General features: G+C 40.0%; 1 protein-coding gene across 1 annotated transcript; it reads right to left on the reverse strand.

Moving 5' to 3' along the window:
- Positions 1-1,078: 1,078 nt before the first annotated feature.
- tmprss6 (transmembrane serine protease 6) lies at positions 1,079-29,406 on the reverse strand (the record flags this gene model as incomplete). Its single annotated transcript, XM_079552883.1, has 16 exons — positions 1,079-1,430; positions 4,236-4,372; positions 6,097-6,353; positions 7,220-7,388; positions 7,489-7,605; positions 11,879-11,998; positions 15,090-15,188; positions 16,423-16,562; positions 18,533-18,642; positions 19,586-19,698; positions 20,284-20,420; positions 22,036-22,240; positions 22,601-22,776; positions 24,750-24,817; positions 25,529-25,671; positions 29,403-29,406. 16 exons carry the CDS (start codon positions 29,404-29,406, stop codon positions 1,263-1,265), a joined length of 2,163 nt encoding a protein of 720 aa, XP_079409009.1. The 3' UTR covers positions 1,079-1,262.
- Between the last annotated feature and the right edge of the window lie 42,683 nt (positions 29,407-72,089).

The following is a 72,089-nucleotide window of genomic DNA, read 5'->3' on the forward strand; positions in this document are numbered from 1 at the left end:
CGAAGCCTTCTCTCCGGTGGCATTCACTTCAGTTGTTTTATTCTGGCTTCTATATTTTAGAAAGTGCTCAGTGCTCCGTCTGGTCACATAAATAAAGCAAAACCAAACCTCGATGAGGCAAGGTACAATGGGAACAGCATATGTTTACATACACTTTATAAAATACACATCTACATTTTTCCTCACGACATGAAACCAGAATTAACTTCCATTTTTTTTTAGGTCAAGTGGAATTTAAAAAAAATATTTGTACTTGCTAAATTACAGAAAAAATGACAGATAGAATTTAAAAAAAAAAAAGTTTTTGTTCCTTTTTCAAAGTTAGAAGCTTTAAACAGTGGGAAAGTCCAGATGACGATGTTATGACTTTGAAGGTTCAGGTTCATTGGTTCAAACAATGATGTAAATGTCCAGTCATCACACAGATCAGAAAGAAGGCGGGTTCTGTGTCAGAGATGAACAAATGTAAAAGACCTGGTGAAGATGCTGAACCTGGTAAGACTTTATCATTATCCAGAGTGAAACAAGTCCTGGACCGACATGGACTGAGAGGGAACTCTGCAGGAAGAAGCTCTGACTCCAAAAGAAAAGGATATGCCAGTTTGCAAATAAAAACAGGATACAGACTGTAATGTTTGGAGACATTTCCTGTGGTCTGTTGTTTGGAAGATAAAGGGGGATCTTGCGAGCCTGAGAACACCAACACTTTGAAATAAGGTGGCGCAGTGGTTAGAGCTGGTGCTTCACAGCTAGAAGGTCCCGGGTCCGATTCCCGCCTTTCTGTGTGGAGTTTGCATGTTCTCTCCGTGTCTGTGTAGGTTTCCTCCAGGTACTCCAGTTTCTCCTACCACTAAAACATGTACAATAGGCCAGGATGAGTGAGAGTGTGTTTGAGAGTGCACATGGGGGACGAAGGCTATAATCCAAGGCTACAATCCGGTGTGGCATGTTCACATGAGACCCATGTATGTTCATTAACATGCACTGTCCCAACCAAATAAAGCAATAAATGCATGCTGTGGGAGGGGCTGGTGCACTTCACTAAATCGATGACATCATGAAGAAAGAACTTATATTGGAGCAACATCTCGAGACATCAGCCAGGAAGTTAGAGCTCGGGCGCAGATGGGTCTTCCACATGGACAATGACCCAAAGCAAACTGACAAACTGGACACAAAGTGTCTTAAGGAAAACAAAGTCAGTGTTTTGAAGTGGTGAAAACAGTGTTTTATTAAGCGTCCAAGTGTCCGCCGCATACCGGTCAGGGCTCCGCGTCTATGTGCTCCCGGACCCACCCAGACAGGCGGCTCACCCGGGTATACACGCCATAGTATCCGGGCCGAGCACAGCCATGGCCCCAGCTCACCACTCCAGCCAGGAACCAGTGGCCCCCAGGCTCCTGACACACCAGGGGCCCCCCGGAGTCTCCCTGTGTGTGGAAACAGACATGAGTTAGGCCTAATGTTTAGGGGAAAATGTAGTATTTCTACAGTAGCTACAACGCTAACAGAGTTAAACTAATTTAGGACCAGAACCAAACCAGGTCCGAACTTAGACCAAACAAAGACTAGGTCCACATTAGGGCTAACTCTGATCTGATATACCTGTGTCATGATGTAGCTGCATGTGGCTAATAGCAGCTTAAGCCGGAGGAGCTATCGCCAGAAAACATGTTTTATTCTCCACAGAAGTCTCTTATCCACAAAAGTACATTTTTTCAAAGCTTCATAAAACATGACTGAGATAAAGTCCATCTCTGTCATGTTCGTCTCAACAGCTTCAGTTTCCTCTTGTAGCTTCACAGTGACAGCAGCTAACGCTAACGCTAATGCTAACGCTGCTCAGGGAAAATCGGATCCGATCACAGTTTCCAGCCTCATTGTTGGAGGGGACCGTTTTGAGTTCTGCATATATTAATTTCTTGACTTTGCATTTAAGATAAGATAAGATAAGATGATACTTTATTGATCTCACAGATGGAGAAATTGCATTCGATGAGAGAGCATCCGGCAGCAGCACCCATTCAGTGCGCACCACTCTTTTTCCACTCTTTTTTTTCTTTGGTGAAAGATCGTTGTGTCGCGGCCGCCATCTTCACTGTTTTGGTCACAGGAGGAGCACTGGTTGATGGGAAATCCGTAGACGATGACCACGGCGGTGGAGCTCTTGCTCTTGGCCACGATGTTCTTGGCCACACAGGTGTAGTTGGCCGTGTGGGACAGACGCGCCTGCTTGATGATCAGGTTGTGGTCCACGGTGATGTAGAAGTTCATTTATGTTCATTTATGTTTATTCATTTATGTTCATTCATTTATGTTCATTTATGTTCATTTATGTTCATTTGTTATGTTAGAGTCTAAAGCTCCGGTCAGCATAAGCCTTGGTGTCGACAGTGGTTCAGTCGTGGAGCGTCGATGCATTACACGACGTCACTTCACGACATGCCTACAACACTTCACCACACGGCTACTACTTCATGACGCTAGAGTGGAGATCAACTATCAAAGGGTTTACTTCAGCTGTCTGTCAAAAATGTGGGAGAGCGACACTATGGGTCGCCATTACTATTCTTTAAATACATCTGTAAAGCCAGTATCAGTGTACACTGGGAAAGACAGGAGAGCTGCCGTAGTCCTGACCAGGCTCAGATTGGGGCATTGTGGCCTTGGGTGGGACCTGGTTCAAATTGGGAAGCACGGACGAGTTGTGTCAACACTGCAAACAAGATCAAACTGTCAAACACGTTCTTATTGACTGCCCAGAGTATAGAATCCAACGAGCAGAGCTGTTTCGAACTGTGTCTCAGAATAATTGTGTTAGTCTACAGTCAGACTAAGTCCTTCCCAGGGCCAGGATTTCGTTATTAGAGCGCTCCTGGACTGTAGCCATCGGGCTAGGGTTGTGCGATATCATCGTCCATCGTGATGGACGGGCAACATCACGATGGAGAGCCACCTGTCAGAAACACACACTGGTCTTCTGTGGGCCTTGTAAACCTACAAACTTTGCAGGGATTGCACTGTAAATTAAATCACGGATATAACTAATATGCAGTTTCAGTGGCTTGCCAGAAGCCACGATGTGTTAGCCGTAATTATTAACATAAAGAAGCAGCGCTGCTCTGTTTCTGACGCGCGGGGCTCTCTCTCTTTCTCTCTCTCTCTGCAGCTCAGAGTTTAACAGCGCGTGGTTTTGCTTTGCTTTGCTACGTACGGAAACGTAAACCATTTTAAAATGACGAGATGGCTCTCACATCGGAGCTCGCTGAGCGTTTGGGTTTGGATTATTCTCACGAAAGACCGAGAGAGGAGAGGGAGAGGAGAGAAAGAGGCGGTGCAGGAGGTACGAAGTTACAGCACACGGACCGGGCGGCGCGTGGAGCGGCTTCAAAAATGTAGCTACGACGCAAACTTCTAAATATTGTCCCGTTCACCCACTGTTTCTTAAACATTACGTTAACATTGAGCAAATGCAAATAATAAGCTCCGATATACATTCGTGTTAGTGTCATAAGAGCCTTGGTATTGAAGAGGAGTTGAGTAGTTCTCCTCTCAGACTTTACGCACGAGTTTAAACACATTTCTGTTGCAAAATTCGTGTTCCGTGACTCTGTTCAGATCAGGTTTAGTTTAGATCCATTTGTCCTGCAATCTCTCATTTTCCTAGCATACATAGTAATATGCAGCATATATATAGGCTATGTAAATGTCTTTTAAAAAAATGCTTATAATGAGAAATGGACGATATCATCGTCCATTACGATGGTTCACTGTAAACATCGTCAGCGGCCAATTAAGGGAACATCGCCCAACCCTACATCAGGCTGTTGTGGATGTGATCTGAGTGTGGTACCAGATTTCACCTAGAGAGGCAACAATGTGCCTGGAGGCATCTAGTCTGCCCGAAGAAGAAAAAGAAGAAGACTACTTCACGACACGCCTCACTTGCATCGAGCTTCAGCAGCTATGGGGAACAGGGAAGACCACTCTGAAACACCCGACTAACAACTGACATCCTCAAAACATTGAACACACTCTCGTGGATTTATCGTGACATTTAATACATACAAAGTTCAGCTTCCCTTGTAGTCAATGAGGACTGTGTTAGAATCTCTGGAGCTTTATTGAGGCCCTACATAAATCGAATCATTCCACACACAGTGGTTTCCTCCGCAGTGTTGCAGAGGCCGTGGTGTTTGTTTGGGGGACGAAGGGACCGACAAAAGTGTGAATACCTGACAGGCGTCCTTCTGGCCCTCGGAGTACCCAGCACACATCATCCGCGGAGAGATGAGGGGCCCGTAGCTGCCCACACAGTCCTCCTCGCTGCGCAGCTGCACGGCCACCTTCTGCAGGGCGTCACTGGGCCGGCCTGTCAGTACACAGCACGTTCATCAGACCTACACTAACGCTAACGCTAAAGCAGGGCAACACCTTCAATCACCAAAACTATAACACCGGGTTCAACGCTCCTTATGGTGGTTTTTAGTGGTTTTAAACAATAGGAATGTTCATCTCAAATGAAATGCATTTGTTAAATCTAGTAAATTAATAAATTCACATTTTTCTTAATTTAGCTTGAAATGGGCACACAAGCATCACGTGACTCCGAGTGGATCCTTTGGAGGCGCTGCTCTTCCTCCCATTATTTCCCTTAGACTTGGTAGAGGTGTCTTGTCCAAGTAAATAAATAGCTCAGATTCCATGGCAGAGTTTCTGACGGACAGTCACAGCGTAAGGTTCAAAACATTGCCCCTCACTGGCACTCACTGGAAACTTCGAGGACATTTCCTGCTCATCGCTGTAGGTGATGTTGTTTTGAAGCAGCTAACACGAAATAACAATGAAAATAGCACCAAGATTTTGAACGAGCCTCTCAAAAAATAACGGGCCTGTCTTCAGCATAAATACTTTGTGGGTGTTACATATCTGTGGGGGTGTTGTTTGATGATAGATAGCTAGACAGACAGCCAGTCAGGGGCACAAGCTCTCCTCACTGACTGGTAATCCATGTAAACTGCCTGCAACAGGTCACTTTCACCACCAGGTGACGCTTCTGAAGAAGATCACAGGAAGTGAAGTGAAACTAGGAAAGCAGGTAAACAAACTTTCTGTCTCCACTGAAGAACAATCTGTAATAGACAGATCGTTTTAGTGTTATACAAAGACTACTCAACAATTTAGTGCAATGTAAAATTCATAAATAAAAAAATAAAAAAGTAAGTTAAAAAGAGTCCATAGAAGACATATTTTCCTGCTGTGGGAAGGAGGTGGTTTAGCATTGAGTTTTCCCTGACAGCATCAGCTCAAGTATCACAAGAAGAAGAAGATGCCCTACAGTGGTGGTAAAGGGGCGCCTATGATCTTCTCCACAGTTCTCACGTCAGCAGGCTCTCCACTGACCCTTTGTAGGATGGGGAGGTCCACCTTCTTCAGCTTACGGAGGAAGTGAAGACGTTGGGCCTTCTACATGACAGTCATGGTGTTGTCTCTGGTGGTCAGTTTGTCTGACAGATGTCTTCCCAGGAACCTGGCACTCTTGACCTTCTCCACCTCACAGTTGTTACTTGTGATGATGTTTTCCAGACCTCCTGAAGACTACGATCATCTCCTTTGTTTTGGAGGTGTTGAGGGTCAGATTGTGTTTTGTGCACCAGGCTCTGTGTACCTCCAGGGTCTGAGAGGTGGAGGTACACAGAGCTAGCCCTTAGCTCTTGGACGTTTCCTGCAGTGAACGTAAGGTTTTTAACACGTCCCAGTGACTTCCATCTCTCTGTCCGTGATGTTTTCTTCAACTATTCATTGATTTGCGCAAGACATGGGTAACCCTAATTGGGAAAGTAGCGAGAGAGAAAGGACCACGACCTCCGGAGACTGCTCAGAGTCACGTGTCACTCGGAGACAAAACAAATACTTTTGAAAGTACAATAGTTTGCTGTATATATTTTCAATATGAGCTCCATAGAGCGGAGACACACAACCATGCACTGGTATGTGTCACCGACCATTTGAACATATAAAATCACTGGAAGTGTTGAGCTCTCTAAGTGCAGAAACAACCAGCTGCACTGACTTCGTGGATGTTTTAAGACTGACCTCCCTCGTCCAGTGTGCCCCAGCCGGTGACCCAGCACACCCTGCCTGGGGGCAGCAGGTGCGTGGGAGCGGGCAGGCAGGCGGGCTGGGCATAGGAGGGCTGCTCCAGTCTGAGCAGGGCTAAGTCGTAGTCGTGGCTGTGGGACTGGTAGTACTGGTGCAGGTAGATGTGCTGCAGGCCCCTCCGCTCCTCCAGACGACTGGGCTGCTCCAGCTGCACTCGGCCCAGGTACGCGGTCCACAGGCTGGGTACGAGCCTGTGGATCCCCCCCCAACCAGGACACACACAGACAAGACGGTCACACGCTGCAGTCGCTGTGTGGGCCTGTTCAGGGCACGCTCAGAGGTCGGAACTTAGACCTCTCCTGCAAGACTGAGGCTGAACTCGCAGTAGAAAATCAAATCAATCATATTAAGCCATAAAACGGAAAATACAAAATACTAGTCAGAGGAATGATTTTTATTATATTATTATGAATCTGCTGAACACTGGAGCTCAGAGATGGTTTCAGTTCCTCCGAGCGTGGCCTGAACACACCACAGCGGTGACCTTTATCTGAACAGTCACATTCCCAAAGCATTCCCCGGAAATTGTCAGAAATTGCCCAGAAACGTCCAAATCGAAGCTCAGGAAATTGGGAATTGTCAAAATATGAAACTGTCAAAAACGCTTAAATAGACAGAGTATATTTCTACATTTTGAATAAACAATTCATGATCCATTCAATATATTTATGAACCATAAAACATGCATTTGACACACACATAACACCCGATAACGCAACTTTCCTAAACACAAATGGCAGATGTTTTCTTTGACACTTTTCCTCTCTCTGATAGATTTTTTTATCTGTCAAATCAGATCATTTTACAGCTCTATTTATTCCTTTGAATTCCTATAAATGATTGTCAACTCCCATGGAAAATTTCCCATGTTGAAAATTGACGGAATCTTTCTACTAACGAGCACATGAAGACAGTCGTCAATTCATTTATTTTTCAATTAATTTCATTCGATTAAAAATCACACAGAGACATGTTTTCTCTGTGAGCTTCACGATGTTTTGGACTTCACAGACTGTTCACAGATCGGTTTTGCAAAACATTGTCTTAACACACTGACCTGTCCCGGGAGAAGCAGTGAGCCGCTGACAGCAGCCACAGCCTGGACACCAGCACTGCCCCACACAGATGCTGCCCCCTCAGCTGCAGACTGGCCTGCCACGGCCACTCCGCCTCCGACGCATTGCTCCCTCCCACTATGCGGCCAGCAGGGGGCGGTAGACCACAGTCTGACAACACAAGAGCGTTGAGGATGATTCTGCTATAATAATGTCCAATAAACATAAAGCAGACAGTTTCACAAAGGGCCTGAATCCCCAGAGGGCGTACCACAGTGGCTCTCGTCGGAGGCGTCAGGGCAGTCCTCCACAGAGTCGCACTGAGGGTTGGCCTTTCTCACACAGCTCCCATCAGCGCACACATATGTCCAGTCTGAGCAGGCCACTCCTGAGCACACAGCACACACCGGTCATAATTATAATAATGCCTTACACTTGTATTGCACTTTACAAGCCTGTATTACCAAGTTTCTCAAAGCGCTACACTGTCGTCATTATTCATTCACTCCATACTCAGTGGTGTTAAGCTGCTGTTGTAGCCACAGATGCCCTGGGGTAGACTGACGGTTGCGAGGCCACCAGTCTGTGCCATCGGCCCCTCCGACCACCACCACCCACTCACTCAGGACATTCACACAGGCTTCCTGGTGTTTCCCAAATGGTCTCCCATCAGAGCGCCACCCAGGCCCTACCTGCTTAGATGCTGAGGTCTGACGGGATCAGGCAGAGCACAGGCGGTGTGGTACTACCACGTCAGGGTGAGTACCACGTCAGGGTGAGTACCACGTCAGGGTGAGTACCAAAGTCAGGGGGAGTACCACGTCAGGGTGAGTACCAAAGTCAGGGATGAGTACCACGTCAGGGTGAGTACCATGTCAGGGTGAGTACCAAAGTCAGGGATGAGTACCACGTCAGGGTGAGAACCACGTCAAGGTGAGAACCACGTCAGGGTGAGTACCACGTCAGGGTGAGTACCACGTCAGGGTGAGAACCACGTCAGGGTGAGAACCAAAGTCAGAGATGAGTACCATGTCAAGGCTGACTACCATGTCACGGGTGAGTACTAAGTCAGGGGTGAGTACCAAAGTCAGGGGTGAGTACCATGTCACGGGTAAGTACTAAGTCAGGGGTGAGTACCATGTCACGGGTGAGTACTAAGTCAGGGGTGAGTACCAAAGTCAGGGGTGAGTACCATGTCACGGGTAAGTACTAAGTCAGGGGTGAGTACCATGTCACGGGTAAGTACTAAGTCAGGGGTGAGTACCATGTCGCGGGTGAGTACTGAGTCAGGGGTGAGTACCATGTCACGGGTAAGTGCTAAGTCAGGGGTGAGTACCATGTCGCGGGTGAGTACCATGTCACGGGTAAGTACTAAGTCAGGGGTGAGTACCATGTCGCGGGTGAGTACTGAGTCAGGGGTGAGTACCATGTCGTAGGTGAGTAACATGACGTGGGGGAGTACCTTGTCGGAGGTGAGTACCATGTCGGAGGTGAGTACCATGTCGGATGTGAGTAACATGTCGCGGGGTAGTACCATGTCGGGGGGAGTACCATGTCGGAGGTGTGTACCATGTCGTAGGTGAGTACCATGTCGGGGGTGAGTACCATGTCGGAGGTGAGTACCATGTCGGAGGTGAGTACCATGTCGGGGGTGAGTACCATGTCGGGGGTGAGTACCATGTCGGAGGTGAGTACCATGTTGGAGGTGAGTACCATGTCGCGGGGGAGGACCCTGTCGCGGGGGAGTACCATGTCGGATGTGAGTAACATGTCGCGGGGGAGTACCATGTCGGAGGTGAGTACCATGTTGGAGGTGAGTACCATGTCGCAGGGGAGGACCCTGTCGCGGGGGAGTACCATGTCGGAGGTGAGTACCATGTCGGAGGTGAGTACCCTGTCGCGGGGGAGTACCATGTCGCGGGGGAGTACCATGTCGGAGGTGAGTACCATGTTGGAGGTGAGTACCATGTCGCAGGGGAGGACCCTGTCGCGGGGGAGTACCATGTCGGAGGTGAGTACCATGTCGGAGGTGGGTACCATGTCGGGGGTGAGTACCATGTCGGAGGGGAGTACCATGTCGGAGGGGAGTACCATGTCGGAGGTGGGTACCATGTCGGGGGTGAGTACCATGTCGGGGGTGAGTACCATGTCGGAGGGGAGTACCATGTCGGGGGTGAGTAACATGACGCGGGGGAGTACCTTGTCGGAGGTGAGTACCATGTCGGAGGTGAGTACCATGTCGGGGGTGAGTACCATGTCGGAGGTGAGTACCATGTCGGGGGGGAGTACCATGTCGGGGGTGAGTACCATGTCGGGGGTGAGTACCATGTCGGAGGTGAGTACCATGTCAGAGGTGAGTACTATGTTGGGGGTGAGTACCATGTCAGATGTGAGTACCCTGTCGCGGGGGAGTACCATGTCGGAGGTGAGTAACATGTCGGATGTGAGTAACATGTCGCTGGGGAGTACCATGTCGCGGGTGAGTACCATGTTGGAGGTGAGTACTATGTTGGGGGTGAGTACCATGTCGGAGGTGAGTACCATGTCGGATGTGAGTAACATGTCGCGGGGTAGTACCATGTCGGGGGGAGTACCATGTCGGAGGTGAGTACCAAAGTCAGGGATGAGTACCACGTCAGGGTGAGAACCACGTCAAGGTGAGAACCACGTCAGGGTGAGTACCACGTCAGGGTGAGTACCACGTCAGGGTGAGAACCACGTCAGGGTGAGAACCAAAGTCAGAGATGAGTACCATGTCAAGGCTGACTACCATGTCACGGGTGAGTACTAAGTCAGGGGTGAGTACCAAAGTCAGGGGTGAGTACCATGTCACGGGTAAGTACTAAGTCAGGGGTGAGTACCATGTCACGGGTGAGTACTAAGTCAGGGGTGAGTACCAAAGTCAGGGGTGAGTACCATGTCACGGGTAAGTACTAAGTCAGGGGTGAGTACCATGTCACGGGTAAGTACTAAGTCAGGGGTGAGTACCATGTCGCGGGTGAGTACTGAGTCAGGGGTGAGTACCATGTCACGGGTAAGTGCTAAGTCAGGGGTGAGTACCATGTCGCGGGTGAGTACCATGTCACGGGTAAGTACTAAGTCAGGGGTGAGTACCATGTCGCGGGTGAGTACTGAGTCAGGGGTGAGTACCATGTCGTAGGTGAGTAACATGACGTGGGGGAGTACCTTGTCGGAGGTGAGTACCATGTCGGAGGTGAGTACCATGTCGGATGTGAGTAACATGTCGCGGGGTAGTACCATGTCGGGGGGAGTACCATGTCGGAGGTGTGTACCATGTCGTAGGTGAGTACCATGTCGGGGGTGAGTACCATGTCGGAGGTGAGTACCATGTCGGAGGTGAGTACCATGTCGGGGGTGAGTACCATGTCGGGGGTGAGTACCATGTCGGAGGTGAGTACCATGTTGGAGGTGAGTACCATGTCGCGGGGGAGGACCCTGTCGCGGGGGAGTACCATGTCGGATGTGAGTAACATGTCGCGGGGGAGTACCATGTCGGAGGTGAGTACCATGTTGGAGGTGAGTACCATGTCGCAGGGGAGGACCCTGTCGCGGGGGAGTACCATGTCGGAGGTGAGTACCATGTCGGAGGTGAGTACCCTGTCGCGGGGGAGTACCATGTCGCGGGGGAGTACCATGTCGGAGGTGAGTACCATGTTGGAGGTGAGTACCATGTCGCAGGGGAGGACCCTGTCGCGGGGGAGTACCATGTCGGAGGTGAGTACCATGTCGGAGGTGGGTACCATGTCGGGGGTGAGTACCATGTCGGAGGGGAGTACCATGTCGGAGGGGAGTACCATGTCGGAGGTGGGTACCATGTCGGGGGTGAGTACCATGTCGGGGGTGAGTACCATGTCGGAGGGGAGTACCATGTCGGGGGTGAGTAACATGACGCGGGGGAGTACCTTGTCGGAGGTGAGTACCATGTCGGAGGTGAGTACCATGTCGGGGGTGAGTACCATGTCGGAGGTGAGTACCATGTCGGGGGGGAGTACCATGTCGGGGGTGAGTACCATGTCGGGGGTGAGTACCATGTCGGAGGTGAGTACCATGTCAGAGGTGAGTACTATGTTGGGGGTGAGTACCATGTCAGATGTGAGTACCCTGTCGCGGGGGAGTACCATGTCGGAGGTGAGTAACATGTCGGATGTGAGTAACATGTCGCTGGGGAGTACCATGTCGCGGGTGAGTACCATGTTGGAGGTGAGTACTATGTTGGGGGTGAGTACCATGTCGGAGGGGAGTACCATGTCGGATGTGAGTAACATGTCACGGGGGAGTACCATGTCGCGGGTGAGTACCATGTTGGAGGTGAGTACCATGTTGGGGGTGAGTACCATGTCGGAGGGGAGTACCATGTCGGATGTGAGTAACATGTCACGGGGGAGTACCATGTCGCGGGTGAGTACCATGTTGGAGGTGAGTACTATGTTGGGGGTGAGTACCATGTCGCGGGGGAGGACCCTGTCGCGGGGGAGTACCATGTCGGAGGTGAGTACTATGTTGGGGGTGAGTACCATGTCGGAGGTGAGTACCATGTCAGAGGTGAGTACTATGTTGGGGGTGAGTACCATGTCAGATGTGAGTACCCTGTCGCGGGGGAGTACCATGTCGGAGGTGAGTACCATGTCGCGGGGGAGTACCTCGGGAACAATTGGCCTCGTCCTGGGCGGTGCTGCAGTCGTCCCGTCCATCACACAGGAGGGAGTACCCCACACACTCCGGGCTGGGACTGGGAGTGCACTGGAACTGGGCTGCACACACTGACACACAACACACTGGTTAATACAGGGTCCAGGGCCGCACCTCTGCGGTCGCCCCAAAGGCCACAAACCCCGGGTTGGAGACCTGCCCCTGGAGAGCATGTTCTGATGATGATGATGATGATCATGATGACCGTTTTTACATACTGAGATATGTTCTTACCTAACCTTAGACGAGTTAATATGTACCCATCTGGTCTTTGTCCGTGCGCTCTGTCTGCCTAAAGGTGATTGACGGAAGTGAGCGGGGGAAGTCTTTAGGAGTTACTGCGCGGACGTTTTGCTCCTGTATCATTACGCCTCACAATATAGTCCCCCTTTTTATTTGCTTATAAAATCGACATGCTACATTTCTGTGTAAATATACTTCGCATGAAAACACTTCACGTAACTTTATTTAAATAGGGAACACGTGGAAGAGCTTGGTAGCTTCTATCGTGAGCTTTTTTGGAGCTATGTGATATGTGGGAGAGGCTGCGTATGTGCTCCGTTTGCGTGACCGAGCGCAAGGACAAAGACCAGACGGGGATATATTAACTCGGCTAAGGTTAGGTAAGAACATATCTCAGTATGTAAAAACAGTGGCCTATTCCTTTAAAGTACTTCCCTGGATCAGACCTGAAAGTCGTGGGTAGTTGTTGCCTTAACTCAGGGGTCACCAACGTGGGGCATGTCCAGTAGCCCTTGGGACTTTTTCTAAAGTGTAAAACACTTCATTTTCTTGAATCTAATTCTTAAAATGACAGTTATTTCGGTTCTTGTGACTCGGTATGAGTTTAAAATAAAGCTATTTTAATATAATATGGGGTCAATATCCTATAAGTGAACAGTGTACGTTTAAGTCTTTAGGATTTGTTTTTAACTAGTAGCCCTCAAACAACTTAATGCTCTTAAAGTAGCCCTCAGCTGAAATAGGGTTGGTGACCCCTGCCTTAACTTGTTTCTAGCTCTCCTGGACCCCCCCGCACATCCGCATTATTCACCTGAGGGTTTATACAGGTTTATAAATGTAATGTCCAAATACTATATTTTAATGCCACAAACCTTTTGTAAGATTTGTAAACATTTCATCAGAGGAAAGAGCCCTAACCCTTTTTATAAACTTATTCAGTAAAAAAATTGTTGAGCAATGTCATCATTTTCCAATAAATATACATTGAATTCCAGTTTGAATCTAATCTATGGCTTTTAATGACATTTAAGGCCTTGATTTTTCATTCATTCAATGACTTAATGCGTGATTCATAAATGGTTAGCACGGTACCTTTACTTTCCATCACTTTAAAACGCTCCAGTACGAGAGGGTCAGAAACTATAAAACAAGTGACCTTGGAGTTACTGTGATGGAAAGTCAATCAGCATCACAATATTTTCACAAACCATTGTTTGTGAAGAGGTTCACAAACTTGGAATTTTCTTTGGTTCAATCGTGCAGCATGAAGCTTTAAGGATATGACATAATAACCACTCATACAGCTGCTGCGTCACTAAAAGCTCAAATACGCGCTGAAAGTTTTGTTTCAAAAGTTCCAGAATGCACCTTTAATGTCTTAAACCCTGACTGTGCTGATTCAGCCTCTGACTTTCTGGTTCACACTGGAGAAAAACTAGACTTTGGCACAACCGATATTCCCTCACAAACTGACCCCCAGCTCCTCCTGACCAATAGGTAGCGTTCACGTGACATCACAACATCCTGAAGAGCCTATAGCAGGGGTGCCCAAAGTGGGGCCCGTGAGCCAAATTTGGCCCGCCGGAACAATTCTGTTGGCCCGCCAGAGAGTGAGAGTGACTACTTTTGCACCGCATTATGTGGTTAACACTAACTCTCTTCCCATTCATTTTCAGTGGTAAATGTGGATGCAGTACACTTTTTGACCACCAGCGTCAAATTGGGGGCGCTGTTTCACTCCTTTCGAAAAGTTAAGGAAACACTGTTGTGATATCTTGGTTGTTATCAGAGCGTTGTAGCATCAACTTTCCCAGTTTTCCAACTTTTATTTCAAAGGTTGTTGACATCAACACATGTGGGTGTTAAAAATTGACTTATAAAATAATATATGCTGAACTAGCACTTTCAAAATGATCTAATAGGGCATTTTCTTTGAGTTACTAAATGAATGAGGCAAAGTCACTGTAGGTGCTGCAGATACAGGTGTTGTTGTTGTTTACATTTTGCACTATATTTCTACAGTTGTTGATTTTGTTCGACAGAAAACTCTGCTTTTTCCATAGTTAACATTTGTATTAAAGTAACATGTTATTTGCGTAGGTAGAATCAAATGCACATGTATACCGAAAGTAAAATAATATTATAATATAATAATATTATTATTATTTGCAGTTATATGTGTTTCGTGCTTGACATCGCTGTGTTTGGCCCGCGACCCACAGAAAATTTTTCATTTAGGCCCTCGGAGACAAAAAGTTTGGGCCCCCCTGGCCTATTGTTTAAAATTGAGGTGGAGGTCAACTGACGGTAACTATGGTAACGGTGGTAACTGACAAAATGCATATTTTTATGTCTTTGTGTTTTGGCTCATATCTCAGTCATTACTGGAGGAATCCACATGAAACTAAAACTGTCACAAAGTTCATTGTCTCCTATGTCAGCACATATGAACTAATGTCCAATTATTGTCTCTAAAAAATGTCAAAAAAGTGGTGACAATATGTGTGATGTTGTTCAATAGAAAGGACTTTCAGACAGAAAAATAATATCACAGGTTTGTGAATCCAATCACGATCAGATACTGAAGAGGAAAAACATTTGTCCAAAAACTGCATTTCTCCCATTGAGTTGCATTGGCCCCGCCCTCCATCTGACATTATGACATCATCACATTCTAAATCGTGAACGCTACCTATTATATATTAGAAAATCCTACTAAACGTTTTAGTACACCGGGGGTCATTTATAAACTTATGCAAGAAATGTAGATTTAATGCCAGTATGACCTTCATCTGTGCAACACTTGCTTGTTAATGCAGAAACCCGGTCAGTGAAAATGACATTATTATTATTATTACATTTTGGTTCTGGGCCCCTTGGTTCTGACAGGTTGCTCTGCCGAGGGCCGATAGAACTCACCGCAGTCCCTCTCGTCCAGCCCGTCGGGACAGTCCGTGATGCCGTCACATGCCGGGACACAGCGCCCGTCCACCGTGCACAGGAACTGACCCGGACAAGCTGCAAGTACAGGACAGCACACGGACTTTACCAAGGCGCCATTTGGACACAAAAAGTCCTGAGTCCTTCCTACAAACACAAGTAAGTCATGAACCACAATGAACTAAACTCAAGTCACTCAAGGAATACATGCTTCTCCAGAAACATGTCTGACCATTCCCTCTGTGAGGAGTTTGCATCAGATGTAATATTTCATCTTCTCAGAATAGCATGGATTTAAATCGTGTCTGAGGCGGAAACTGGACAGTTTTGTCCTGGTTAATGCTGGGATTCTAGATAAAGTTTTCTCCTCAGTGAGGCCCACCACATGGGCTACTCTTCAGACAGGGGTCTTCCCTGCTGCCTTTTTTCCCCCAAAGTACAGCACATTGCAGCCCCCCTTATTGATCAACACATCCCCTAGGGTCCCCCAACAGTGTGAATATACTCTTTTAAAAAATATGCAATTTTTTTCATAATCAATTTCTCATCATTTTACAAAGCAATTAGCAATGGTGATTATAGGCTCTTCTATATCATATTGTTTCATAAAAATGCACACAGTTAATTTCACACCATTCATTTTTATATTAGTTATGTGCCAAGCTTTGGAGCCCCCCTGGGGTCCCCAGACCCCCCTTTGGGAATTGCTGCAGTAGACCAACTATTCTTTTAACTCGTTTAAAACACATGGGCCTCTCCGGTGCCGTACACAAATGGTTTACTTCCTACCTCACAGACAGGATGTTCATGGTAAGTGTGGATACCTGCTCCTCTAAGGTGCATGGAATTACATGTGGTGTGCCCCAGGGTTCCATTTTAGGCCCAGAGCTTTTTAACCTGTACATGCTCCCTCTTGGTGATGTCATCAGGAGACATGGAGTCAACTTTCATAGCTACCCTGATGATACACAGTTATACACCTCCATTAGTGATGCGTAGCTTACAGGTTAGCCCATGGACCCCAATGGTGGCCCACATATCGGGTCAGGTCACGAAAATAATCAATAAGTGACAGGGCAGGTTAGAGTGGGTAAAAAGATTCCGGTCTCCACCGCTCATCAGTGCCATAAGCAAGTACCATTGTATTGAGCCCTGTCTAAATGTTTACAGCAGGGTTTTGATGCAATTATGAGACAGATTTTCATAAAACCGGGGCTGAAAAAAACCCTGAGCTGTGCATCACTAATCTTCCTGTCACCAGGCTCTTTCTGGAGCAGTGGTGATCCCCCTGTGGTGCTGAGGGAGCGCTCACGTTGGGACAGGTTGTAGGCGCTGTAGGACACCTCCAGGCCTGGTCCAGTCTGGGTCAGGAGGGACAGGAGGACGGAGACACTCGGGGACAGGAGAGGGGCCCGTTGCGTGTACGGCTGTGGACTCCTGCTGCCACACAGTCTGAGAAGAGACAACAGGCAGCTCATGTGATACTATTTTCATGAATGAAAAGGCTATGAGTAAATCACATCATTGTCACATCACGTTGGTTCACAAACATCCATCAGAGGCAGTCACAGAAAAACACTCTTTTCCAACTTCTGGCGAGTGGCCTCTTCTTTAGGAAGGTTGTTTAAAGTCCTGCACCTCTCAAACACACATTTCTCCATGACATTATCGTTAGGTAAGAAAAAAGAACATGCGTGTGTCCAGAGTAGGTTAGAAAGAGCTCCTTCTTCACAACTTTCAGTGTGATACGTAGATATAGCTTCGATAATCAAGACGGAGGCTCGGTAGTTTTACTGAACTTTGTTGTTCAGGTTTTATTGAACAAACACAGCGGCGGTCTCAACTTTTGCCAATTCCTTTTTACAGTTAAGATGGCGTAGGCAATAATAATAATAATAATAATGCATTGGTTTTATATAGCGCTTTTCTGGACACTCAAAGACGCTTTACATTGCACTATTCATTCACTCCATACTCGGTGGTGCTAAGCTACTATTGTAGCCACAGCTGCCCTGGGGTAGACTGACGGAAGCGAGGCAACCAGTCTGCGCCATCGGCCCCTCCGACCACCACCACACACTCACTCACGCGTTACATTTGCTAGGCTTCCTGGTGTTACTAAACGGTCTCCCATCCAAGTACCGACCAGGCCCTTCCCTGCTTAGCTTCCAAGGTCTGACGGGTTTGGGCAGAGCAAAGGCGGTTTGGCAATTAGAACAGATCCTGTTAATCACCCTTCACAATAAAACACACACACAGTTTCTCCAAAATAAAACCATAGGCACTTATTACATTTTTACTGTATCTTGTAATTTGGAAATACCTTATAATCATGTAAATCAATTAATATTCCATTTAAATCATGTATACAAATATGTAGAACAACTGATAATGAAAATAAGTCACAACACAGACGCTCAGGGGGTGCGTTTGTTTTCTCCGCAGGGGCAGTGTGGACTTTCTTTTTTTTTTTTCTTTTGTTCTTTCTTACATCAGGAATAATGAAAAGCTCTTTTACAAATTAAAATCAGGCCTTAAGGGTTTACATTACAGAAGTTGTGCTCCTCCTGTTTGACACTATGATGTAAAAAACGTCAGTGTCACAACTCAGTGGTTTCCAGCAGAGGGCGGAGAGAGCAGGATTCAGGAGGATTCAGGAGGATTCAGGAGGATTCAGGAGGATCCAGGAGGATTCAGGAGGATTCAGGAGGATTCAGGAGGATTCAGGAGGATTCAGGAGGATTCAGGAGGATTCAGGAGGATCCAGGAGGATTCAGGAGGATTCAGGAGGATTCAGGAGGATCCAGGAGGATTCAGGAGGATCCAGGAGGATTCAGGAGGATTGCTGAGAACTGTGTGAATGAAGCCAAAAACCACTCTGGGGGTGTTTTGATAAGGAAATAGCATAACAACATGGCTAAAAGGACCTTTAATTAAGTCGGTAGCAGCACCTCAATATGTTTCTATTGCCGTGTGTTCATTAGTGTCAATGAAAACACTTGTTATTCACTGGTGGTTTGTAATTCAAAGTGAGACCCCTTATGTAAACGCCTGAATGTGAGCGTTCCATGTGTCGAATGTACTGAGGTCAGTGAATGAGGAGGTCAGTGAATGAGGAGGTCAGTGAATAAGGAGGTCAGTGAATGAGGAGGTCAGTGAATGAGGAGGTCAGTGAATGAGGAGGTCAGTGAATGAGGAGGTCAGTGAATAAGGAGGTCAGTGAATAAGGAGGTCAGTGAATAGGGAGGTCAGTGAATGAGGAGGTCAGTGAATATGGAGGTCAGTGAATAAGGAGGTCAGTGAATAAGGAGGTCAGTGAATAAAGAGGTCTGTGAATAAGGAGGTCAGTGAATAAAGAGGTCTGTGAATATGGAGGTCAGTGAATGAAATAAGGAGGTCAGTGAATAAGGAGGTCAGCTCACCTGTGCTCCTGGATGGTCCACAGGCCTTGCTCACAGTCCTGCTCTGGAGGGGCCGGGCTCAGCTTGTACCCCTCAAAGTCCAGCCTCAGACCCAGCCCGGGCCTGGACACCTGGTGTCAAGAGGAACGAAACACCGTCACAGGCGGTTCACACACAGACAAAATGTTGTGGTTCTGTGGGGCTGGCTACCATGTTTTTACGTTAAAGAGGGGGTATTATGCTTTTTTCAGCCACATAGCACAAGTCTATATCACACTACAATGATGACCAAACCTTCTGTTGGTCTGTAAATGCAGTAAATTAAAATAACTGCCTTGTATAAAATTGCTCTTTCAAAATGGCAGCCCTGAACGTCTTGAAATAGGCCTCTGTCTCTTTAAGACGCTCCCTGACCCTTTCCGACACGCCCCCTCCACACGCTGTCTGTGGCATCACAACACTGCGCTCGTTTTCTCCACAGTATTGAAACTACGATCGGTGGATTTTAATTTTTATTGTTGGAAAGGAGCTACTGTTTATCACTTTGGGAACAATGGCCACACAGGATATGATTTGGAGACGAACCTTCCACACCGGACACTTGGAAGAGGCTCTTGCCTGAAAAATAACTGCTGTTTGGAAGCTCTAGTCGCTCTTTGCTACTGCCATGCCCTATGGATCTCTAACTATACCCCCATGGACGACACCAGGATCTTCAGGAGCCCATACGACTCAAAAGACGGACATTATCTGTGCAGGTGGACAATGGTTTTTCGAGGTTACCCGTTAGCTTGTTATAATCGACTACAGCTCATTGTTGATGAAAAGTCTGTAATAAACCACACATGTGTAAAGCCAGGCTCATTGTGTGATCATCGTAAAGGCTGCTTCGAGTAGTTGCTGCTTTATTGACTTTATTTGTGCATAATATGCTCTACTTTTGAGCTAACGCTGGGGTGATTTTTTTTATTTTCCTTTTTTTGTGATGATAGTAACGCCAGTTCGCAAACACATCTCAACTCATTCATGTGAATTCTCTCTGCTCTTTTACAGCCTCTCTTTGGCTCCACTCACCTGAAAGGTCCAGGAGCAGTTGGTGTTGGGGGGGTAGTAGCTGGGGAAGAAGGGGGTCCTCAGTGTGCCCTGGGGCCCCTGGACCGGCCTCAGCTCCACAGTTGACGAGCAGCCTGCACCAGACACAAGGGTCAGTCTTCACAACAGAGAGTATTATTAAAGAGGGGGTATTATAGCACCAGTCTATATCACACTACAATGATGACCAAACCCTCTGTTAGTCTGTAAATGCAGTAAATTAGAATAACTGCCTTGTATAAAATGTCTCTCTCAAAATGGCTGTAGTGAATGTCTTGAAATAGGCCTCTGTCTCTTTAAGAACCTCTGAGCCTTTCCGACACGCCCCCTCCACACGCTGTCTGTGGCATCAGTGGGGAGGGGGTTCTGCTGAGGAGCAGTGGTTGGTTACTCGGCTGGTGACGAAAGCTCGGGGGCGTCTCCAGGAGGTGGGGGCGTTCCTAGGAGGACTCAGGCAAACCTATCCCTAAAATGGCCGCCATCAGAGTTTTTACAGATTACTCAAAAATACATGAATGTGCCAAGGCAACACTTCAGGCATGTTTTTAATGAGGGAATGATAATAACATGATGTAAAGCTTGAAAAAGTCGATTTTGCATAATACGCCCCCTTTACCCATAGTTTTACACCAGTCAAGTGGGGGTTTATGAAGAAACATGTAGGTTCTGTGCAGACGTACCCTGAAGGACCAGAGCCTGCACGGACAGAGAAAATGGCTGCTCGTCTGTTCCCTCCGCCCGCTCCCACACGACAGTCATGGTCTGTCCCGAGGAGAGGATGATCGCCCCCTGCTGCTGAGCACTGCAGCCACTCACTCTGCTCAGGGTAAGAAGACAGTGCGGTTATAACAGAAAGAATGAGACAGGATCAGAGTGAGATCAGTCTGAGAGGTCACAAGGCCAAATCTGTGCAAAAATGAGGATTCTGTGTCATTTTCTGGGCCTCATTTCCTAGTTATCCACAGTGTTGTTGATTTCTGTTCAAAAGTAAAGTTATTGTCCAGGTCAGTGAATGTAGTCACCTGTTCAATTGTGTTACTGTTGATGGAAATAGACTTGAAGTGGGTGAGTTGAAAATCATTTCCTTTTTTAATGCAGGCTATTATATACTGTATATACCAGAGGCCTGGGAGTTTGAGGGTTCTGCGCAGTATCTTTGCTGTTCCTAGAACTGCACTTTTCTGGACCGAGATGTCTGATGTATTTCCTGGGATCTGCTGGAGCCATTCCTCCAGTTTGGGGGTCACTGCCCCGAGTGCCCCAACGACCACGGGCACCACTGATGCCTTCACCCTCCAGGTTTTCTCCAGCTCTTCTCTGAGCCCCTGGTATTTCTCTAGTTTCTCGTGTTCCTTTTTCCTGATGTTGAAGTCTTGGTATTGCTATGTCGACCACAACGGCTTTCCTCTGCTCTTTGTCACCACCACAATGTCCGGTTGGTTCATTACCATTCTGTCCGTCTGTATCTGGAAGTCCCACAGGATCTTGGCTCTGTCATTCTCGACCACCTTTGGAGGTGTTTCCCACTTTGACCTTGAGGTTTCCAGCCCATACTCTGCACAGATGTTCCTGTACACTATACCAGCCACTTGGTTATGGCGCTCCATGTAAGCTTTCCCTGCAGCATCTTACACCCTGCAGTTATGTGCTGGATTACACAAACCATAGACATGCACTAGCCTGGCACCACTAAACTCTGCAAATATAAGGACTGCATGAATTTAGAAAATAAAATACAATTTCTGAAATCAACAGCACTCTGGACAACCTTTGTCAAAAATCCTCAAATATCTCACTAACCCAGGGATGTCAAAGTTATTTTGGGTTGCGAGCTGAAATTCGGCCCCTACGGCGGGTTGCAGGCTGCATATAATAGAGAACACTTGTATTGTACTTTACAAGCCTGTGTCACAACTTCCTCAAAGTACTAGTACATAGTAGTCATTACTCATTCACTCCACACTCGGTGGTGGTAAGCTGTTATTGAAGCCACAGCTGCCCTGTGGCAGACTGTCCATATTTACCACTTGACTATATAATGTGTTGTTCATATCCTGAGCTCTTATTATGTCAGTGCCCTCTGCTGGACACGTGTGGAACGCTTTCCTTTTTTTTTTTTTATGCCCCCTAATGGCTAGAATGAGCATTCTGGTTATTCTTTAGATATAGACTTACTTTTGTTTTCCACTCTCTGGAATTAATGCTCTACAGGGCAGCGGCCGGATTAAATCACCTCGCGGGCCACGTGCACGAGCAGAAATCTTCGCAGGCTGGGATTAGATTTTGAGAAAAGGTCAAAGCCACATAAGGACTGTGGAGTTGAAAGGTTGAGATGAAGTGAAAGCCGAAGTCAAATGTCTGCCTTTTCTGACAAAGAGCCTAAAGACGTGCCGGAGTTTCCGTCTGCCCTTGAGCAATGTGTGCAGACTCACGTGGTGATGAGCAGATCCTCTGACGGCAGGAGTGTGTCGTAGAGCAGGAGCCGCTCCTGGCACGAGGCACGGGGCCACTGGACACGCAGCTGCAGCAGGGAGCCAGTGGGGCCCCAGAGCCTCCACCTGCAGGGGGCGCAATGGGGCTGAGGACGGGGGAGAGTGGTGGGGGCCTTGGACACTACCTCCATGAACATGTCACAGTCTGAAACACACATACACACCTGTAAGTATAAATCAAAATAAATCATTTGCAGTATATTGTCGGAGTTAATGTGGACTTGCAGTATCGTTTATAGACCCTTTAATCGCTAGTTTTAGTTCAATCTTATTTCTCTTGATCACTTCCTGCCTCCAGCTGATGTCTGATGATGTAAGCAGCGAAAGAAAACTACACAAGGCTGCCTTCATTCAGGCCATATACATGGTTACATGGAGGTAGTCATGGCGACGCATAACAGAGCAGCAACTTCTCTCCGGTTTCTTTCCTATACGCAGACTACGCGAGTTACGTAGGGCTTGTCTGGTCGTTCATGATCATGGTGTTTGAGGAGTCAGGACCCACTGGTGACTTGGAGGGAGGCCAGGGACAGCAGGTAGGAGTCTGGACCTCCGCTCTGGGACATGTAGTGCTTCAGCCCCTGCTGCAGGCTCTGAGTGACCACCTCCACACCGACCCGGGACACGTGGCTGCTGGGGACACTCAAGAGCAGCCAGAATAGCACCACCAGGCTGCCGCTCCTGGAAATGCACAATACATTCATGAAGCAAAAACGAGACAGAGGTGTTTTTAATCCAGGCTATAATGGTGTTCCTCATGAAGTGCTGATCCAAGACAAAAAGAGACAAAAATGGCTGTGGTGAAATATGGTGAATAGCGTCACATTGGTAATTTGAGTGTCAAAGACCTTGGTGTCTCCCTGTCGCCGACTAGAAGCACTCTGATTGGCCGAGTGTTGCCGGCTGGCAGCCAATCAGCTGAATATTGGAAGGAGAGCTTTTGTACTGTGTTTTTGAGTCATTGAACTCACTAAATGTGTAGCCTGGCTAACACCATGCTGCTGTGTGTGCTCCAATCATTGGGAACTTCACAGCAGCCTGGGGACCATGGCTGAAATCTTCACATGGATTTGGAGACCAATCACAGAACGAGGAGGGACAGCAAGACGATGACGCGCTATTCGACATACGAAAGCTTGTAGCTTGTAGGTTGTAAATCATCTCGCGGGCCTGATCCGGCCCGCGAGATTCGGCCCCTGCCCTGTAGAGCATAAATTCCAGAGTATGTCCAAAAAAAAAGTAAGTCTCTAGCCCATTCCTGTCCGGAGTTATGAATTTTTAAAGAATAACCAGAATACTCATTCTCGCCACTAGGGGGCATTAAATAAAAAAAAGGATAGAGTTCCACACGTGTCCAGCAGAGGGCACTGACAAAATAAGAGCTCAGGATATGAACAACACATTATATAGCCATGTGGTAAATGGACAGTCTGCCCCAGGGCGGCTGTGGCTTCAATAACAGTTTACCAGTAGTCTTTATTCAAGTGAATGAATAAAGACTACTGCACTTTCAGGAACTTATGACACAGGCTTGTAAAGTGCAATACAAGTGTGAGCCGTTGTCATTGATGAAGCTACAGTCAAGTTGGGGCTTTGATCAAATCACAGCTTATTATTATTCATTTATTGGAAACATTTTCTCTATTATATGTGGCCCGCGACCCGCCGTGGGAGCTGAATTTCGGCCCACGACCCAAAATGAGTTTGACACCCCTGCTTTAGACCGTGTTTTAAATAGTTTAGCTCGAAAGTTTCCAGCGGGTACGTCATACGTCATGGACGATCGTAAACCACCCCTACGAGAAAATGAATTGGTGATCTGGCGATAGCCAGGCAACTAAATTTGGCTCATTTGCTCTACTTTACCATGCATGCTGTGCACTGTTTTATCAATGAGCTGGATGAGTGGCCACACCGCCTTTACTCTGCCCAATCCTGTCAGACCTCCAAAGCTAAGCAGGAAGGGTTGCCTCGCTTCTGTCAGTCTACCCCAGGGCAGCTGTGGCTACAACAGTAGCTTACACCACCAAGTATGGCGTGAATGCAATTTACATGTAAAGCGTCTTTGAGTGTCCAGAAAAGCACTATGCAAAACCAAAGCTTTGTTGTTATTATTAAGTGTTTGAACTTCTTTGTGACTCTTTGTGACTTGCATCAAAAACACTTAAAAAAAGGCAACTTTCAGAAAACCCTTCACACGCCAGAGAATACCACCACACCGCGTTTGAACGGGGACCATGGTCTATTGGGATTACTGAGATTTACACTTTTTAAGTTGGTTTCTGTGGCATCAGGTGGTCTTCAAGATTACCGTTTGAGATCATTTCCTGCCTCAATATATTGTGACAGGCCTACAACTCGACGTACACTACAAACATTTCCAGCTTCAGTCAGAATGATTTTTGCGATATTATCGCTTCATACAACATGAATATTACTGTAATAACAGTTTGGTGATATATTGTGCAGCCCTTACTCTTGGTGACCCTGTAGGTTAGATCTACAAACACTCTTGAGTAGGTTTAGCTATTGATGTGTCTCTCTTAATGCTCTTTAATATATACCTTCAAAACTGATACTTTGTGTTTTTGAAAGAGTCCATGGCCTAATCAGTTCCATGTAAAATAGCCACGTGTGTGGAGGCGTAGACTTACTCAAAGGCCAGCACGGTGGACTGGTTGAAGTATGGGGACAGGGCCGAGGCGTTTATGGCCTGCTGGAGCTGTGGAAAAAGCACAAAACTCTGATTCTCACTAAAGTCAAAGATAGGAGAGTCTTTTCTGTCTCTAGTCCACTGCTCATCAGAACATCCCACAGCAGTGCGGACGCCAGCAGAATGATCACAACCCTATGTCATACCCACGCTTCTTTTTGTGCTTTTTGTGTCTTTTTGGAATGAAGTCAACACATTTGTGGGCAAACTCCTCTCTCTTGATGGAAAAGAAGCCTCTCTCTTTTTCTGCTTGGGAATGCAAAGGGTTCATCATTACAAGGGTGGCTCCTCAATGACTAAAAGTGAACCCAATACGTGATTACGTTGTACAACTGTACACTTACACCTAAAGCACTTACATACTTACTTTTAATCCCAGGTTTTCTTTGTTTAGTTCTAGTTTTGTCTTGTTCCAGGAAAAACTCTGTAGCTACTTATTAACATTTAACTATGATTCAAAAGTCTAAATACATTTGTTAATTAAATAAGTTTGTACAAAAGTAAAAATCTAGGGTCATATGTTGGTACAGGTTTATGCAGGTCCATGATAATGAATAGAAAATATGATGAGCTTCCCCTGAGCAGCCAGTGTATGGTGGTGTCAGCTGACTTGAACAGTTTTTTGGCTCTGCATTCCTACCAGGTCTGACTACAAGGACATATTGTCATCAGTTTGGCTTTGCATTGACAAAGACTGATCCGGAGAGAGCAGTGACTGACCATGAGCTGTGCACCATGGGCCTGTCTCCTGAAGGCAGGGCTGCTGCGGTAGGTCATCTCTGGAGAGTACTGTCTGTTTAGGACCAGCACAGAGGAGGTGTACTGCTGCTGCACACGCCTCTCCTGCCTCCACACGCGGTACTCTGCAACAGCACATACATACACTGTGTTCCAAATTATTATGCAAATGACATTTTTCTAAGATTTTCAAAATTTTCAACTCAAATGAGAGTCAGCATAATTTTAAAGTCTCTAACTGGTAGAGGATCATTTAAATGTGGTTGAAAAAATCTCCCAGTGAAAACAGTATTTTTTTCACACAAAAAAATATAGTAAAAAACATCAAAATCTACTGTTCCCCAAATTATTATGCAACTGATCGTTTCAATACATTTTAAAGCTTGTAATTAACTGAAAATGGTCATTTGTTGAATTTGCAGCATTATGAGGTCATATTTACTGAAATCAAAAGCTATTTCAATCAAACAACATCTTAACAGGTCAAGTTATATTTTACCATAGGACCTTCTTTGAGTGATATAGAATGTTCTTTAACTGTTGCCAGAGTGATATAGAATGTTCATTAACTGTTGCCAGAGTGATATAGAATGTTCATTAACTGTTGCCAGAGTGATATAGAATGTTCTTTAACTGTTGCCAGAGTGATATAGAATGTTCATTAACTGTTGCCAGAGTGACATAGAGTGTTCTTTAACTGTTGCCAGAGTGATATAGAATGTTCATTAACTGTTGTCAGAGTGACATAGAGTGTTCTTTAACTGTTGCCAGAGTGATATAGGATGTTCATTAACTGTTGCCAGAGTGATATAGAATGTTCATTAACTGTTGCCAGAGTGATATAGAATGTTCATTAACTGTTGCCAGAGTGATATAGAATGTTATTTATCTGTTGCCAGAGTGATATGGAATGTTCATTAACTGTTGCCAGAGTGATATGGAATGTTCATTAACTGTTGCCAAAGTGATATAGAATGTTCATTAACTGTTGCCAGAGTGATATAGAATGTTATTTATCTGTTGCCAGAGTGATATGGAATGTTCATTAACTGTTGTCAGAGTGATATAGAATGTTCATTAACTGTTGTCAGAGTGACATAGAGTGTTCTTTAACTGTTGCCAGAGTGATATAGAATGTTCATTAACTGTTGTCAGAGTGATATAGAATGTTCATTAACTGTTGTCAGAGTGATATAGAATGTTCATTAACTGTTGCCAGAGTGATATAGAATGTTCTTTAACTGTTGTCAGAGTGACATAGAGTGTTCTTTAACTGTTGCCAGAGTGATATAGAGTGTTCTTTAACTGTTGTCAGAGTGATATAGAATGTTCATTAACTGTTGTCAGAGTGATATAGAGTGTTCTTTAACTGTTGCCAGAGTGATATAGAATGTTCATTAACTGTTGTCAGAGTGACATAGAGTGTTCTTTAACTGTTGCCAGAGTGATATAGGATGTTCATTAACTGTTGCCAGAGTGATATAGAATGTTCATTAACTGTTGCCAGAGTGATATAGAATGTTCATTAACTGTTGCCAGAGTGATATAGAGTGTTCTTTAACTGTTGTCAGAGTGATATAGAATGTTATTTATCTGTTGCCAGAGTGATATGGAATGTTCATTAACTGTTGCCAGAGTGATATGGAATGTTCATTAACTGTTGCCAAAGTGATATAGAATGTTCATTAACTGTTGCCAGAGTGATATAGAATGTTATTTATCTGTTGCCAGAGTGATATGGAATGTTCATTAACTGTTGTCAGAGTGACATAGTGTTCTTTAACTGTTGCCAGAGTGATATAGAATGTTCATTAACTGTTGTCAGAGTGATATAGAATGTTCATTAACTGTTGTCAGAGTGACATAGAGTGTTCTTTAACTGTTGCCAGAGTGATATAGAATGTTCATTAACTGTTGTCAGAGTGATATAGAATGTTCATTAACTGTTGTCAGAGTGATATAGAATGTTCATTAACTGTTGCCAGAGTGATATAGAATGTTCTTTAACTGTTGTCAGAGTGACATAGAGTGTTCTTTAACTGTTGCCAGAGTGATATAGAGTGTTCTTTAACTGTTGTCAGAGTGATATAGAATGTTCTTTAACTGTTGTCAGAGTGATATAGAATGTTCATTAACTGTTGTCAGAGTGATATAGAGTGTTCTTTAACTGTTGCCAGAGTGATATAGAATGTTCATTAACTGTTGCCAGAGTGATATAGAATGTTCATTAACTGTTGTCAGAGTGATATAGAATGTTCTTTAACTGTTGCCAGAGTGATATAGAATGTTCATTAACTGTTGTCAGAGTGATATAGAATGTTCATTAACTGTTGTCAGAGTGATATAGAATGTTCTTTAACTGTTGCCAGAGTGATATAGAATGTTCATTAACTGTTGTCAGAGTGATATAGAATGTTCTTTTACTGTTGCCAGAGTGATATAGAATGTTCATTAACTGTTGTCAGAGTGATATAGAATGTTCATTAACTGTTGCCAGAGTGATATAGAATGTTATTTATCTGTTGCCAGAGTGATATGGAATGTTCATTAACTGTTGCCACAGTGATATAGAATGATCTTTAACTGTTGTCAGAGTGACATGGAATGTTCATTAACTGTTGTCAGAGTGACATGGAATGTTCTTTAACTGTTGCCAAAGTGATATAGAATGTTCATTAACTGTTGTCAGAGTGACATAGAGTGTTCTTTAACTGTTGCCAGAGTGATATAGAGTGTTCTTTAACTGTTGTCAGAGTGATATAGAATGTTCATTAACTGTTGTCAGAGTGATATAGAGTGTTCTTTAACTGTTGCCAGAGTGATATAGAATGTTCATTAACTGTTGCCAGAGTGATATAGAGTGTTCTTTAACTGTTGCCAGAGTGATATAGGATGTTCATTAACTGTTGCCAGAGTGATATAGGATGTTCATTAACTGTTGCCAGAGTGATATAGAATGTTCATTAACTGTTGCCAGAGTGATATAGAATGTTCATTAACTGTTGTCAGAGTGATATAGAATGTTCTTTAACTGTTGCCAGAGTGATATAGAATGTTCATTAACTGTTGTCAGAGTGATATAGAATGTTCATTAACTGTTGCCAGAGTGATATAGAATGTTATTTATCTGTTGCCAGAGTGATATGGAATTTTCATTAACTGTTGCCACAGTGATATAGAATGATCTTTAACTGTTGTCAGAGTGACATGGAATGTTCATTAACTGTTGTCAGAGTGACATGGAATGTTCTTTAACTGTTGCCAAAGTGATATAGAATGTTCATTAACTGTTGTCAGAGTGATATAGAATGTTCATTAACTGTTGCCAGAGTGACATAGAGTGTTCTTTAACTGTTGCCAGAGTGATATAGAATGTTCATTAACTGTTGTCAGAGTGATATAGAATGTTCATTAACTGTTGTCAGAGTGATATAGAATGTTCATTAACTGTTGCCAGAGTGACATAGAGTGTTCTTTAACTGTTGCCAGAGTGATATAGAATGTTCATTAACTGTTGCCAGAGTGATATAGAATGTTCTTTAACTGTTGCCAGAGTGATATAGAGTGTTCTTTAACTGTTGCCAGAGTGATATAGAGTGTTCTTTAACTGTTGTCAGAGTGATATAGAATGTTCTTTAACTGTTGCCAGAGTGATATAGAATGTTCATTAACTGTTGCCAGAGTGATATAGAATGTTCTATATCACAATTCTCTGGACGTCACATCCGGTGAGTGTATTCTGTTTTGACGCTCGTTGTGAGCAAGTTGAACATTAGCTCTCTCTGTTACTATTGTTAATCCACGTATTAAACGTAGCTTTAGAGTCCACTCTAGCTTGTTATAGATCTAATTTGACCCATTATCTCCGCGGACCCAATTCTCCGCTTGAACCAACACTTCTGCGTGGATTAAATCCCTTCTCTCTCTTCTCCGTAACGTGGTAGCTCGCTGGCTAGCTTAGCCCGCTAGCCTAGCCATGGCTGCCCCGTCCACTTCTGCCTCTTTAGTGCTGTTCTGCTCAGTTTGCCGTATGTCGAGTCAGAACCCTGCCTCTTTCAAACACGATAGGAGTAGTTGCGTTAGGTGTAGTGTAGTGGCAGCTTTGGAGGCCAGGGTGACCGAGTTAGAGGAGCGGCTGTCCGGAGTTTTGGTGAAGGCTAGCGTTAGCTACAGTCAGATAGCGACAGGGACCGTAGCCGCAGTCCGCTCCGACAGTGCCAGAGAGGTTAGCCAGGCTGAGGCTAGCCCTGCAGCGGGTCCCGTGCAGCCGGGACAAGACCAGGACGGATTTGTGACTGTTCGGGGTGGGGGAAGTACTAAGCGCACACCCGTAGCGCACCAAACTCTTCACGTCCAGAACAGGTTTTCTCCCCTCAGCGCCACACCGGCTGAACCTGATACTCTGGTGATTGGAAGCTCCATAGTTAGGGACGTGAAGATCCCAGCAGCTTTGGTTAGGTGTTATCCGGGGGCCAGAGTTGGTGACATCGAAGGTAACCTTAGGCGCTTAAAGCAGGGAGGGAGGCGGTTCCGTCAGATCGTGATCCACGCGGGTGGTAACGATATTCGGCGGAGACAGTCAGAGATTCTCAAATTGCAAGTAGGCGCGGTGTGTGAATTGGCTAAGTCGATGTCAGATACCGTAATATACTCTGGTCCTCTGCCCAATTTGGTCAATGATGAAATGTATAGCAGACATTTATCATTCAACTGCTGGTTGTCTAGATGGTGCGAGCAAAATGATGTTGGATATGTCAACAATTGGAGCGCCTTTTGGGGAAAGCCCAAGCTCATGCGCAGGGATGGCATACATCCAAATTTGGATGGTGCATCCCTTTTATCTAAGAATGTGGCCGATAGCCTCAGTCGCGGCCTAAATTGACGGTCCAGATATGAGCTCCGGGCGCAGAGCAGTAGTGTAGAACGCTCCTCTGTAACCACCAACCCTGCTCCCGGATTGTCACAAATCAAGTGTGTAGATTCTTCAGAACAAATAAAGACTGTGTCTGTCCTCCGTAAACCAAAGACTAAAATATCAAAAGCTAACAAAACAAGCACTGGTGTGCGTCCAAATAACTTAATACAAATACCAGAGCAAATAAAGACTGTGTCTGTCCCCCGTACACCAAGCACTAAAACATTAAAAGCTAACATAACAAACGTTGGTGTACGACCAAATAACCTAATACAAATACCCAAAAGTAAACTAAGCATTAAACAAAACGATAAACAAAGTGCTAAGCACATAACGTTTGGGTTGTTGAATATTAGATCAATCTCTTCCAAATCCCTTTTAGTTAATGACTTAATTTGCGATAACAATATTAACCTTCTCGCCCTGACTGAAACATGGCTTCAGCAGGACGACTATGTTAGGCTTAATGAATCTACTCCTCCTAGTTATGTCAATTTTCAAGCAGCTAGAACCACTGGCCGAGGTGGTGGGGTCGCAGCGATATCACACTCTAATCTTGTTCTAAATCCCAAAAACGACCTAAAGTTTAATTCATTTGAAAGTCTAACGCTGTCTCTCACCTGTCACAAATTTAAAAATCAAAAAGCTTTACTACTAGCAATTATTTATCGGCCTCCGGGCCCCTACTCAGACTTCTTAGCAGAATTTTCTGAGTTTTTAGCCAGCATAGTGCTAGACTGGAATAAAATTATAATAGTGGGTGATTTTAACATCCACGTCGATAATAAGAGTGACAGTCTGAGCAGGGCATTTAGTGCCCTGCTGGACGGGGTTGGCTTCACACAAAATGTGAATAAACCTACCCACTGTCATAAACACACCCTTGATTTGGTTTTAACATATGGGATTGAAATTAGCAACCTAAACGTTCTCCCTCAAAACCCTGCGCTTTCTGACCATTTCCTAATTACATTCAATTTCTTAATAGAAGATTACACTAATCCACAGGATAAAATTAAATTAAAACGGACACTATCTGAAAAATCTGTTTTAAAATTTAAAGAAATTATCCAACCAGCCTTTAACATTACAGAGAATAGCTCGCTTACTAATTTAAATGATAGTGATGAGTTTGTGGACAGCGTTATGCTCACGTTAAAAACAGCCCTTAATGTTGCGGCTCCACTGAAACAGAAAGTAATTCGGCCAAGGTGTGTCGCCCCCTGGTACAACGCGGAAACACGAGCGCTTAAGCGGAAGACTCGCAAATTAGAGCGGTTATGGCGCAATTCGCGCACTGAACAATCTCTTAGATATTGGAACAAATGCCTACTCGCATATAAGCAAGCCATGAGGAAAGCAAAAACAAACTACTACTCTTCATTAATTGAAGCAAATAAAAACAACCCTAGGTTTCTCTTCAGTACTGTGGCCCGGCTAACAAACAGTCACAGCGCAGTAGAACCTTCAATCCCTAATACCCTTAGCTGCGATGACTTCCTTAAATTCTTTAATGATAAAATCAAAACCATTAGAGATAAAATAAACGATAAGCTTCCCTCATCTTATCCTGATCTAAACCTAGTTGAGTCATTGACTCCATCTGAAGTCTTAGACAGGTTTATAACTGTAGATGAGGCTGAGGTATCATCAATCATTATGTCCTCAAAACCTTCAACTTGTCTTCTAGATCCAATTCCAATTAAACTCCTTAAAGAAATTACTCCTGAAATCTCAGATACCATATTGAAAATAATTAACTCGTCTTTAGAAAACGGTTATGTGCCAAAGTCCTTTAAATACGCTGTTATCAAACCACTTTTGAAAAAACCTAGTCTTGATCCTGACATTTTAGCCAACTATAGGCCCATATCTAATCTCCCTTTCATCTCAAAAGTCCTTGAAAAAGTAGTGGCTAAGCAGCTTTGCAGTCACCTACGGGACAATAACTTATTTGAAAAATTTCAGTCAGGGTACAGAAGTTATCATAGCACAGAGACCGCCTTAGTCAAAGTTACCAACGACCTGTTATTAGCAGCTGACGCCGGACTAGCTTCAATCCTAGTTTTGTTAGACCTTAGCGCAGCCTTTGACACAATCGATCACAATATTCTCCTGCAGAGGTTAGAATGTGACGTAGGCATCAGGGGAACAGCCCTCTCCTGGTTTAAATCTTATTTATCTGACAGGCAACAATTCGTTAATGTAAACCAAAAGTCTTCACCGTGTTCCAAAGTGTGCTATGGGGTGCCACAAGGTTCAGTGCTCGGGCCAATTTTATTTATACTATACATTCTTCCATTAGGGAACATAATCCGAAATTACAATATAAATTTTCACTGTTATGCGGACGACACACAGCTGTATTTATCAATAAAACCAGGTCAGACAGATAAATTAGAAACACTTAGCTCCTGCGTAAAAGCCATAAAGACATGGATGACAGCAAATTACCTCCTTCTTAACCCGGACAAAACCGAGGTTATTATATTAGGCCCTCAAAAACTGAGAGAGTCTTTATCTCAACAGATCATCTCCCTGGATAATATTAGCATATCAACGAGCACAACAGTAAAAAACCTCGGAGTTCTGTTTGACCAAGACCTCTCTTTTAAAACACATATAAACCAGGCTTGTAAAATAGCGTTCTTTCACCTGCGCAACATTACTAAAATACGAAATATCCTAACTAAGAGCGATGCAGAAAAACTTATTCACGCATTTGTCTCTTCAAGGCTGGATTACTGCAACAGCCTGCTGGCAGCGTGCCCTAAAAGCTCCCTGAAAAGTCTTCAATTAGTTCAAAACGCAGCTGCTAGATTGTCAACCCGGACAAAGAGAAGAGAACACATTACACCTGTGCTAAAGTCTCTCCATTGGCTTCCTGTTGAGTTTAGAATAAAATTTAAAATCCTGCTCCTCACATTTAAATCCATAAAGGGTTTAGCTCCGCTTTATCTCCAAGACGCTGTCATTCCATATCAGCCAACCAGAGCTCTCCACTCTCAAAACTCAGGGCAACTAGTAATTCCTCGAGTCTCCAAAATTACTGTAGGAGGCAGAGCCTTTAGCTACCAAGCTCCGGTTTTGTGGAATAAACTCCCAGCCCACGTTAAAGAAGCAGACACAGTCCCTATATTTAAGACTAGGCTCAAAACGTACCTCTTCGAATTAGCTTATAATCAGGTCAGTTAGGTAAAGCACTAACCCACAGCCCGAAGTAAAGCTGCCTCAGGAGAAACACTGCTGTGGGAAGTACGGTCCACTGAGCGCTATCCTCTTCTTCTTACTGCAGACTTTGTTTTATCATGATACAATACTTAATTTATCTGTAGTCTGTTCATCACTATTCACATGGTGTCTCCTGTCCCACTCCCCCTCGGGAGTGCCAGTCTAGATCGAATGGAGGAACCTGGGTGAACGGAGGAACTGGCATTCTGGAATCTGAGGACTGGACAGTCTGTGATTGGCCCGTCTGCTGAGGGATCCTTCGGCCCTGGGTCTCTATAGCCTGTCCGTCCATGGGAGTGGATCTCTCCTTCTGTGGTTCTCCCCAAGGTTTCTCTTTTCTCCCGCCGGGTTTTTGAGTTTTTCCTTGCCGTACTGGAGAGTCTAAGGACGGGGGACGCCCACGCCGCTCATCGCTACCTTTGGACATTATATGTGCCTGGATTCACCTGAACTTTTAATTGTCATATTTATTGCTGTGTTTTATTGCCTTGATGTTTGTTGCAGCCCTTTGAGGCGACTTCTGTTGTGATATTGGGCTATACAAAACCATTAAACTTGAAACTTGAAACTTGAAACTTTAACTGTTGCCAGAGTGATATAGAGTGTTCTTTAACTGTTGCCAGAGTGATATAGGATGTTCATTAACTGTTGCCAGAGTGATATAGAATGTTCATTAACTGTTGCCAGAGTGATATAGGATGTTCATTAACTGTTGCCAGAGTGATATAGAATGTTCTTTAACTGTTGCCAGAGTGATATAGAATGTTCATTAACTGTTGTCAGAGTGATATAGAATGTTCTTTAACTGTTGCCAGAGTGATATAGAATGTTCATTAACTGTTGTCAGAGTGATATAGAATGTTCATTAACTGTTGCCAGAGTGATATAGGATGTTCATTAACTGTTGCCAGAGTGATATAGAATGTTATTTATCTGTTGCCAGAGTTATATGGAATGTTCATTAACTGTTGCCAGAGTGATATGGAATGTTCATTAACTGTTGCCAAAGTGATATAGAATGTTCATTAACTGTTGCCAGAGTGATATAGAATGTTATTTATCTGTTGCCAGAGTGATATGGAATGTTCATTAACTGTTGTCAGAGTGACATAGAGTGTTCTTTAACTGTTGCCAGAGTGATATAGAATGTTCATTAACTGTTGTCAGAGTGACATAGAGTGTTCTTTAACTGTTGCCAGAGTGATATAGAATGTTCATTAACTGTTGTCAGAGTGATATAGCCTGGCTAACACCAGACTAAAATCACAAGTGATATTTAGTCTGGGGACCACCAATTCATTTTCTCGTAGGAGAGGTGTGGTTTACGAGCGTCCATAGTCGTTTATTGGGCGATACGAAAAAAAAAAAAAAAAGTCTCATGCGTCTGCACGTAGCCATGGCCAATCGTATCATCGTATGAGATGACGTATGACGTACCCGCTGTAAACTTTTGAGCTAAATTATTTAGTACAAGGTCTAAAGCTTGATCAAAAAATACCATCGTGTAAATAATGGTATAGAATGTGATATAGAATGTTCATTAAAGAGTGTTCTTTAACTGTTGCCAGAGTGATATAGAATGTTCATTAACTGTTGCCAGAGTGACATAGAGTGTTCTTTAACTGTTGCCAGAGTGATATAGAGTGTTCTTTAACTGTTGCCAGAGTGATATAGAATGTTCATTAACTGTTGCCAGAGTGATATAGGATGTTCATTAACTGTTGCCAGAGTGATATAGGATGTTCATTAACTGTTGCCAGAGTGATATAGAATGTTCATTAACTGTTGCCAGAGTGATATAGAATGTTCATTAACTGTTGCCAGAGTGATATAGAATGTTCATTAACTGTTGTCAGAGTGATATAGAATGTTCATTAACTGTTGTCAGAGTGATATAGAATGTTCATTAACTGTTGCCGGAGTGACATAGAGTGTTCTTTAACTGTTGCCAGAGTGATATAGAATGTTCATTAACTGTTGTCAGAGTGATATAGAATGTTCATTAACTGTTGTCAGAGTGACATAGAGTGTTCTTTAACTGTTGCCAGAGTGATATAGGATGTTCATTAACTGTTGTCAGAGTGATATAGAATGTTCATTAACTGTTGTCAGAGTGACATAGAGTGTTCTTTAACTCTTGCCAGAGTGATATAGAATGTTCATTAACTGTTGTCAGACTGATATAGAATGTTCTTTAACTGTTGCCAGAGTGATATAGGATGTTCATTAACTGTTGTCAGAGTGATATAGAATGTTCATTAACTGTTGTCAGAGTGACATAGAGTGTTCTTTAACTGTTGCCAGAGTGATATAGAATGTTCATTAACTGTTGTCAGAGTGATATAGAATGTTCATTAACTGTTGTCAGAGTGACATAGAGTGTTCTTTAACTGTTGCCAGAGTGATATAGAATGTTCATTAACTGTTGTCAGAGTGATATAGAATGTTCTTTAACTGTTGCCAGAGTGATATAGGATGTTCATTAACTGTTGCCAGAGTGATATAGAATGTTCATTAACTGTTGCCAGAGTGATATAGAATGTTCATTAACTGTTGTCAGAGTGATATAGAATGTTCATTAACTGTTGTCAGAGTGATATAGAATGTTCATTAACTGTAGCCAGAGTGACATAGAGTGTTCTTTAACTGTTGCCAGAGTGATATAGAATGTTCATTAACTGTTGCCAGAGTGATATAGAATGTTCATTAACTGTTGCCAGAGTGATATAGAATGTTCATTAACTGTTGTCAGAGTGATATAGAATGTTCTTTAACTGTTGCCAGAGTGATATAGGATGTTCATTAACTGTTGCCAGAGTGATATAGAATGTTCATTAACTGTTGTCAGAGTGATATAGAATGTTCTTTAACCGTTGCCAGAGTGATATAGGATGTTCATTAACTGTTGCCAGAGTGATATAGAATGTTCATTAACTGTTGTCAGAGTGATATAGAATGTTCATTAACTGTTGCCAGAGTGATATAGGATGTTCATTAACTGTTGCCAGAGTGATATAGAATGTTATTTATATGTTGCCAGAGTGATATGGAATGTTCATTAACTGTTGTCAGAGTGACATAGAGTGTTCTTTAACTGTTGCCAGAGTGATATAGAATGTTCATTAACTGTTGTCAGAGTGATATAGAATGTTCATTAACTGTTGCCAGAGTGATATAGAATGTTATTTATCTGTTGCCAGAGTGATATAGAATGTTCATTAACTGTTGCCAGAGTGATATAGAATGTTCATTAACTGTTGTCAGAGTGATATAGAATGTTCATTAACTGTTGTCAGAGTGATATAGAATGTTCATTAACTGTTGCCAGAGTGACAAAGAGTGTGCTTTAACTGTTGCCAGAGTGATATAGAATGTTCATTAACTGTTGCCAGAGTGACAAAGAGTGTTCTTTAACTGTTGTCAGAGTGATATAGAATGTTCATTAACTGTTGCCAGAGTGATATAGAATGTTCATTAACTGTTGCCAGAGTGATATAGAATGTTCATTAACTGTTGCCAGAGTGATATAGAATGTTCTTTATCTGTTGCCAGAGTGATATAGAATGTTCATTAACTGTTGTCAGAGTCATATAGAATGTTCATTAACTGTTGTCAGAGTGATATAGAATGTTCTCTAACTGTTGCCAGAGTGATATAGGATGTTCATTAACTGTTGCCAGAGTTATATAGAATGTTCATTAACTGTTGCCAGAGTGATATAGGATGTTCATTAACTGTTGCCAGAGTGATATAGGATGTTCTTTAACTGTTGCCAGAGTGATATAGAATGTTCTTTAACTGTTGCCAGAGTGATATAGAATGTTCATTAACTGTTGCCAGAGTGATATAGAATGTTCTTTAACTGTTGCCAGAGTGATATAGAATGTTCTTTAACTGTTGCCAGAGTGATATAGAATGTTCATTAACTGTTGTCAGAGCGATATAGAATGTTCTTTAACTGTTGCCAGAGTGATATAGAATGTTCTTTAACTGTTGCCAGAGTGATATAGAATGTTCATTAACTGTTGCCAGAGTGATATAGGATGTTCTTTAACTGTTGCCAGAGTGATATAGAATGTTCATTAACTGTTGCCAGAGTGATATAGAATGTTCATTAACTGTTGTCAGAGTGATATAGAATGTTCTTTAACTGTTGCCAGAGTGATATAGAATGTTCTTTAACTGTTGCCAGAGTGATATAGGATGTTCATTAACTGTTGTCAGAGTGATATAGAATGTTCTTTAACTGTTGCCAGAGTGATATAGGATGTTCATTAACTGTTGCAAGAGTGATATAGAATGTTCATTAACTGTTGTCAGAGTGATATAGAATGTTATTTATCTGTTGCCAGAGTGATATAGAATGTTCATTAACTGTTGCCAGAGTGATATAGAATGTTCTTTAACTGTTGTCAGAGTGACATAGAGTGTTCTTTAACTGTTGCCAGAGTGATATAGGATGTTCATTAACTGTTGCCAGAGTGATATAGAATGTTCATTAACTGTTGCCAGAGTGATATAGGATGTTCATTAACTGTTGCCAGAGTGATATAGAATGTTCATTAACTGTTGTCAGAGTGATATAGAATGTTCATTAACTGTTGTCAGAGTGATATAGAATGTTCATTAACTGTTGCCAGAGTGATATAGGATGTTCATTAACTGTTGCTAGAGTGATATAGAATGTTATTTATCTGTTGCCAGAGTTATATGGAATGTTCATTAACTGTTGCCAGAGTGATATGGAATGTTCATTAACTGTTGCCAAAGTGATATAGAATGTTCATTAACTGTTGCCAGAGTGATATAGAATGTTATTTATCTGTTGCCAGAGTGATATGGAATGTTCATTAACTGTTGTCAGAGTGACATAGAGTGTTCTTTAACTGTTGCCAGAGTGATATAGAATGTTCATTAACTGTTGTCAGAGTGACATAGAGTGTTCTTTAACTGTTGCCAGAGTGATATAGAATGTTCATTAACTGTTGTCAGAGTGATATAGCCTGGCTAACACCAGACTAAAATCACAAGTGATATTTAGTCTGGGGACCACCAATTCATTTTCTCGTAGGAGAGGTGTGGTTTACGAGCGTCCATAGTCGTTTATTGGGCGATACGAAAAAAAAAAAAAAAAGTCTCATGCGTCTGCACGTAGCCATGGCCAATCGTATCATCGTATGAGATGACGTATGACGTACCCGCTGTAAACTTTTGAGCTAAATTATTTAGTACAAGGTCTAAAGCTTGATCAAAAAATACCATCGTGTAAATAATGGTATAGAATGTGATATAGAATGTTCATTAAAGAGTGTTCTTTAACTGTTGCCAGAGTGATATAGAATGTTCATTAACTGTTGCCAGAGTGACATAGAGTGTTCTTTAACTGTTGCCAGAGTGATATAGAATGTTCATTAACTGTTGCCAGAGTGATATAGGATGTTCATTAACTGTTGCCAGAGTGATATAGGATGTTCATTAACTGTTGCCAGAGTGATATAGAATGTTCATTAACTGTTGCCAGAGTGATATAGAATGTTCATTAACTGTTGCCAGAGTGATATAGAATGTTCATTAACTGTTGTCAGAGTGATATAGAATGTTCATTAACTGTTGTCAGAGTGATATAGAATGTTCATTAACTGTTGCCGGAGTGACATAGAGTGTTCTTTAACTGTTACCAGAGTGATATAGAATGTTCATTAACTGTTGTCAGAGTGATATAGAATGTTCATTAACTGTTGTCAGAGTGACATAGAGTGTTCTTTAACTGTTGCCAGAGTGATATAGGATGTTCAGTAACTGTTGTCAGAGTGATATAGAATGTTCATTAACTGTTGTCAGAGTGACATAGAGTGTTCTTTAACTCTTGCCAGAGTGATATAGAATGTTCATTAACTGTTGTCAGACTGATATAGAATGTTCTTTAACTGTTGCCAGAGTGATATAGGATGTTCATTAACTGTTGTCAGAGTGACATAGAGTGTTCTTTAACTGTTGTCAGAGTGATATAGAATGTTCATTAACTGTTGTCAGAGTGATATAGAATGTTCATTAACTGTTGTCAGAGTGACATAGAGTGTTCTTTAACTGTTGCCAGAGTGATATAGAATGTTCATTAACTGTTGTCAGAGTGATATAGAATGTTCTTTAACTGTTGCCAGAGTGATATAGGATGTTCATTAACTGTTGCCAGAGTGATATAGAATGTTCATTAACTGTTGCCAGAGTGATATAGAATGTTCATTAACTGTTGTCAGAGTGATATAGAATGTTCATTAACTGTTGTCAGAGTGATATAGAATGTTCATTAACTGTAGCCAGAGTGACATAGAGTGTTCTTTAACTGTTGCCAGAGTGATATAGAATGTTCATTAACTGTTGCCAGAGTGATATAGAATGTTCATTAACTGTTGCCAGAGTGATATAGAATGTTCATTAACTGTTGTCAGAGTGATATAGAATGTTCTTTAACTGTTGCCAGAGTGATATAGGATGTTCATTAACTGTTGCCAGAGTGATATAGAATGTTCATTAACTGTTGTCAGAGTGATATAGAATGTTCTTTAACTGTTGCCAGAGTGATATAGGATGTTCATTAACTGTTGCCAGAGTGATATAGAATGTTCATTAACTGTTGTCAGAGTGATATAGAATGTTCATTAACTGTTGCCAGAGTGATATAGGATGTTCATTAACTGTTGCCAGAGTGATATAGAATGTTATTTATCTGTTGCCAGAGTGATATGGAATGTTCATTAACTGTTGTCAGAGTGACATAGAGTGTTCTTTAACTGTTGCCAGAGTGATATAGAATGTTCATTAACTGTTGTCAGAGTGATATAGAATGTTCATTAACTGTTGCCAGAGTGATATAGAATGTTATTTATCTGTTGCCAGAGTGATATAGAATGTTCATTAACTGTTGCCAGAGTGATATAGAATGTTCATTAACTGTTGCCAGAGTGATATAGAATGTTATTTATCTGTTGCCAGAGTGATATGGAATGTTCATTAACTGTAGTCAGAGTGACATAGAGTGTTCTTTAACTGTTGCCAGAGTGATATAGAATGTTCATTAACTGTTGTCAGAGTGATATAGAATGTTCTTTAACTGTTGCCAGAGTGATATAGAATGTTCATTAACTGTTGCCAGAGTGATATAGAATGTTCATTAACTGTTGTCAGAGTGATATAGAATGTTCATTAACTGTTGTCAGAGTGATATAGAATGTTCATTAACTGTTGCCAGAGTGACAAAGAGTGTGCTTTAACTGTTGCCAGAGTGATATAGAATGTTCATTAACTGTTGCCAGAGTGACAAAGAGTGTTCTTTAACTGTTGTCAGAGTGATATAGAATGTTCATTAACTGTTGCCAGAGTGATATAGAATGTTCATTAACTGTTGCCAGAGTGATATAGAATGTTCATTAACTGTTGCCAGAGTGATATAGAATGTTCTTTATCTGTTGCCAGAGTGATATAGAATGTTCATTAACTGTTGTCAGAGTCATATAGAATGTTCATTAACTGTTGTCAGAGTGATATAGAATGTTCTCTAACTGTTGCCAGAGTGATATAGGATGTTCATTAACTGTTGCCAGAGTTATATAGAATGTTCATTAACTGTTGCCAGAGTGATATAGGATGTTCATTAACTGTTGCCAGAGTGATATAGGATGTTCTTTAACTGTTGCCAGAGTGATATAGAATGTTCTTTAACTGTTGCCAGAGTGATATAGAATGTTCATTAACTGTTGCCAGAGTGATATAGAATGTTCTTTAACTGTTGCCAGAGTGATATAGAATGTTCTTTAACTGTTGCCAGAGTGATATAGAATGTTCATTAACTGTTGTCAGAGTGATATAGAATGTTCTTTAACTGTTGCCAGAGTGATATAGAATGTTATTTATCTGTTGCCAGAGTGATATGGAATGTTCATTAACTGTTGTCAGAGTGACATAGAGTGTTCTTTAACTGTTGCCAGAGTGATATAGAATGTTCATTAACTGTTGTCAGAGTGATATAGAATGTTCATTAACTGTTGCCAGAGTGATATAGAATGTTATTTATCTGTTGCCAGAGTGATATAGAATGTTCATTAACTGTTGCCAGAGTGATATAGAATGTTCATTAACTGTTGCCAGAGTGATATAGAATGTTATTTATCTGTTGCCAGAGTGATATGGAAAGTTCATTAACTGTTGTCAGAGTGACATAGAGTGTTCTTTAACTGTTGCCAGAGTGATATAGAATGTTCATTAACTGTTGTCAGAGTGATATAGAATGTTCTTTAACTGTTGCCAGAGTGATATAGAATGTTCATTAACTGTTGCCAGAGTGATATAGAATGTTCATTAACTGTTGTCAGAGTGATATAGAATGTTCATTAACTGTTGTCAGAGTGATATAGAATGTTCATTAACTGTTGCCAGAGTGACAAAGAGTGTGCTTTAACTGTTGCCAGAGTGATATAGAATGTTCATTAACTGTTGCCAGAGTGACAAAGAGTGTTCTTTAACTGTTGTCAGAGTGATATAGAATGTTCATTAACTGTTGCCAGAGTGATATAGAATGTTCATTAACTGTTGCCAGAGTGATATAGAATGTTCATTAACTGTTGCCAGAGTGATATAGAATGTTCTTTATCTGTTGCCAGAGTGATATAGAATGTTCATTAACTGTTGTCAGAGTCATATAGAATGTTCATTAACTGTTGTCAGAGTGATATAGAATGTTCTCTAACTGTTGCCAGAGTGATATAGGATGTTCATTAACTGTTGCCAGAGTTATATAGAATGTTCATTAACTGTTGCCAGAGTGATATAGGATGTTCATTAACTGTTGCCAGAGTGATATAGAATGTTCATTAACTGTTGCCAGAGTGATATAGAATGTTCATTAACTGTTGTCAGAGTGATATAGAATGTTCATTAACTGTTGTCAGAGTGATATAGAATGTTCATTAACTGTAGCCAGAGTGACATAGAGTGTTCTTTAACTGTTGCCAGAGTGATATAGAATGTTCATTAACTGTTGCCAGAGTGATATAGAATGTTCATTAACTGTTGCCAGAGTGATATAGAATGTTCATTAACTGTTGTCAGAGTGATATAGAATGTTCTTTAACTGTTGCCAGAGTGATATAGGATGTTCATTAACTGTTGCCAGAGTGATATAGAATGTTCATTAACTGTTGTCAGAGTGATATAGAATGTTCTTTAACTGTTGCCAGAGTGATATAGGATGTTCATTAACTGTTGCCAGAGTGATATAGAATGTTCATTAACTGTTGTCAGAGTGATATAGAATGTTCATTAACTGTTGCCAGAGTGATATAGGATGTTCATTAACTGTTGCCAGAGTGATATAGAATGTTATTTATCTGTTGCCAGAGTGATATGGAATGTTCATTAACTGTTGTCAGAGTGACATAGAGTGTTCTTTAACTGTTGCCAGAGTGATATAGAATGTTCATTAACTGTTGTCAGAGTGATATAGAATGTTCATTAACTGTTGCCAGAGTGATATAGAATGTTATTTATCTGTTGCCAGAGTGATATAGAATGTTCATTAACTGTTGCCAGAGTGATATAGAATGTTCATTAACTGTTGCCAGAGTGATATAGAATGTTATTTATCTGTTGCCAGAGTGATATGGAATGTTCATTAACTGTTGTCAGAGTGACATAGAGTGTTCTTTAACTGTTGCCAGAGTGATATAGAATGTTCATTAACTGTTGTCAGAGTGATATAGAATGTTCTTTAACTGTTGCCAGAGTGATATAGAATGTTCATTAACTGTTGCCAGAGTGATATAGAATGTTCATTAACTGTTGTCAGAGTGATATAGAATGTTCATTAACTGTTGTCAGAGTGATATAGAATGTTCATTAACTGTTGCAAGAGTGATATAGAATGTTCATTAACTGTTGTCAGAGTGATATAGAATGTTCATTAACTGTTGTCAGAGTGATATAGAGTGTTCTTTAACTGTTGCCAGAGTGATATAGAATGTTCATTAACTGTTGCCAGAGTGATATAGAATGTTCATTAACTGTTGTCAGAGTGATATAGAATGTTCATTAACTGTTGTCAGAGTGATATAGAATGTTCATTAACTGTTGCCAGAGTGACAAAGAGTGTGCTTTAACTGTTGCCAGAGTGATATAGAATGTTCATTAACTGTTGCCAGAGTGACAAAGAGTGTTCTTTAACTGTTGTCAGAGTGATATAGAATGTTCATTAACTGTTGCCAGAGTGATATAGAATGTTCATTAACTGTTGCCAGAGTGATATAGAATGTTCATTAACTGTTGCCAGAGTGATATAGAATGTTCTTTATCTGTTGCCAGAGTGATATAGAATGTTCATTAACTGTTGTCAGAGTCATATAGAATGTTCATTAACTGTTGTCAGAGTGATATAGAATGTTCTCTAACTGTTGCCAGAGTGATATAGGATGTTCATTAACTGTTGCCAGAGTTATATAGAATGTTCATTAACTGTTGCCAGAGTGATATAGGATGTTCATTAACTGTTGCCAGAGTGATATAGGATGTTCTTTAACTGTTGCCAGAGTGATATAGAATGTTCTTTAACTGTTGCCAGAGTGATATAGAATGTTCATTAACTGTTGCCAGAGTGATATAGAATGTTCTTTAACTGTTGCCAGAGTGATATAGAATGTTCTTTAACTGTTGCCAGAGTGATATAGAATGTTCATTAACTGTTGTCAGAGTGATATAGAATGTTCTTTAACTGTTGCCAGAGTGATATAGAATGTTATTTATCTGTTGCCAGAGTGATATGGAATGTTCATTAACTGTTGTCAGAGTGACATAGAGTGTTCTTTAACTGTTGCCAGAGTGATATAGAATGTTCATTAACTGTTGTCAGAGTGATATAGAATGTTCATTAACTGTTGCCAGAGTGATATAGAATGTTATTTATCTGTTGCCAGAGTGATATAGAATGTTCATTAACTGTTGCCAGAGTGATATAGAATGTTCATTAACTGTTGCCAGAGTGATATAGAATGTTATTTATCTGTTGCCAGAGTGATATGGAATGTTCATTAACTGTTGTCAGAGTGACATAGAGTGTTCTTTAACTGTTGCCAGAGTGATATAGAATGTTCATTAACTGTTGTCAGAGTGATATAGAATGTTCTTTAACTGTTGCCAGAGTGATATAGAATGTTCATTAACTGTTGCCAGAGTGATATAGAATGTTCATTGACTGTTGTCAGAGTGATATAGAATGTTCATTAACTGTTGTCAGAGTGATATAGAATGTTCATTAACTGTTGCCAGAGTGACAAAGAGTGTGCTTTAACTGTTGCCAGAGTGATATAGAATGTTCATTAACTGTTGCCAGAGTGACAAAGAGTGTTCTCTAACTGTTGCCAGAGTGATATAGGATGTTCATTAACTGTTGCCAGAGTTATATAGAATGTTCATTAACTGTTGCCAGAGTGATATAGGATGTTCATTAACTGTTGCCAGAGTGATATAGGATGTTCTTTAACTGTTGCCAGAGTGATATAGAATGTTCTTTAACTGTTGCCAGAGTGATATAGAATGTTCATTAACTGTTGCCAGAGTGATATAGAATGTTCTTTAACTGTTGCCAGAGTGATATAGAATGTTCTTTAACTGTTGCCAGAGTGATATAGAATGTTCATTAACTGTTGTCAGAGTGATATAGAATGTTCTTTAACTGTTGCCAGAGTGATATAGAATGTTCTTTAACTGTTGCCAGAGTGATATAGAATGTTCATTAACTGTTGCCAGAGTGATATAGGATGTTCTTTAACTGTTGCCAGAGTGATATAGAATGTTCATTAACTGTTGTCAGAGTGATATAGAATGTTCATTAACTGTTGCCAGAGTGATATAGAATGTTCTTTATCTGTTGCCAGAGTGATATAGAGTGTTCTTTAACTGTTGCCAGAGTGATATAGGATGTTCATTAACTGTTGTCAGAGTGATATAGAATGTTCTTTAACTGTTGCCAGAGTGATATAGGATGTTCATTAACTGTTGCAAGAGTGATATAGAATGTTCATTAACTGTTGTCAGAGTGATATAGAATGTTCTTTAACTGTTGCCAGAGTGATATAGAATGTTCTTTAACTGTTGTCAGAGTGACATAGAGTGTTCTTTAACTGTTGCCAGAGTGATATAGGATGTTCATTAACTGTTGCCAGAGTGATATAGAATGTTCATTAACTGTTGCCAGAGTGATATAGAATGTTCATTAACTGTTGCCAGAGTGACATAGAGTGTTCTTTAACTGTTGCCAGAGTGATATAGAATGTTCATTAACTGTTGTCAGAGTAATATAGAATGTTCATTAACTGTTGCCAGAGTGACATAGAGTGTTCTTTAACTGTTGCCAGAGTGATATAGGATGTTCATTAACTGTTGCCAGGGTGATATAGAATGTTCATTAACTGTTGCCAGAGTGATATAGAATGTTCATTAACTGTTGCCAGAGTGATATGGAATGTTCTTTAACTGTTGCCAGAGTGATATAGAGTGTTCTTTAACTGTTGCCAGAGTGATATAGAATGTTCATTAACTGTTGTCAGAGTGATATAGAATGTTCTTTAACTGTTGCCAGAGTGATATAGAATGTTCATTAACTGTTGCCAGAGTGATATAGAATGTTCATTAACTGTTGTCAGAGTGATATAGAATGTTCATTAACTGTTGTCAGAGTGATATAGAATGTTCATTAACTGTTGCCAGAGTGACAAAGAGTGTGCTTTAACTGTTGCCAGAGTGATATAGAATGTTCATTAACTGTTGCCAGAGTGACAAAGAGTGTTCTTTAACTGTTGTCAGAGTGATATAGAATGTTCATTAACTGTTGCCAGAGTGATATAGAATGTTCATTAACTGTTGCCAGAGTGATATAGAATGTTCATTAACTGTTGCCAGAGTGATATAGAATGTTCTTTATCTGTTGCCAGAGTGATATAGAATGTTCATTAACTGTTGTCAGAGTCATATAGAATGTTCATTAACTGTTGTCAGAGTGATATAGAATGTTCTCTAACTGTTGCCAGAGTGATATAGGATGTTCATTAACTGTTGCCAGAGTTATATAGAATGTTCATTAACTGTTGCCAGAGTGATATAGGATGTTCATTAACTGTTGCCAGAGTGATATAGGATGTTCTTTAACTGTTGCCAGAGTGATATAGAATGTTCTTTAACTGTTGTCAGAGTCATATAGAATGTTCATTAACTGTTGTCAGAGTGATATAGAATGTTCTCTAACTGTTGCCAGAGTGATATAGGATGTTCATTAACTGTTGCCAGAGTTATATAGAATGTTCATTAACTGTTGCCAGAGTGATATAGGATGTTCATTAACTGTTGCCAGAGTGATATAGAATGTTCATTAACTGTTGTCAGAGTGATATAGAATGTTCATTAACTGTTGTCAGAGTGATATAGAATGTTCATTAACTGTTGCCAGAGTGACAAAGAGTGTGCTTTAACTGTTGCCAGAGTGATATAGAATGTTCATTAACTGTTGCCAGAGTGACAAAGAGTGTTCTTTAACTGTTGTCAGAGTGATATAGAATGTTCATTAACTGTTGCCAGAGTGATATAGAATGTTCATTAACTGTTGCCAGAGTGATATAGAATGTTCATTAACTGTTGCCAGAGTGATATAGAATGTTCTTTATCTGTTGCCAGAGTGATATAGAATGTTCATTAACTGTTGTCAGAGTCATATAGAATGTTCATTAACTGTTGTCAGAGTGATATAGAATGTTCTCTAACTGTTGCCAGAGTGATATAGGATGTTCATTAACTGTTGCCAGAGTTATATAGAATGTTCATTAACTGTTGCCAGAGTGATATAGGATGTTCATTAACTGTTGCCAGAGTGATATAGAATGTTCATTAACTGTTGCCAGAGTGATATAGAATGTTCATTAACTGTTGTCAGAGTGATATAGAATGTTCATTAACTGTTGTCAGAGTGATATAGAATGTTCATTAACTGTAGCCAGAGTGACATAGAGTGTTCTTTAACTGTTGCCAGAGTGATATAGAATGTTCATTAACTGTTGCCAGAGTGATATAGAATGTTCATTAACTGTTGCCAGAGTGATATAGAATGTTCATTAACTGTTGTCAGAGTGATATAGAATGTTCTTTAACTGTTGCCAGAGTGATATAGGATGTTCATTAACTGTTGCCAGAGTGATATAGAATGTTCATTAACTGTTGTCAGAGTGATATAGAATGTTCTTTAACTGTTGCCAGAGTGATATAGGATGTTCATTAACTGTTGCCAGAGTGATATAGAATGTTCATTAACTGTTGTCAGAGTGATATAGAATGTTCATTAACTGTTGCCAGAGTGATATAGGATGTTCATTAACTGTTGCCAGAGTGATATAGAATGTTATTTATCTGTTGCCAGAGTGATATGGAATGTTCATTAACTGTTGTCAGAGTGACATAGAGTGTTCTTTAACTGTTGCCAGAGTGATATAGAATGTTCATTAACTGTTGTCAGAGTGATATAGAATGTTCATTAACTGTTGCCAGAGTGATATAGAATGTTATTTATCTGTTGCCAGAGTGATATAGAATGTTCATTAACTGTTGCCAGAGTGATATAGAATGTTCATTAACTGTTGCCAGAGTGATATAGAATGTTATTTATCTGTTGCCAGAGTGATATGGAATGTTCATTAACTGTTGTCAGAGTGACATAGAGTGTTCTTTAACTGTTGCCAGAGTGATATAGAATGTTCATTAACTGTTGTCAGAGTGATATAGAATGTTCTTTAACTGTTGCCAGAGTGATATAGAATGTTCATTAACTGTTGCCAGAGTGATATAGAATGTTCATTAACTGTTGTCAGAGTGATATAGAATGTTCATTAACTGTTGTCAGAGTGATATAGAATGTTCATTAACTGTTGCCAGAGTGATATAGAATGTTCATTAACTGTTGTCAGAGTGATATAGAATGTTCATTAACTGTTGTCAGAGTGATATAGAGTGTTCTTTAACTGTTGCCAGAGTGATATAGAATGTTCATTAACTGTTGCCAGAGTGATATAGAATGTTCATTAACTGTTGTCAGAGTGATATAGAATGTTCATTAACTGTTGTCAGAGTGATATAGAATGTTCATTAACTGTTGCCAGAGTGACAAAGAGTGTGCTTTAACTGTTGCCAGAGTGATATAGAATGTTCATTAACTGTTGCCAGAGTGACAAAGAGTGTTCTTTAACTGTTGTCAGAGTGATATAGAATGTTCATTAACTGTTGCCAGAGTGATATAGAATGTTCATTAACTGTTGCCAGAGTGATATAGAATGTTCATTAACTGTTGCCAGAGTGATATAGAATGTTCTTTATCTGTTGCCAGAGTGATATAGAATGTTCATTAACTGTTGTCAGAGTCATATAGAATGTTCATTAACTGTTGTCAGAGTGATATAGAATGTTCTCTAACTGTTGCCAGAGTGATATAGGATGTTCATTAACTGTTGCCAGAGTTATATAGAATGTTCATTAACTGTTGCCAGAGTGATATAGGATGTTCATTAACTGTTGCCAGAGTGATATAGGATGTTCTTTAACTGTTGCCAGAGTGATATAGAATGTTCTTTAACTGTTGCCAGAGTGATATAGAATGTTCATTAACTGTTGCCAGAGTGATATAGAATGTTCTTTAACTGTTGCCAGAGTGATATAGAATGTTCTTTAACTGTTGCCAGAGTGATATAGAATGTTCATTAACTGTTGTCAGAGTGATATAGAATGTTCTTTAACTGTTGCCAGAGTGATATAGAATGTTATTTATCTGTTGCCAGAGTGATATGGAATGTTCATTAACTGTTGTCAGAGTGACATAGAGTGTTCTTTAACTGTTGCCAGAGTGATATAGAATGTTCATTAACTGTTGTCAGAGTGATATAGAATGTTCATTAACTGTTGCCAGAGTGATATAGAATGTTATTTATCTGTTGCCAGAGTGATATAGAATGTTCATTAACTGTTGCCAGAGTGATATAGAATGTTCATTAACTGTTGCCAGAGTGATATAGAATGTTATTTATCTGTTGCCAGAGTGATATGGAATGTTCATTAACTGTTGTCAGAGTGACATAGAGTGTTCTTTAACTGTTGCCAGAGTGATATAGAATGTTCATTAACTGTTGTCAGAGTGATATAGAATGTTCTTTAACTGTTGCCAGAGTGATATAGAATGTTCATTAACTGTTGCCAGAGTGATATAGAATGTTCATTAACTGTTGTCAGAGTGATATAGAATGTTCATTAACTGTTGTCAGAGTGATATAGAATGTTCATTAACTGTTGCCAGAGTGACAAAGAGTGTGCTTTAACTGTTGCCAGAGTGATATAGAATGTTCATTAACTGTTGCCAGAGTGACAAAGAGTGTTCTTTAACTGTTGTCAGAGTGATATAGAATGTTCATTAACTGTTGCCAGAGTGATATAGAATGTTCATTAACTGTTGCCAGAGTGATATAGAATGTTCATTAACTGTTGCCAGAGTGATATAGAATGTTCTTTATCTGTTGCCAGAGTGATATAGAATGTTCATTAACTGTTGTCAGAGTCATATAGAATGTTCATTAACTGTTGTCAGAGTGATATAGAATGTTCTCTAACTGTTGCCAGAGTGATATAGGATGTTCATTAACTGTTGCCAGAGTTATATAGAATGTTCATTAACTGTTGCCAGAGTGATATAGGATGTTCATTAACTGTTGCCAGAGTGATATAGGATGTTCTTTAACTGTTGCCAGAGTGATATAGAATGTTCTTTAACTGTTGCCAGAGTGATATAGAATGTTCATTAACTGTTGCCAGAGTGATATAGAATGTTCTTTAACTGTTGCCAGAGTGATATAGAATGTTCTTTAACTGTTGCCAGAGTGATATAGAATGTTCATTAACTGTTGTCAGAGTGATATAGAATGTTCTTTAACTGTTGCCAGAGTGATATAGAATGTTCTTTAACTGTTGCCAGAGTGATATAGAATGTTCATTAACTGTTGCCAGAGTGATATAGGATGTTCTTTAACTGTTGCCAGAGTGATATAGAATGTTCATTAACTGTTGTCAGAGTGATATAGAATGTTCATTAACTGTTGCCAGAGTGATATAGAATGTTCTTTATCTGTTGCCAGAGTGATATAGAGTGTTCTTTAACTGTTGCCAGAGTGATATAGGATGTTCATTAACTGTTGTCAGAGTGATATAGAATGTTCTTTAACTGTTGTCAGAGTGATATAGAATGTTCTTTAACTGTTGCCAGAGTGATATAGAATGTTCATTAACTGTTGCCAGAGTGACATAGAGTGTTCTTTAACTGTTGCCAGAGTGATATAGAATGTTCATTAACTGTTGTCAGAGTAATATAGAATGTTCATTAACTGTTGCCAGAGTGACATAGAGTGTTCTTTAACTGTTGCCAGAGTGATATAGGATGTTCATTAACTGTTGCCAGGGTGATATAGAATGTTCATTAACTGTTGCCAGAGTGATATAGAATGTTCATTAACTGTTGCCAGAGTGATATGGAATGTTCTTTAACTGTTGCCAGAGTGATATAGAGTGTTCTTTAACTGTTGCCAGAGTGATATAGAATGTTCATTAACTGTCGTCAGAGTGATATAGAATGTTCTTTAACTGTTGCCAGAGTGATATAGAATGTTCATTAACTGTTGCCAGAGTGATATAGAATGTTCATTAACTGTTGTCAGAGTGATATAGAATGTTCATTAACTGTTGTCAGAGTGATATAGAATGTTCATTAACTGTTGCCAGAGTGACAAAGAGTGTGCTTTAACTGTTGCCAGAGTGATATAGAATGTTCATTAACTGTTGCCAGAGTGACAAAGAGTGTTCTTTAACTGTTGTCAGAGTGATATAGAATGTTCATTAACTGTTGCCAGAGTGATATAGAATGTTCATTAACTGTTGCCAGAGTGATATAGAATGTTCATTAACTGTTGCCAGAGTGATATAGAATGTTCTTTATCTGTTGCCAGAGTGATATAGAATGTTCATTAACTGTTGTCAGAGTCATATAGAATGTTCATTAACTGTTGTCAGAGTGATATAGAATGTTCTCTAACTGTTGCCAGAGTGATATAGGATGTTCATTAACTGTTGCCAGAGTTATATAGAATGTTCATTAACTGTTGCCAGAGTGATATAGGATGTTCATTAACTGTTGCCAGAGTGATATAGGATGTTCTTTAACTGTTGCCAGAGTGATATAGAATGTTCTTTAACTGTTGCCAGAGTGATATAGAATGTTCATTAACTGTTGCCAGAGTGATATAGAATGTTCTTTAACTGTTACCAGAGTGATATAGAATGTTCTTTAACTGTTGCCAGAGTGATATAGAATGTTCATTAACTGTTGTCAGAGTGATATAGAATGTTCTTTAACTGTTGCCAGAGTGATATAGAATGTTCTTTAACTGTTGCCAGAGTGATATAGAATGTTCATTAACTGTTGCCAGAGTGATATAGGATGTTCTTTAACTGTTGCCAGAGTGATATAGAATGTTCATTAACTGTTGTCAGAGTGATATAGAATGTTCATTAACTGTTGCCAGAGTGATATAGAATGTTCTTTATCTGTTGCCAGAGTGATATAGAGTGTTCTTTAACTGTTGCCAGAGTGATATAGGATGTTCATTAACTGTTGTCAGAGTGATATAGAATGTTCTTTAACTGTTGCCAGAGTGATATAGGATGTTCATTAACTGTTGCAAGAGTGATATAGAATGTTCATTAACTGTTGTCAGAGTGATATAGAATGTTATTTATCTGTTGCCAGAGTGATATAGAATGTTCATTAACTGTTGCCAGAGTGATATAGAATGTTCTTTAACTGTTGTCAGAGTGACATAGAGTGTTCTTTAACTGTTGCCAGAGTGATATAGGATGTTCATTAACTGTTGCCAGAGTGATATAGAATGTTCATTAACTGTTGCCAGAGTGACATAGAGTGTTCTTTAACTGTTGCCATAGTGATATAGAATGTTCATTAACTGTTGTCAGAGTAATATAGAATGTTCATTAACTGTTGCCAGAGTGACATAGAGTGTTCTTTAACTGTTGCCAGAGTGATATAGGATGTTCATTAACTGTTGCCAGGGTGATATAGAATGTTCATTAACTGTTGCCAGAGTGATATAGAATGTTCATTAACTGTTGCCAGAGTGATATGGAATGTTCTTTAACTGTTGCCAGAGTGATATAGAGTGTTCTTTAACTGTTGCCAGAGTGATATAGAGTGTTCTTTAACTGTTGTCAGAGTGATATAGAATGTTCTTTAACTGTTGTCAGAGTGATATAGAATGTTCATTAACTGTTGTCAGAGTGACATAGAGTGTTCTTTAACTGTTGCCAGAGTGATATAGGATGTTCATTAACTGTTGCCAGAGTGATATAGAGTGTTCTTTAACTGTTGCCAGAGTGATATAGGATGTTCATTAACTGTTGCCAGAGTGATATAGAATGTTCATTAACTGTTGCCAGAGTGATATAGGATGTTCATTAACTGTTGCCAGAGTGATATAGAATGTTCATTAACTGTTGCCAGAGTGATATAGGATGTTCATTAACTGTTGCCAGAGTGATATAGAATGTTCATTAACTGTTGCCAGAGTGATATAGAATGTTATTTATCTGTTGCCAGAGTGATATGGAATGTTCATTAACTGTTGTCAGAGTGACATGGAATGTTCATTAACTGTTGTCAGAGTGACATGGAATGTTCTTTAACTGTTGCCAGAGTGATATGGAATGTTCATTAACTGTTGCCAAAGTGATTTAGAATGTTCATTAACTGTTGTCAGAGTGATATAGAATGTTCATTAACTGTTGCCAGAGTGATATAGAATGTTATTTATCTGTTGCCAGAGTGATATGGAATGTTCATTAACTGTTGTCAGAGTGACATAGAGTGTTCTTTAACTGTTGCCAGAGTGATATAGAATGTTCATTAACTGTTGTCAGAGTGATATAGAATGTTCATTAACTGTTGTCAGAGTGATATAGAATGTTCATTAACTGTTGCCAGAGTGACATAGAGTGTTCTTTAACTGTTGCCAGAGTGATATAGAATGTTCATTAACTGTTGTCAGAGTGACATAGAGTGTTCTTTAACTGTTGCCAGAGTGATATAGAATGTTCATTAACTGTTGTCAGAGTGATATAGAATGTTCATTAACTGTTGTCAGAGTGATATAGAATGTTCATTAACTGTTGCCAGAGTGACATAGAGTGTTCTTTAACTGTTGCCAGAGTGATATAGAATGTTCATTAACTGTTGTCAGAGTGATATAGAATGTTCATTAACTGTTGCCAGAGTGACATAGAGTGTTCTTTAACTGTTGCCAGAGTGATATAGAGTGTTCTTTAACTGTTGTCAGATGATATAGAATGTTCTTTAACTGTTGCCAGAGTGATATAGAGTGTTCTTTAACTGTTGCCAGAGTGATATAGGATGTTCATTAACTGTTGTCAGAGTGATATAGAATGTTCATTAACTGTTGCCAGAGTGATATAGGATGTTCATTAACTGTTGCCAGAGTGATATAGAATGTTATTTATCTGTTGCCAGAGTGATATGGAATGTTCATTAACTGTTGCCAGAGTGATATGGAATGTTCATTAACTGTTGCCAAAGTGATATAGAATGTTCATTAACTGTTGTCAGAATGATATAGAATGTTCATTAACTGTTGCCAGAGTGATATAGAATGTTATTTATCTGTTGCCAGAGTGATATGGAATGTTCATTAACTGTTGTCAGAGTGACATAGTGTTCTTTAACTGTTGCCAGAGTGATATAGAATGTTCATTAACTGTTGTCAGAGTGATATAGAATGTTCATTAACTGTTGTCAGAGTGACATAGAGTGTTCTTTAACTGTTGCCAGAGTGATATAGAATGTTCATTAACTGTTGTCAGAGTGATATAGAATGTTCTTTAACTGTTGCCAGAGTGATATAGAATGTTCATTAACTGTTGTCAGAGTGATATAGAATGTTCATTAACTGTTGTCAGAGTGACATAGAGTGTTCTTTAACTGTTGCCAGAGTGATATAGAGTGTTCTTTAACTGTTGCCAGAGTGATATAGGATGTTCATTAACTGTTGTCAGAGTGATATAGAATGTGCATTAACTGTTGTCAGAGTGATATAGAATGTGCATTAACTCTTGCCAGAGTGATATAGAATGTTCATTAACTGTTGTCAGAGTGATATAGAATGTTCATTAACTGTTGCCAGAGTGATATAGGATGTTCATTAACTGTTGCCAGAGTGATATAGGATGTTCATTAACTGTTGCCAGAGTGATATAGAGTGTTCTTTAACTGTTGCCAGAGTGATATAGGATGTTCATTAACTGTTGCCAGAGTGACATAGAGTGTTCTTTAACCGTTGCCAGAGTGATATGGAATGTTCATTAACTGTTGTCAGAGTGATATAGAATGTTCTTTAACTGTTGCCAGAGTGATATAGAATGTTCATTAACTGTTGTCAGAGTGATATAGAATGTTCATTAACTGTTGTCAGAGTGACATAGAGTGTTCTTTAACTGTTGCCAGAGTGATATAGAGTGTTCTTTAACTGTTGCCAGAGTGATATAGGATGTTCATTAACTGTTGTCAGAGTGATATAGAATGTGCATTAACTGTTGTCAGAGTGATATAGAATGTGCATCAACTGTTGCCAGAGTGATATAGAATGTTCATTAACTGTTGTCAGAGTGATATAGAATGTTCATTAACTGTTGCCAGAGTGATATAGGATGTTCATTAACTGTTGCCAGAGTGATATAGGATGTTCATTAACTGTTGCCAGAGTGATATAGAATGTTCATTAACTGTTGCCAGAGTGATATAGAATGTTCATTAACTGTTGCCAGAGTGATATAGAATGTTCATTAACTGTTGCCAGAGTGATATAGAATGTTCTTTATCTGTTGCCAGAGTGATATGGAATGTTCAATAACTGTTGTCAGAGTGACATGGAATGTTCATTAACTGTTGTCAGAGTGACATGGAATGTTCTTTAACTGTTGCCAGAGTGATATGGAATGTTCATTAACTGTTGCCAAAGTGATATAGAATGTTCATTAACTGTTGTCAGAGTGATATAGAATGTTCATTAACTGTTGCCAGAGTGATATAGAATGTTATTTATCTGTTGCCAGAGTGATATGGAATGTTCATTAACTGTTGTCAGAGTGACATAGAGTGTTCTTTAACTGTTGCCAGAGTGATATAGAATGTTCATTAACTGTTGTCAGAGTGATATAGAATGTTCATTAACTGTTGTCAGAGTGATATAGAATGTTCATTAACTGTTGCCAGAGTGACATAGAGTGTTCTTTAACTGTTGCCAGAGTGATATAGAATGTTCATTAACTGTTGTCAGAGTGATATAGGATGTTCATTAACTGTTGCCAGAGTGATATAGAGTGTTCTTTAACTGTTGCCAGAGTGATATAGGATGTTCATTAACTGTTGTCAGAGTGATATAGAATGTGCATTAACTGTTGTCAGAGTGATATAGAATGTGCATTAACTGTTTCCAGAGTGATATAGAATGTTCATTAACTGTTGTCAGAGTGATATAGAATGTTCATTAACTGTTGCCAGAGTGATATAGGATGTTCATTAACTGTTGCCAGAGTGATATAGGATGTTCTGTAACTGTTGCCAGAGTGATATAGGATGTTCATTAACTGTTGCCAGAGTGATATAGAATGTTCATTAACTGTTGCCAGAGTGATATAGAATGTTCATTAACTGTTGCCAGAGTGACATAGAGTGTTCTTTAACTGTTGCCAGAGTGATATAGAATGTTCATTAACTGTTGTCAGAGTGATATAGAATGTTCATTAACTGTTGCCAGAGTGACATAGAGTGTTCTTTAACTGTTGCCAGAGTGATATAGGATGTTCATTAACTGTTGCCAGGGTGATATAGAATGTTCATTAACTGTTGCCAGAGTGATATAGAATGTTCATTAACTGTTGCCAGAGTGATATGGAATGTTCTTTTACTGTTGCCAGAGTGATATAGAGTGTTCTTTAACTGTTGCCAGAGTGATATAGAGTGTTCTTTAACTGTTGTCAGAGTGATATAGAATGTTCTTTAACTGTTGTCAGAGTGATATAGAATGTTCATTAACTGTTGTCAGAGTGACATAGAGTGTTCTTTAACTGTTGCCAGAGTGATATAGGATGTTCATTAACTGTTGCCAGAGTGATATAGAGTGTTCTTTAACTGTTGCCAGAGTGATATAGGATGTTCATTAACTGTTGCCAGAGTGATATAGAATGTTCATTAACTGTTGCCAGAGTGATATAGGATGTTCATTAACTGTTGCCAGAGTGATATAGAATGTTCATTAACTGTTGCCAGAGTGATATAGGATGTTCATTAACTGTTGCCAGAGTGATATAGAATGTTCATTAACTGTTGCCAGAGTGATATAGAATGTTATTTATCTGTTGCCAGAGTGATATGGAATGTTCATTAACTGTTGTCAGAGTGACATGGAATGTTCATTAACTGTTGTCAGAGTGACATGGAATGTTCTTTAACTGTTGCCAGAGTGATATGGAATGTTCATTAACTGTTGCCAAAGTGATATAGAATGTTCATTAACTGTTGTCAGAGTGATATAGAATGTTCATTAACTGTTGCCAGAGTGATATAGAATGTTATTTATCTGTTGCCAGAGTGATATGGAATGTTCATTAACTGTTGTCAGAGTGACATAGAGTGTTCTTTAACTGTTGCCAGAGTGATATAGAATGTTCATTAACTGTTGTCAGAGTGATATAGAATGTTCATTAACTGTTGTCAGAGTGATATAGAATGTTCATTAACTGTTGCCAGAGTGACATAGAGTGTTCTTTAACTGTTGCCAGAGTGATATAGAATGTTCATTAACTGTTGTCAGAGTGACATAGAGTGTTCTTTAACTGTTGCCAGAGTGATATAGAATGTTCATTAACTGTTGTCAGAGTGATGTAGAATGTTCATTAACTGTTGTCAGAGTGATATAGAATGTTCATTAACTGTTGCCAGAGTGACATAGAGTGTTCTTTAACTGTTGCCAGAGTGATATAGAATGTTCATTAACTGTTGTCAGAGTGACATAGAGTGTTCTTTAACTGTTGCCAGAGTGATATAGAATGTTCATTAACTGTTGCCAGAGTGATATAGGATGTTCATTAACTGTTGCCAGAGTGATATAGGATGTTCATTAACTGTTGTCAGAGTGATATAGGATGTTCATTAACTGTTGCCAGAGTGATATAGAATGTTCATTAACTGTTGTCAGAGTGATATAGAATGTTCATTAACTGTTGCCAGAGTGACATAGAGTGTTCTTTAACTGTTGCCAGAGTGATATAGAATGTTCATTAACTGTTGTCAGAGTGACATAGAGTGTTCTTTAACTGTTGCCAGAGTGATATAGAATGTTCATTAACTGTTGTCAGAGTGATATAGGATGTTCATTAACTGTTGCCAGAGTGATATAGAGTGTTCTTTAACTGTTGCCAGAGTGATATAGGATGTTCATTAACTGTTGTCAGAGTGATATAGAATGTGCATTAACTGTTGTCAGAGTGATATAGAATGTGCATTAACTGTTGCCAGAGTGATATAGAATGTTCATTAACTGTTGTCAGAGTGATATAGAATGTTCATTAACTGTTGCCAGAGTGATATAGGATGTTCATTAACTGTTGCCAGAGTGATATAGGATGTTCATTAACTGTTGCCAGAGTGATATAGAATGTTCATTAACTGTTGCCAGAGTGATATAGAGTGTTCTTTAACTGTTGCCAGAGTGATATAGGATGTTCATTAACTGTTGTCAGAGTGATATAGAATGTGCATTAACTGTTGTCAGAGTGATATAGAATGTGCATTAACTGTTGCCAGAGTGATATAGAATGTTCATTAACTGTTGTCAGAGTGATATAGAATGTTCATTAACTGTTGCCAGAGTGATATAGGATGTTCATTAACTGTTGCCAGAGTGATATAGGATGTTCATTAACTGTTGCCAGAGTGATATAGAATGTTCATTAACTGTTGCCAGAGTGATATAGAATGTTATTTATCTGTTGCCAGAGTGATATGGAATGTTCATTAACTGTTGTCAGAGTGACATAGAATGTTCTTTAACTGTTGTCAGAGTGACATAGAGTGTTCTGTAACTGTTGCCAGAGTGATATAGGATGTTCATTAACTGTTGCCAGAGTGATATAGAATGTTCATTAACTGTTGCCAGAGTGATATAGAATGTTCATTAACTGTTGCCAGAGTGACATAGAGTGTTCTTTAACTGTTGCCAGAGTGATATAGAATGTTCATTAACTGTTGTCAGAGTGATATAGAATGTTCATTAACTGTTGCCAGAGTGACATAGAGTGTTCTTTAACTGTTGCCAGAGTGATATAGGATGTTCATTAACTGTTGCCAGGGTGATATAGAATGTTCATTAACTGTTGCCAGAGTGATATAGAATGTTCATTAACTGTTGCCAGAGTGATATGGAATGTTCTTTAACTGTTGCCAGAGTGATATAGAGTGTTCTTTAACTGTTGCCAGAGTGATATAGAGTGTTCTTTAACTGTTGTCAGAGTGATATAGAATGTTCTTTAACTGTTGTCAGAGTGATATAGAATGTTCATTAACTGTTGTCAGAGTGACATAGAGTGTTCTTTAACTGTTGCCAGAGTGATATAGGATGTTCATTAACTGTTGCCAGAGTGATATAGAGTGTTCTTTAACTGTTGCCAGAGTGATATAGGATGTTCATTAACTGTTGCCAGAGTGATATAGAATGTTCATTAACTGTTGCCAGAGTGATATAGGATGTTCATTAACTGTTGCCAGAGTGATATAGAATGTTCATTAACTGTTGCCAGAGTGATATAGGATGTTCATTAACTGTTGCCAGAGTGATATAGAATGTTCATTAACTGTTGCCAGAGTGATATAGAATGTTATTTATCTGTTGCCAGAGTGATATGGAATGTTCATTAACTGTTGTCAGAGTGACATGGAATGTTCATTAACTGTTGTCAGAGTGACATGGAATGTTCTTTAACTGTTGCCAGAGTGATATGTAATGTTCATTAACTGTTGCCAAAGTGATATAGAATGTTCATTAACTGTTGTCAGAGTGATATAGAATGTTCATTAACTGTTGCCAGAGTGACATAGAGTGTTCTTTAACTGTTGCCAGAGTGATATAGAATGTTCATTAACTGTTGTCAGAGTGACATAGAGTGTTCTTTAACTGTTGCCAGAGTGATATAGAATGTTCATTAACTGTTGTCAGAGTGATATAGAATGTTCATTAACTGTTGTCAGGGTGATATAGAATGTTCATTAACTGTTGCCAGAGTGACATAGAGTGTTCTTTAACTGTTGCCAGAGTGATATAGAATGTTCATTAACTGTTGTCAGAGTGACATAGAGTGTTCTTTAACTGTTGCCAGAGTGATATAGAATGTTCATTAACTGTTGCCAGAGTGATATAGGATGTTCATTAACTGTTGCCAGAGTGATATAGGATGTTCATTAACTGTTGTCAGAGTGATATAGGATGTTCATTAACTGTTGCCAGAGTGATATAGAATGTTCATTAACTGTTGTCAGAGTGATATAGAATGTTCATTAACTGTTGCCAGAGTGACATAGAGTGTTCTTTAACTGTTGCCAGAGTGATATAGAATGTTCATTAACTGTTGTCAGAGTGACATAGAGTGTTCTTTAACTGTTGCCAGAGTGATATAGAATGTTCATTAACTGTTGTCAGAGTGATATAGGATGTTCATTAACTGTTGCCAGAGTGATATAGAGTGTTCTTTAACTGTTGCCAGAGTGATATAGGATGTTCATTAACTGTTGTCAGAGTGATATAGAATGTGCATTAACTGTTGTCAGAGTGATATAGAATGTGCATTAACTGTTGCCAGAGTGATATAGAATGTTCATTAACTGTTGTCAGAGTGATATAGAATGTTCATTAACTGTTGCCAGAGTGATATAGGATGTTCATTAACTGTTGCCAGAGTGATATAGGATGTTCATTAACTGTTGCCAGAGTGATATAGAATGTTCATTAACTGTTGCCAGAGTGATATAGAATGTTCATTAACTGTTGCCAGAGTGATATAGGATGTTCATTAACTGTTGCCAGAGTGATATAGAATGTTCATTAACTGTTGCCAGAGTGATATAGAATGTTCATTAACTGTTGTCAGAGTGATATAGAATGTTCATTAACTGTTGTCAGAGTGATATAGAATGTTCATTAACTGTTGCCAGAGTGACAAAGAGTGTTCTTTAACTGTTGCCAGAGGGATATAGAATGTTCATTAACTGTTGCCAGAGTGACAAAGAGTGTTCTTTAACTGTTGTCAGAGTGATATAGAATGTTCATTAACTGTTGCCAGAGTGATATAGAATGTTCATTAACTGTTGTCAGAGTGATATAGAATGTTCTTTAACTGTTGCCAGAGTGATATAGGATGTTCATTAACTGTTGCCAGAGTGATATAGAATGTTCATTAACTGTTGTCAGAGTGATATAGAATGTTCATTAACTGTTGCCAGAGTGATATAGGATGTTCATTAACTGTTGCCAGAGTGATATAGGATGTTCATTAACTGTTGCCAGAGTGATATGGAATGTTCATTAACTGTTGTCAGAGTGACATAGAATGTTCTTTAACTGTTGTCAGAGTGACATAGAGTGTTCTGTAACTGTTGCCAGAGTGATATAGGATGTTCATTAACTGTTGCCAGAGTGATATAGAATGTTCATTAACTGTTGCCAGAGTGATATAGAATGTTCATTAACTGTTGCCAGAGTGACATAGAGTGTTCTTTAACTGTTGCCAGAGTGATATAGAATGTTCATTAACTGTTGTCAGAGTGATATAGAATGTTCATTAACTGTTGCCAGAGTGACATAGAGTGTTCTTTAACTGTTGCCAGAGTGATATAGGATGTTCATTAACTGTTGCCAGGGTGATATAGAATGTTCATTAACTGTTGCCAGAGTGATATAGAATGTTCATTAACTGTTGCCAGAGTGATATGGAATGTTCTTTAACTGTTGCCAGAGTGATATAGAGTGTTCTTTAACTGTTGCCAGAGTGATATAGAGTGTTCTTTAACTGTTGTCAGAGTGATATAGAATGTTCTTTAACTGTTGTCAGAGTGATATAGAATGTTCATTAACTGTTGTCAGAGTGACATAGAGTGTTCTTTAACTGTTGCCAGAGTGATATAGGATGTTCATTAACTGTTGCCAGAGTGATATAGAGTGTTCTTTAACTGTTGCCAGAGTGATATAGGATGTTCATTAACTGTTGCCAGAGTGATATAGAATGTTCATTAACTGTTGCCAGAGTGATATAGGATGTTCATTAACTGTTGCCAGAGTGATATAGAATGTTCATTAACTGTTGCCAGAGTGATATAGGATGTTCATTAACTGTTGCCAGAGTGATATAGAATGTTCATTAACTGTTGCCAGAGTGATATAGAATGTTATTTATCTGTTGCCAGAGTGATATGGAATGTTCATTAACTGTTGTCAGAGTGACATGGAATGTTCATTAACTGTTGTCAGAGTGACATGGAATGTTCTTTAACTGTTGCCAGAGTGATATGTAATGTTCATTAACTGTTGCCAAAGTGATATAGAATGTTCATTAACTGTTGTCAGAGTGATATAGAATGTTCATTAACTGTTGCCAGAGTGACATAGAGTGTTCTTTAACTGTTGCCAGAGTGATATAGAATGTTCATTAACTGTTGTCAGAGTGACATAGAGTGTTCTTTAACTGTTGCCAGAGTGATATAGAATGTTCATTAACTGTTGTCAGAGTGATATAGAATGTTCATTAACTGTTGTCAGAGTGATATAGAATGTTCATTAACTGTTGCCAGAGTGACATAGAGTGTTCTTTAACTGTTGCCAGAGTGATATAGAATGTTCATTAACTGTTGTCAGAGTGACATAGAGTGTTCTTTAACTGTTGCCAGAGTGATATAGAATGTTCATTAACTGTTGCCAGAGTGATATAGGATGTTCATTAACTGTTGCCAGAGTGATATAGGATGTTCATTAACTGTTGTCAGAGTGATATAGGATGTTCATTAACTGTTGCCAGAGTGATATAGAATGTTCATTAACTGTTGTCAGAGTGATATAGAATGTTCATTAACTGTTGCCAGAGTGACATAGAGTGTTCTTTAACTGTTGCCAGAGTGATATAGAATGTTCATTAACTGTTGTCAGAGTGACATAGAGTGTTCTTTAACTGTTGCCAGAGTGATATAGAATGTTCATTAACTGTTGTCAGAGTGATATAGGATGTTCATTAACTGTTGCCAGAGTGATATAGAGTGTTCTTTAACTGTTGCCAGAGTGATATAGGATGTTCATTAACTGTTGTCAGAGTGATATAGAATGTGCATTAACTGTTGTCAGAGTGATATAGAATGTGCATTAACTGTTGCCAGAGTGATATAGAATGTTCATTAACTGTTGTCAGAGTGATATAGAATGTTCATTAACTGTTGCCAGAGTGATATAGGATGTTCATTAACTGTTGCCAGAGTGATATAGGATGTTCATTAACTGTTGCCAGAGTGATATAGAATGTTCATTAACTGTTGCCAGAGTGATATAGAATGTTCATTAACTGTTGCCAGAGTGATATAGAATGTTCATTAACTGTTGCCAGAGTGATATAGAATGTTCTTTATCTGTTGCCAGAGTGATATAGAGTGTTCTTTAACTGTTGCCAGAGTGATATAGGATGTTCATTAACTGTTGTCAGAGTGATATAGAATGTTCATTAACTGTTGTCAGAGTGACATAGAGTGTTCTTTAACTGTTGCCAGAGTGATATAGAATGTTCTTTAACTGTTGTCAGATTGATATAGAATGTTCCTTAACTGTTGCCAGAGTGATATAGGATGTTCATTAACTGTTGCCAGAGTGATATAGAATGTTCATTAACTGTTGCCAGAGTGATATAGAATGTTCATTAACTGTTGTCAGAGTGATATAGAATGTTCATTAACTGTTGTCAGAGTGATATAGAATGTTCATTAACTGTTGCCAGAGTGACAAAGAGTGTTCTTTAACTGTTGCCAGAGGGATATAGAATGTTCATTAACTGTTGCCAGAGTGACAAAGAGTGTTCTTTAACTGTTGTCAGAGTGATATAGAATGTTCATTAACTGTTGTCAGAGTGATATAGAATGTTCTTTAACTGTTGCCAGAGTGATATAGGATGTTCATTAACTGTTGCCAGAGTGATATAGAATGTTCATTAACTGTTGTCAGAGTGATATAGAATGTTCATTAACTGTTGCCAGAGTGATATAGGATGTTCATTAACTGTTGCCAGAGTGATATAGAATGTTATTTATCTGTTGCCAGAGTGATATGGAATGTTCATTAACTGTTGTCAGAGTGACATAGAGTGTTCTTTAACTGTTGCCAGAGTGATATAGAATGTTCATTAACTGTTGTCAGAGTGATATAGAATGTTCATTAACTGTTGCCAGAGTGATATAGAATGTTATTTATCTGTTGCCAGAGTGATATGGAATGTTCATTAAATGTTGCCAGAGTGATATAGAATGTTCATTAACTGTTGTCAGAGTGATATAGAATGTTCATTAACTGTTGTCAGAGTGACATAGAGTGTTCTTTAACTGTTGCCAGAGTGATATAGAATGTTCATTAACTGTTGTCAGAGTGATATAGAATGTTCTTTAACTGTTGCCAGAGTGATATAGGATGTTTATTAACTGTTGCCAGAGTGATATAGAATGTTCATTAACTGTTGCCAGAGTGATATAGGATGTTCATTAACTGTTGCCAGAGTGATATAGGATGTTCTTTAACTGTTGCCAGAGTGATATAAAATGTTCTTTAACTGTTGCCAGAGTGATATAGAATGTTCATTAACTGTTGCCAGAGTGATATAGAATGTTCTTTAACTGTTGCCAGAGTGATATAGAATGTTCATTAACTGTTGCCAGAGTGATATAGGATGTTCATTAACTGTTGCCAGAGTGATATAGGATGTTCTTTAACTGTTGCCAGAGTGATATAAAATGTTCTTTAACTGTTGCCAGAGTGATATAGAATGTTCTTTAACTGTTGCCAGAGTGATATAGAATGTTCTTTAACTGTTGCCAGAGTGATATAGAATGTTCATTAACTGTTGTCAGAGTGATATAGAATGTTCTTTAACTGTTGCCAGAGTGATATAGAATGTTCTTTAACTGTTGCCAGAGTGATATAGAATGTTCATTAACTGTTGCCAGAGTGATATAGGATGTTCTTTAACTGTTGCCAGAGTGATATAGAATGTTCATTAACTGTTGTCAGAGTGATATAGAATGTTCATTAACTGTTGCCAGAGTGATATAGAATGTTCTTTATCTGTTGCCAGAGTGATATAGAGTGTTCTTTAACTGTTGCCAGAGTGATATAGGATGTTCATTAACTGTTGTCAGAGTGATATAGAATGTTCATTAACTGTTGCAAGAGTGATATAGAATGTTCATTAACTGTTGTCAGAGTGATATAGAATGTTATTTATCTGTTGCCAGAGTGATATAGAATGTTCATTAACTGTTGCCAGAGTGATATAGAATGTTCTTTAACTGTTGTCAGAGTGACATAGAGTGTTCTGTAACTGTTGCCAGAGTGATATAGGATGTTCATTAACTGTTGCCAGAGTGATATAGAATGTTCATTAACTGTTGCCAGAGTGACATAGAGTGTTCTTTAACTGTTGCCAGAGTGATATAGAATGTTCATTAACTGTTGTCAGAGTGATATAGAATGTTCATTAACTGTTGCCAGAGTGACATAGAGTGTTCTTTAACTGTTGCCAGAGTGATATAGGATGTTCATTAACTGTTGCCAGGGTGATATAGAATGTTCATTAACTGTTGCCAGAGTGATATGGAATGTTCTTTAACTGTTGCCAGAGTGATATAGAGTGTTCTTTAACTGTTGCCAGAGTGATATAGAGTGTTCTTTAACTGTTGTCAGAGTGATATAGAATGTTCTTTAACTGTTGTCAGAGTGATATAGAATGTTCATTAACTGTTGTCAGAGTGACATAGAGTGTTCTTTAACTGTTGCCAGAGTGATATAGGATGTTCATTAACTGTTGCCAGAGTGATATAGAGTGTTCTTTAACTGTTGCCAGAGTGATATAGGATGTTCATTAACTGTTGCCAGAGTGATATAGAATGTTCATTAACTGTTGCCAGAGTGATATAGGATGTTCATTAACTGTTGCCAGAGTGACATAGAGTGTTCTTTAACTGTTGCCAGAGTGATATAGGATGTTCATTAACTGTTGCCAGGGTGATATAGAATGTTCATTAACTGTTGCCAGAGTGATATGGAATGTTCTTTAACTGTTGCCAGAGTGATATAGAGTGTTCTTTAACTGTTGCCAGAGTGATATAGAGTGTTCTTTAACTGTTGTCAGAGTGATATAGAATGTTCTTTAACTGTTGTCAGAGTGATATAGAATGTTCATTAACTGTTGTCAGAGTGACATAGAGTGTTCTTTAACTGTTGCCAGAGTGATATAGGATGTTCATTAACTGTTGCCAGAGTGATATAGAGTGTTCTTTAACTGTTGCCAGAGTGATATAGGATGTTCATTAACTGTTGCCAGAGTGATATAGAATGTTCATTAACTGTTGCCAGAGTGATATAGGATGTTCATTAACTGTTGCCAGAGTGATATAGAATGTTCATTAACTGTTGCCAGAGTGATATAGGATGTTCATTAACTGTTGCCAGAGTGATATAGAATGTTCATTAACTGTTGCCAGAGTGATATAGAATGTTATTTATCTGTTGCCAGAGTGATATGGAATGTTCAATAACTGTTGTCAGAGTGACATGGAATGTTCATTAACAGTTGTCAGAGTGACATGGAATGTTCTTTAACTGTTGCCAGAGTGATATGGAATGTTCATTAACTGTTGCCAAAGTGATATAGAATGTTCATTAACTGTTGTCAGAGTGATATAGAATGTTCATTAACTGTTGCCAGAGTGATATAGAATGTTATTTATCTGTTGCCAGAGTGATAAGGAATGTTCATTAACTGTTGTCAGAGTGACATAGAGTGTTCTTTAACTGTTGCGAGAGTGATATAGAATGTTCATTAACTGTTGTCAGAGTGATATAGAATGTTATTTATCTGTTGCCAGAGTGATATGGAATGTTCATTAACTGTTGTCAGAGTGATATAGAATGTTATTTATCTGTTGCCAGAGTGATATGGAATGTTCAATAACTGTTGTCAGAGTGATATAGAATGTTCATTAACTGTTGCCAGAGTGACATAGAGTGTTCTTTAACTGTTGCCAGAGTGATATAGGATGTTCATTAACTGTTGCCAGGGTGATATAGAATGTTCATTAACTGTTGCCAGAGTGATATAGAATGTTCATTAACTGTTGCCAGAGTGATATGGAATGTTCTTTAACTGTTGCCAGAGTGATATAGAGTGTTCTTTAACTGTTGCCAGAGTGATATAGAGTGTTCTTTAACTGTTGTCAGAGTGATATAGAATGTTCTTTAACTGTTGTCAGAGTGATATAGAATGTTCATTAACTGTTGTCAGAGTGACATAGAGTGTTCTTTAACTGTTGCCAGAGTGATATAGGATGTTCATTAACTGTTGCCAGAGTGATATAGAGTGTTCTTTAACTGTTGCCAGAGTGATATAGGATGTTCATTAACTGTTGCCAGAGTGATATAGAATGTTCATTAACTGTTGCCAGAGTGATATAGGATGTTCATTAACTGTTGCCAGAGTGATATAGAATGTTCATTAACTGTTGCCAGAGTGATATAGGATGTTCATTAACTGTTGCCAGAGTGATATAGAATGTTCATTAACTGTTGCCAGAGTGATATAGAATGTTATTTATCTGTTGCCAGAGTGATATGGAATGTTCAATAACTGTTGTCAGAGTGACATGGAATGTTCATTAACTGTTGTCAGAGTGACATGGAATGTTCTTTAACTGTTGCCAGAGTGATATGGAATGTTCATTAACTGTTGCCAAAGTGATATAGAATGTTCATTAACTGTTGTCAGAGTGATATAGAATGTTCATTAACTGTTGCCAGAGTGATATAGAATGTTATTTATCTGTTGCCAGAGTGATATGGAATGTTCATTAACTGTTGTCAGAGTGACATAGAGTGTTCTTTAACTGTTGCCAGAGTGATATAGAATGTTCATTAACTGTTGTCAGAGTGATATAGAATGTTCATTAACTGTTGTCAGAGTGATATAGAATGTTCATTAACTGTTGCCAGAGTGACATAGAGTGTTCCCCAGACAGCAAAATACATTCAGACCGGATCCGGGCCAGACCTAGCAGTAGATCTGGCCCAACTCCGTTATCCCAACCCGGGCCTTTGTCTTTTTTTCCAATGGCCCAATACCGGCATGGATCCGTTTTACGGATCCGGAGAGAAGCCGGGCCAGAGCTGCCCCGGATCTTTCAAAAACTTGCTACATCCGGTACAGTTCCGGTGCAGATGTTCAAAACGGAGGCTATTTTTATATAGATCCGGGACGGGTCTGGTGCAGATACGTGAAATGAGTGTTAATTTTAGCATATTTGGGACGGATCCTATCCGGATCTGGCCATGTGTCACAGAATCTGTTTTAAATCCGGTTCAAAGGTGTAAAACGGATTACAGTCTATGGTAAAATTAGCACACACACACGTACATTCATGTATAAAATAGTTTATTTCTAAACAAGTCATGCAGAAATGTATAACATTTACAAATAGCATAATTATGTTGAATCACATAAGTTAGCAACAAGGAATCTTACACAAAATTGTCTGTATAAAAGTATAAAAGAATTACTTTCATTAAAATATATTGCTTTCTTTTAACTGTTATGCACATAATTCATAATTATTTATTTTGTTTTACAAAAATATTCAAATAGATAAATAACTGCAGGCTGTAACGCAGGCTGTAACAAAATTGCAAAAACTCTTTGTTCGGAACAGAAAACGTGTAATATGCTTTTCAAATTGCTACATGTTTCTACATGCTGTTACATACACATGTATGGCAAGTCTTGAGAAGAAACTGTGCATTTAGATCATCATTTTAGTGTTTTTTTTTTTAGTGATCTTGCTCTCTAAAATTTGTTTGGCTTTACCTAAATCTAAAAGCTTCTCAACTGGAGCTTACAGCCTAATAGCCAGTGTAATGCCTCATTTGTAAGCTAAGACCTACAAACTCATCTGAACTTTTTCCTTCTTATGATTGTCATACAATTCCTTTAATGACTTAATCCTTTTAATGTCCCCCAGAAATAAGATTGATAAGCCTAAAGCCAATAATAAAGAACATTGCAGTGGACTATGTTGTAGCTGACAAAGCAAACCTCAAAATCCTTCCTCACCAGTGTCCAAAAGTCAGCCCTCAGTCTCTCAGTGATTCCAAAACCCAGTCTTTACAGTTCTGTTGCTCCAGAGGAAAATTCTCTTTCTCATGTTTTCATCAGGAACAGCATTTGGTTCAGGGCTGCCAACACAAAAACAACAACACGCGTCAGACACAAGACATGTACTGGTCAAAGGAAAAACAATGTCCATTAAATATCACTTACATGTTAAGTCCAGTGTGTCCCTCATGGACAATCACAGAACATCTTAGTCCAGATGTGGTCCTTCTGAATTCAGCCCCAGTCCTGAACATGTTGGTCATAAAAAAATAAAAAATAAAACTACACATATATGGTGGATGTTGTATGAGTGTCTATCTTTAAAATAATTGATTTTGTTTTGTGTATCATTTGATGAATCAACTGATTGGATGCCCATCTCAAAGGGGATTGGGGAAAAGAAAATGGGGGGGAAAAGTGTGCTATGCCTGTATACTGATAAAACTATAAATGCAATAATGGCATCACACCAATAAGAAAAAGTTCATCAAAAAAAGGACCAAAAAAAAGAATTGATTTTCTCATAGTATTTTTGATATATAATGTACAACATACAGTGTAAGCAATTCAAAACACAAGTTTGATGACTGACCTGTCTTGAGTGATTTTTCATTGTGGTAGCTCCGGGTTCCTAAAGGGACGATTGTGGATGAGTGGAATCCAAACAGTGTTTCAGCTTTTCATGCAGTGAGCCTGCTCCATCTTTATATTTGGTCCTACAAAACCACAATGTTACAGAGAGAGTGTTATAACAGTAAATAACTGCAGTAATTGTTCTCTGATATGTTCCACTTACATGTAAATGAAGTCCACCCAACGTCCGTGAAAACCTCAAATTATGTACAAAACCTGTAGAGATATAAAACATGATTTAAAAAAAAAAAGTATATGAGACCCATTGGTCTCACGTAAACGCCAGGAAAAGAGCCTCTTTAACAGGACACACAGCGCACAGGGACCCGCAGACCTACAAAAATGAGCATTTAACGGAGTAGTTTCAGATGAAGGATGTGGATCACACATTTGCACAAACGTTAGCGGCCAGAACAGCTATCATGCCCTGAGACAAATGCGAATCCCGGACAGGACCGGGACCGCGTTGCACTTTAAGTTTTGTGTTCATTCAATGCTAAACTTTTGACTTTACTGTCTAACAGTTGTTTTGTGAAACCATTGTGTTACTTGTGTTCTGGTTCATATTGTAAATATGAAAAGGGGGAGTTAGCGCGCGCCTCCGGTAGTAGTTAAAAACTGGCTCTTCAACGGATCAACTGTAGACACACAATATAGTTCGACGTTTTGTATGATTTCCATTCAAGTTTTCTAACAAACAAATTATGTGATTTAGCTACATGGCCTAAAAGCCATAAATGTTTTACGTCTAAAACAGTATAGGATGAAGACTTACCCAGGAATGTGGCGAGTGTCCCTCGGTGCTGCTGAAGGACTGTGAGAGTGATCCCAACTGATCCCAACTGATTAAACGTTTTAAAAAAAAGGAGTAACTGTCAAACAATTTGAATTTGGGCTCCTCCGGTTTACGATGCTGCTCCGGAGCTGTTCCGAGTCGGTGATGTTGAGGGTGCGCCAGGTGGCCAGAGATCCGGTTTACGCTGCTGCTCCAGAGCTGTTCCGAGTCGGTGATGTTGAGGGTGCGCCAGGTGGCCAGAGGCCGGGTTTACGCTGCCGCTCCAGAGCTGTTCCGGAGCTATGATTCTTATAGTGGGAGTAAGTTCAGTAAAACGAGTCTGATGGGGAACTGGTTCAGATCCGCAATACGGATCTGATTCCTAGGAGGATTTGGCGACTTGAAAACGGAGCTGGCCCGGACCTAATTGCTGTCTGGGTCTTTAACTGTTGCCAGAGTGATATAGAATGTTCATTAACTGTTGTCAGAGTGACATAGAGTGTTCTTTAACTGTTGCCAGAGTGATATAGAATGTTCATTAACTGTTGTCAGAGTGATATAGAATGTTCATTAACTGTTGTCAGAGTGATATAGAATGTTCATTAACTGTTGCCAGAGTGACATAGAGTGTTCTTTAACTGTTGCCAGAGTGATATAGAATGTTCATTAACTGTTGTCAGAGTGACATAGAGTGTTCTTTAACTGTTGCCAGAGTGATATAGAATGTTCATTAACTGTTGCCAGAGTGATATAGGATGTTCATTAACTGTTGCCAGAGTGATATAGGATGTTCATTAACTGTTGCCAGAGTGACATAGAGTGTTCTTTAACTGTTGCCAGAGTGATATAGAGTGTTCTTTAACTGTTGCCAGAGTGATATAGAGTGTTCTTTAACTGTTGTCAGATGATATAGAATGTTCTTTAACTGTTGCCAGAGTGATATAGAGTGTTCTTTAACTGTTGCCAGAGTGATATAGGATGTTCATTAACTGTTGTCAGAGTGATATAGAATGTTCATTAACTGTTGCCAGAGTGATATAGGATGTTCATTAACTGTTGTCAGAGTGACATAGAGTGTTCTTTAACTGTTGTCAGAGTGATATAGAGTGTTCTTTAACTGTTGCCAGAGTGATATAGGATGTTCATTAACTGTTGTCAGAGTGATATAGAATGTGCATTAACTGTTGTCAGAGTGATATAGAATGTGCATTAACTCTTGCCAGAGTGATATAGAATGTTCAGTAACTGTTGTCAGAGTGATATAGAATGTTCATTAACTGTTGCCAGAGTGATATAGGATGTTCATTAACTGTTGCCAGAGTGATATAGGATGTTCATTAACTGTTGCCAGAGTG

Source organism: Gobius niger (genome assembly GCF_951799975.1).
Source record: "Gobius niger genome assembly, chromosome: 3".
Taxonomy (NCBI): Eukaryota; Metazoa; Chordata; class Actinopteri; order Gobiiformes; family Gobiidae; genus Gobius; species Gobius niger.